Source organism: Pleurodeles waltl, chromosome 4_2 (genome assembly GCF_031143425.1).
Source record: "Pleurodeles waltl isolate 20211129_DDA chromosome 4_2, aPleWal1.hap1.20221129, whole genome shotgun sequence".
NCBI lineage: Eukaryota > Metazoa > Chordata > Amphibia > Caudata > Salamandridae > Pleurodeles > Pleurodeles waltl.
This window is the reverse complement of record NC_090443.1, coordinates 983,207,212-983,279,300: the sequence shown is the minus strand read 5'-3', so window position 1 is coordinate 983,279,300 and position 72,089 is coordinate 983,207,212. Positions and strand designations below refer to the sequence as shown.

The 72,089-nt window shown below is 44.6% G+C and overlaps 1 protein-coding gene and 1 long non-coding RNA gene across 3 annotated transcripts; one reads left to right on the top strand and one right to left on the bottom strand.

Moving 5' to 3' along the window:
• Positions 1 to 27,761: 27,761 nt before the first annotated feature.
• On the bottom strand, positions 27,762 to 33,744 carry HPDL (4-hydroxyphenylpyruvate dioxygenase like). 2 transcript variants are annotated; one of them, XM_069232827.1, is made up of 2 exons: positions 33,564 to 33,744; positions 27,762 to 29,589 (listed from the first exon to the last, which is right to left on the bottom strand). In XM_069232827.1, the coding sequence occupies exon 2, from the start codon at positions 29,563 to 29,565 to the stop codon at positions 28,270 to 28,272; it is 1,296 nt and encodes a 431-aa protein (XP_069088928.1). In that variant the 5' UTR covers positions 29,566 to 29,589; positions 33,564 to 33,744; the 3' UTR covers positions 27,762 to 28,269. The 2 variants fall into 2 exon arrangements, with proteins under 2 accessions (XP_069088928.1, XP_069088929.1); XM_069232828.1 differs by lacking the exon at positions 33,564 to 33,744 and adding an exon at positions 33,328 to 33,377.
• Positions 33,713 to 67,986, top strand: LOC138293564 (uncharacterized). Its single transcript, XR_011203044.1, has 3 exons — positions 33,713 to 33,869; positions 58,162 to 58,376; positions 65,763 to 67,986. It is a non-coding gene; the product is annotated as an uncharacterized lncRNA (long non-coding RNA).
• Positions 67,987 to 72,089: the final 4,103 nt, after the last annotated feature.

Below are 72,089 nucleotides of genomic sequence, written 5' to 3'. Positions count from 1 at the left end.
TAGTAAAATGAACACTCTTTCTAGTCTAGGTTCAGAGGAGTAAAAGACCACACTTTGCATGGCGTGCAATGGCACCCTGGGCTGAACTAATAAAGTTACATGACATAAACAAATTAACCTTGTAAAAAGTATGTTACATAAAATAGTCTATCTTAAGAACCACCTCAATATTAGTATTTGTTTAGTCCCTTTAACCTATATACAAGGGAACATTATATTACCCCACTAAATAATTAAGAATTAAAATGAAGAGGAAGTTGTCACCACAGGCAGCAACCAGCCTTGATCATCTCAACTTTACGAGAACATCTACGTCATGGTTTTCCCAAAGCACAAGATAAATACAGTACGAAAGACTTCAACACAGATTGAATCCCATTTTGACCATTTTTTTTAACAGAAAGGCATTGTAGAAAGAAAAACATGTACGTAGGAAACTTTCCATGCACCTTTTTAACACCAATGTTGTCTTCAGCTGTCAATGCTTAGCAAGAAAAGCTCCAGGTATGCCAAAGAGAATGAACCACCTTAAAATATTAAACTGATCAAGAGGATGTTCTCCGCACATATAAGGACAGGAACTTGTACACACTGTGGATAGGAAGTGAAGTCCCAAGTATACTCCTGTGCTGTCAAATAAAGGGCAGTAACTTTGTAATTTATCACAAACTTGAGGTTTAGAAATGTCTAAGTTCTCATCACTTGTGTCATTAGGTGCTACTTCTTTGATGGAAGCTCTCTGGCACTACCACCCTGTGACACACTTTCAGTACTTGTGCGAATTTATTTTGCGACCTACCGATGTTAACTTAAATATACTTAAATGATCGTTAGACTTTCAGGCCCATATTTATACTTTTTGACGCAAACCAGCGACGGCACTGGTTTGCGTCAAAAATGTTACCGCCGGCTAACGCCATTCCTACGTGCCATGACGTTAGCCGGCGCTGCGGACTGGTGAGAATAAAAAAAAATGACTCAAACCAGGCAGCGCCGGAGTAGGGGAAAATGGGGGTTGTGTGTCAAAAAAAGGTGCAAGTCAGATTTGAGGCAAAAATCATGCCTCAAAGCGGACTTACCCCATTTTTTGACGCACAACCCCCAATGAAATGCTTAGCAAAGACAGGAGTCATGCCCCCTTGCCCAATGGCCATGCCCAGGGGACTCCTGTCCCCTGGGCATGGTCACTGGGCACATTGGCATGTAGGGGGCCCACATTAGGCCCCCCTATGCCACTTAAAAAAAATAAAAAAAAATAGTTACCTCTACTTACTTGGGATGGGTCCTCCATCCATGGGTGTCCTCCAGGGGTGGGCAAGGGTGGCAGGGGGTGTCCCATGGGGGCAGGGAAAAGCACCTCTGGACTCCTTCCATGGTCAGAGACCATGAAAGTGAGCCCACAGGTCCCTTAACGCCTGCCCTGACCCAGCCTTTAAAAAACGGCGCACATCAGGCTGTCCCCTCCTGTGCGTCAAAATGACGCTGGAGTATAAATAAGGCGCACAGGCCTTAAAGTCATTTTTTGGGCGGGAACGCCTACCTTGCATGTCATTAACGCAAGGCAGTTTCCCGCATTCCAAAAATGACGCACAAGGAGGAATTTTGACGTCCGCGGGCTCGGATGTCAAAGTTTAAATATGGTGCATGGTTTGCGCCGAATGTGCATCAAAATGTTTGACGCACATTCGGCGAAAACAGAGTATAAATATGCCCCTCAATTATTAAATCTGCTCTAACATCCAGCAAGATGGGAGGGCACTTGCATGCTATGTGGCAATTTGAATTGTGTAATGAAAGTGAACAGTGATACATCTAATGTGTTTGCTAGATGTAGGGTTAGTAACATTTGATCTGATTGCTGAAGAGGTTGCAGGTGATGATAGGAACCCCGTCTTCACATTTCTTCAGGTGCGCACAGACAATATTTCATGCTTTACTGAAATGGATATTTGACCGAACTTTACCTGCATACCAAAAATACATAGATGTGTCCATAATAATTAACAATTTTAAATCTGACAACCTCGTTAGAGATGGGATCCTCCCCTATTAATTCAGCAAGACCTTTGGAAAAATACTTGTGATATAAGCAAACGCATCAGGACTAAATTTGTTTTCCTCTGTAAGTAAGGAATCAGGTCTGTCGATGTCCAAGGTTGAGAATATACAGATACTTTCGGTCAATTCTACTAGAAATTAAATTCTGAGGATAGTAAGTGAATGGTGGAAGCCAGGAGTACATTTGTGAACCCCTCACAGATCAATAGGATATCAGAAGAGAATGCTTCATGACATTCAGCAACATCAAGGTGACAATGAAACAACTTCCTCATGAAAAAGCAATGGGCGAAGATGTAACTCCTTTGGAATTTTAGAAGGTGTTTAGCCAAATCCCAGCACTCATTTTCCTGAATGTAGTATTAGACACAGCAAAATAATTCCATTTCTCTGAAGTAAGATCTGCATCACAATTTTACAAAAACAAAAAAATAAATAATGCAAACCGGCTATGGAGTGTGAGTTTTAATGGTCAATTTTCTTAAATAACTTGTTCACCAAAATGTAGAATCTTTGAAGAACTATTTTCATGGTTGTTTCCTGCTGGTAGCACAGGTCTCTCCCTTGAAGGACCACGCATATCAACATGACAATAACCTTTTTTAACATGCTGTTGGTTTTGGAGTAGAGACCCACCAACAACTACAAGACACAAAGAAAAAGGCTGTAACTCTTGGACTCGAAGCCAGCCCAGGCCTTGAAAAATCATACAAATTGTTACTAGACCTGCAGGTCGAGTAGCTTGAATAATCTACTCGACCCGGAAAAGGGTCTCAAATTGTGTGATCTTAGGCAAATATTGTATTTAACAGTCGCCTTTTTTCATTCTCACATGAGTGCACCTACAAATATGTGAGTTCAGAGTTTCTCCTGTAAATAAATCATCTTTTGTTTGATTAAATACACTAAACGTTTGCTCCATGTATAATAAATTTAGCCCGTATATAAGGTACACATGATTCCTGCATGACATGCCTCTTAGTTCACTAACAGCTTTGCCATCAGGGCAGGAGTGTTTCTCAGTTTATGTTTAAACAATCACTTTTAATAAATATATGTTCGATGGCATCTGTCGCTGTAGATACGCATGTTTTGCAATAGCTCGCCATCTGGTGTTGGGCCGGAGTGTTACAAGTTGTTTTTCTTCGAAGAAGTCTTTCGAGTCACGGGACCGAGTGACTCCTCCTTTTGTCTCCATTGCGCATGGGCGTCGACTCCATCTTCGATTGTTTTTTTTCCGCCATCGGGTTCGGACGTGTTCCTGTCGCTCCGAGTTTCGGAACGGAAAGATAGCTAATTTCGGAAGATTTTCGTCGGTATTGTTGCGTTCGGGATCGGCGTAGTTAGATTCAACACCGCATCGAAGATCGAAGAACTCCGGTGCCCTTCGGGGTAGTTTTTCGATCCCCCGTCGGGGCCTGGTCGGCCCGACCGCGTGCTGAAGAACGCCAATGGAACGGACCCCGTTCCGTTTCTGCCCCAAATGCCACAATAAATACCCCTATACAGACCAACACTTGGTCTGTAACCTGTGCCTGTCACCTGAGCACAGTGAAGACACCTGCGAGGCCTGTCGTGCGTTCCGGTCCCGAAAAACACTCCGAGACCGTCGAGCCAGAAGACTTCAGATGGCGTCCGCGCCGACAGCCCACCGAGAGTTCGAGGAACAAGAAGAGGAAGGTACCTTCTCGATCCAAGAATCAGACTCCGAAAGATTCGACGAGACACAAACCGTGAGTAAGACGTCGAAAACCACACAGAGGAAGATTTACAAGGCCCAGGGGACGCCACTGCCATCAGGCCATGGCTCCACCCATAAATTCGGTGACCGACCGTCGGCACCGAAAAAGGCCCAAACAGTGCCGAGATCGTCCGACTCCGGTCAAGACACCGGCACGCAGCCTTCTCGGGACCGAGAAAGTGCTGGAGACAAGCCTCGATACCGAGATGCCGGTGTGGACACGGCTCGACGCCGAGACAGCGGCACCGAAGAAGATCGACGCCGAGAGGTTTCGGCCCCGAAAAAGAAAAAAGTCACCTCGGAGCCGAAAAAACACGCAGACAGGGTTTCGGTGCCGAAACAAACTGCAAGCGACCCAGCTTCAGGCTCTTATACAGAAGAGCACTCGCTAATCTCCCAAATGCAAAAGCATAGGTTTGAGGAAGAGCTACAATCAACTGATGTAGACCATACGCAAAAGCGTATTTTCATACAGCAGGGGACAGGAAAAATAAGCACCCTTCCCCCCATTAGAAGAAAGAGAAGGTTGGAGTTCCAAACTGAACAGACACCACAACCAAAAGTGGTGAAAAGAGTTACCCCACCACCCTCCCCTCCGCCCGTGATTAACGTCTCGCCAGCACAAACTCCATCACACTCCCCAGCTCACACCACCATAAGCCAGGGTGACCAAGATCAAGACGCATGGGACCTATACAACGCCCCAGTGTCAGATAACAGTCCGGAGGCATACCCTACGAAGCCATCTCCACCAGAGGACAGCACCGCGTATTCTCAAGTGGTGGCTAGAGCAGCACAATTTCACAACGTAAGCCTCCACTCAGAACAGGTCGAGGATGATTTTTTATTCAACACACTCTCCTCCACCCACAGCTCATACCAAAGCCTGCCTATGCTCCCTGGTATGCTCCGGCACGCAAAAGACATCTTTAAGGAGCCGGTCAAAAGTAGGGCTATCACACCAAGGGTGGAAAAAAAGTATAAGGCGCCTCCTACAGACCCGGTTTTCATCACTACACAGCTGCCACCAGACTCTGTCGTTGTAGGAGCAGCTAGGAAAAGGGCCAACTCCCACACATCTGGAGATGCACCACCCCCAGATAAAGAAAGCCGCAAGTTCGATGCAGCTGGTAAGAGAGTCGCAGCACAAGCTGCAAACCAGTGGCGCATCGCCAACTCCCAGGCACTACTTGCGCGCTATGACAGAGCCCACTGGGACGAGATGCAACATCTCATTGAACATCTGCCCAAGGACTTACAAAATAGGGCAAAACAAGTGGTTGAGGAGGGACAGACCATTTCCAACAACCAGATCCGCTCCTCCATGGACGCTGCAGATACAGCTGCACGGACAATTAATACATCTGTAACTATCAGAAGGCATGCATGGCTCCGAACGTCTGGATTTAAACCAGAGATTCAACAAGCAGTTCTCAATATGCCTTTTAACGAAAAAGAACTGTTCGGTCCAGAAGTGGACACAGCGATTGAGAAACTCAAAAAAGATACGGACACTGCCAAAGCCATGGGCGCACTCTACTCCCCGCAGAGCAGAGGCAATTACAGCACATTCCGTAAAACACCCTTTCGAGGGGGGTTTCGGGGTCAGAGCACACAAGCCAGCACCTCACAAGCAACACCGTCCAGTTACCAGGGACAGTATAGAGGAGGTTTTCGGGGACAATATAGAGGAGGGCAATTCCCTAGGAATAGAGGAAGATTTCAGAGCCCCAAAACCCCTACTACTAAACAGTGACTCACATGTCACTCACCCCCTCCACACAACACCAGTGGGGGGAAGAATAAGTAATTATTACAAAGCATGGGAGGAAATCACTACAGACACTTGGGTTCTAGCAATTATCCAACATGGTTATTGCATAGAATTTCTACAATTCCCTCCAAACATACCACCAAAAGCACAAAATTTGACAACACACCATTCCAATCTCCTGGAGATAGAAGTGCAGGCACTATTGCAAAAGAATGCAATCGAATTAGTGCCAAACACACAAATAAACACAGGAGTTTACTCACTGTACTTTCTGATACCAAAGAAGGACAAAACGCTGAGACCAATCCTAGACCTCAGAGTAGTGAACACTTTCATCAAATCAGACCACTTTCACATGGTCACACTACAAGAAGTATTGCCATTGCTAAAACTACACGACTACATGGCAACTTTAGACCTCAAGGATGCTTATTTCCATATACCAATACACCCATCGCACAGGAAATACCTAAAGTTTGTATTCAAGGGAATACATTACCAATTCAAGGTACTGCCTTTCGGATTAACAACCGCACCAAGAGTCTTTACCAAATGTCTAGCGGTGGTCGCTGCACACATAAGAAGGCAGCAAATACATGTGTTCCCATATCTAGACGACTGGCTAATCAAGGCCCATTCGTTAATAGAGTGCTCAAATCACACAAATCATATCATACAAACCCTCTTCAAACTAGGGTTCACCGTCAATTTCACAAAATCCCAAATTCTGCCGCGCAAGGTACAACAATACCTGGGAGCCATAATAGACGCATCAAAAGGAGTAGCCACTCCAAGTCCACAAAGAATTCAAAATTTCAGCACCATCATACAACGCATGTATCCAACACAAAGGATACAAGCAAAGATGGTACTACAACTCCTAGGCATGATGTCTTCATGCATAGCCATTGTCCCAAACGCAAGACTGCACATGAGGCCCTTACAACAGTGCCTAGCATCACAATGGTCACAAGCACAGGGTCACCTTCTAGATCTGGTGTTAATAGACCGCCAAACTTACCTCTCGCTTCTGTGGTGGAACAACATACATTTAAACAAAGGGCGGCCTTTCCAAGACCCAGTGCCACAATACGTAATAACAACAGATGCTTCCATGACAGGGTGGGGAGCACACCTCGATCAACACAGCATACAAGGACAATGGAACGTACATCAAACAAAACTGCATATAAATCACCTAGAACTTCTAGCAGTTTTTCAAGCACTAAAAGCTTTCCAACCAATAATAGTTCACAAATACATTCTCGTCAAAACAGACAACATCACAACAATGTATTATCTAAACAAGCAAGGGGGGACGCACTCCGCGCAGTTAAGCCTGCTAGCACAAAAGATTTGGCGTTGGGCAATTCACAACCAAATTCGCCTAATAGCACAATTTATACCAGGGATCCAAAATCAACTCGCAGACAATCTCTCTCGAGATCACCAACAAGTCCACGAATGGGAAATTCACCCCCAAATTCTGAACACTTATTTCGAACTCTAGGGAACACCTCAGATAGACTTGTTTGCGACAAAGGAGAACGCAAAATGCCAAAACTTCGCATCCAGATACCCACACAAACAGTCCCAAGGCAATGCCCTATGGATGAACTGGTCAGGGATATTTGCTTACGCTTTTCCTCCTCTCCCTCTCCTTCCTTACCTGGTAAACAAACTCAGTCAAAACAAACTCAAACTCATATTAATAGCACCAACTTGGGCAAGGCAACCCTGGTACACAACGCTGCTAGACCTATCAGTAGTACCCTGCATCAAATTGCCCAACAGGCCAGATCTGTTGACACAGCACAACCAAAAGATCAGACACCCAGATCCAGCATCGCTGAATCTAGCAATCTGGCTCCTGAAATCCTAGAATTCGGGCACTTACAACTTACCCAAGAATGTATGGAGGTCATAAAACAAGCCAGAAGGCCATCCACCAGGCACTGCTATGCAAGTAAATGGAAGAGGTTTGCTTGCTACTGCCATATTAATCAAATACAACCATTACACACAACTCCAGAACATGTAGTGGGTTACTTGCTTCACTTACAAAAATCTAACCTGGCTTTCTCTTCCATTAAAATACACCTTGCAGCAATATCTGCATACCTGCAGACTACCTATTCAACTTCCTTATATAAGATACCAGTCATTAAAGCATTCATGGAGGGCCTTAGGAGAATTATACCACCAAGAACACCACCTGTTCCTTCATGGAACCTAAATGTTGTCCTAAGTAGACTTATGGGTCCACCTTTTGAACCCATGCACTCCTGCGAAATACAGTTCCTAACCTGGAAGGTGGCATTTCTCATCGCCATTACTTCCCTAAGAAGAGTAAGCGAGATTCAGGCGTTTACAATACAGGAACCTTTTATACAACTACACAAGAATAAGGTCGTCCTAAGGACCAATCCTAAATTTTTGCCAAAGGTTATTTCACCGTTCCATCTAAATCAAACAGTGGAACTTCCAGTGTTCTTTCCACAGCCAGATACCGTAGCTGAAAGGGCACTACATACATTAGATGTCAAAAAGCACTGATGTATTACATTGACAGAACAAAGAACATCAGAAAGACTAAACAACTATTTATTGCATTTCAAAAACCTCATGCAGGAAACCCAATATCAAAACAAGGTATAGCCAGATGGATAGTTAAATGCATCCAAATCTGCTACCTTAAAGCTAAACGACAGCTGCCCATTACACCAAGGGCACACTCAACCAGAAAGAAAGGTGCTACCATGGCCTTTCTAGGAAACATCCCAATGCAAGAAATATGTAAGGCAGCCACATGGTCTACGCCTCACACATTCACCAAGCACTACTGTGTAGACGTGTTATCCGCACAACAAGCCACAGTAGGTCAAGCCGTATTAAGAACATTATTTCACACTACTTCCACTCCTACAGGCTGATCCACCGCTTTTGGGGAGATAACTGCTTACTAGTCTATGCAAAACATGCGTATCTACAGCGACAGATGCCATCGAACTGAAAATGTCACTTACCCAGTGTACATCTGTTCGTGGCATCAGTCGCAGTAGATTCGCATGTGCCCACCCGCCTCCCCGGGAGCCTGTAGCAGTTTGGAAGTTACCTTCAACTATTTATATATGTATCATCTCAACCTTAAATAGGTGCATACTTAGTCACTCCATTGCATGGGCACTATTACTACAATTCAACTCCTACCTCACCCTCTGCGGGGAAAAACAATCGAAGATGGAGTTGACGCCCATGCGCAATGGAGACAAAAGGAGGAGTCACTCGGTCCCGTGACTCGAAAGACTTCTTCGAAGAAAAACAACTTGTAACACTCCGGCCCAACACCAGATGGCGAGCTATTGCAAAACATGCGAATCTACTGCGACTGATGCCACGAACAGATGTACACTGGGTAAGTGACATTTTCATACTAAAGCATGATGTGGTAGTGCAATGTCATTACAGACAGTACATTTCCAAGAAATGTCCCAAAATCTTCCCACAAACTTGCAGCTTTACTGATAAAACTATATCGTGAAAATTGGGTTTCAGAAAACATTTATCATTGCACATCACCAAGTAAAGTGGTCTGACGTTTTTTTTCATCCTTTTAAAATATTTTTTTCATCACACAGAAATACAAAAAATGGTCTTTAATAGCTACTGAAATATATTTCGAAATGTTTGTACAGTTGATTTAGTTATATGAAAGGTGTGTGTTAGGAAAAACCTGATACCAAAAGCCTTTCATTTCACATAGTCAGACAGTTCACCTTACAAAATCCTGGAACTCTGTAGTCACAAGGGAAAGTATTTGTGTTTCAAGAAGACAAATGGACTTTTGATCTCTATCTCTGAACACAGAGCAAATGTGAGGAGAATAAGATTTAAAAGCATCTTAATTGCTAATTCAGTTTCTTACTGAACAGAACACTTATTCTTTGTCCACTCACCAGAAGGGTCAAGTGGAATCTAAAAATAGCTCGACCTTATAAAATAAAACTCGCCATAGTGAGTGGTCGAGTAGATTTTTCGAGCCCTGCAGCCCCAAACCGTCAAAGACCTCTTTACCATTGTCAAGGAGTTCTCCATCCCACAGCTGCCAACAATGACATTATCCTATGCAAAGCACTCTACAACAACCTCTCAAACTTCTTTGAACAGAAGATTGCCAAGGTCTGCAACACATTCAGGCCACAGCATACTGATAACTCCCTCATCGCCAAACAGCAGCTTAGCAACTGGAAGCCCCGCTTGAATGAAGACACAACCATCCTGATCAATCCCATCCACTCAGGAGCCACTTTAGACCCAGGCCCCCAATTCATATACAACCTTGGAAGAACCATTATCTCCTCTGCGTCACCTCTATAATCAACACCTCCATAACCACCACTACTTTCTTGTCTTGCTGTAAAAATGCAGAAGTCGATGCCCTATCGAAGAAACCAACAGCGGACCCCAATCCCCTCAGTTGGTGCAGACCCATATCGCTCCTCGCTCATGGACAGAGCCATCAATAGCCAACTCACAGACCACCTAGAACCCTATCAACTTCTAAACAGCTCTCAATCTGGCTTTTGCACCAATCACAGCACAGAGACAGTCCTCATTGCTGCCATCAGAAGCATCCTCGACTGAGGAGAAGCGGCTGCACTCATCCTCGTCGACCTCTCCACAGCCTTTGATATGGTCTCCCACAACTCACTCATCAGAAAGTTTCAGCACTTGGGTATCTGCGGACCAGCCCTCAAGTGGATATCCTCCTCCCTTATGGACAGAATGCAAAGAGTTAGACTCCCCACTACATCTCAGAAACCAAGAAACTCATCTGCGAAGTCCCTCAAGGATTGTCCCTCAGCCCAGCACTCTTAAATGTCTACATGACGCCCCTCACAGACATCATCCAAGCCTGTGGTATGAACATAGTATCCTACGCCGATGACACACAGGTCATCCAGTCACTTACTGACTCAGCCACCACCACCAAAGCAAACTTCACCAACTGACTAAACAATGTTGCTGCTTGAATGAAAAATCATTGTTTCCAGCTCAACACAGACAAAACCGAAGGCCAGACTCATCCTGAACACCCCACGAAATAACCACATCTCTCCACACCTCAACAATTTCCACTGGCTCCCAGTCCAGGAAAGATGTAAGTTCAAGGTACTAACCCACACCTACAAAGCTCTCCCCAACATTGGCCCAGTGTACCTCAACTTCTACCAACCCACCAGACACCTTTGATCTGCGTCCCAGGCAAGAGCACACCTCCCTCACACCAAGTCAATATTGGGGATAGGGCTGCGAAAAAGTATATCGGTCTCCTTCAAAAAAAATTAAATAAAGATAGGACTCAAAAATAATCCTACATAAACCATTACTCTAAAAGTAATTAATGCACCAGAAAAAAAGACACATGGAACCTTTTTCACAAAAAGATGGAGTACACCACTTGATGTTGACATAGTTCATGTATTGTGTGTCTTCCTAGCCAAATTTATTTCTGATGTGAAAAAGCCAGCAAGATGGAGGCACAGTTGACACAAAGATCTGACTGACTCCTAGACTATTTGTAATCCTTAGATTAAATCAGGAGCCCTGTCAATCAATTTTCTTTACAAGGACCTTAATAAAGAACAGTTTCAAAGAAATCCAGTTAGCCCTCTGGTACTTCTTGCCACAAACTGCTTGCCAATTTCTTTAATATTTAAATCACTGGAGGGCAAAATGCCTAGATTGACACTAGTACTACAAACCCTAGGAGTGAGGTTTTATTGACAGAGAAATAGAAACCCAGCAGAAAAATACTGAATTGAGTTTCTAATGTTGTGTAAGGTTTCACAAAAGGAATGTGGATTCATGCTTTTTATAAAAGATTGTCTAAGATATTTTGATTATAAAATTGTTATTTAATTATCAAGATTCCAATAGGTTTGTACTACATAGGTCTAAGCCAACAAGACTTGGTATTGAAAATCCTGTGACTATCAGGTCAATCAAAACAGGGCCTGTTTCTGTAACTTTGCACATCTCAGATAAAGGAGAATTCATTGTTATCTGTTTGAAACTGTGATTTGGGGTCAACTGATGTTTCAGATTTTAACAATACTGAATAGACAGCAAAGAGCCACAGTGGGTTGATGTAATGCTTTACTTTTCTTTCCATACAGTAGAGGTTTTAGATTCAGGTAAAGGGCGTGAGATATTTAATACACCAAGTATATGTATTTATTAGCAAATAAAAGTAATGGGACCTACAAAAAAGTAACCAAAACCAGTATCAGTAAATTCAGCAAAATATATTAGGATGTAATGTATCAAAAAAGAAACTAATCAATTTTAACTGTTGATTCCAGTAACGTCTAAATTTGCTGCAAATGAAAACCATATTTTTGCATTTGATTTGAGAAAGTCACTTAGGGCTGAAACATATATTCTATGATTTCAAGAGCACTCTTAGCATGTGTGTGGGTAGTGCAAAGGTTTAAGATCTTCCTCCGGATTAGAGCATTTCAAATACACAGAGATCATACACCTCTTTGCAACATAGTTTTGGATAAGGATTCTGGGAAAATGTCATCACGTGTGGCAAAATCAGCAAGCAAATTGAATAGATCTACTTTTAAAGATAACTACATGCTGAGGTTTTTGGGGGGTGGCGTGCGGGAAGGGAGTGTAAAATGTTTTTTTTTTTTAAATAATGTATTTAATCACGAGCGGTATTATAAAAAAAGGATGAACAATAAAGACCACAGCACACAATGTAAACAGCAGTAATATATAAGTAGTAGCATCCAAAGTGTGCAGAATTTGTTGGAGAAAAAGGCACGTTAGTAGCCCACGTTCTTAATAGAAAGTGTTTTTATTTTAAAACGCAGTTTGCTTCATTGAGAGGGAACGTCCATCAAACACAGCCAAAACGTGTTTCATCACGCAGGTGACTTTTTCAAGGTTAAAAGTGGGTATAGTTGTAAAAAAAATGTATCCAAGTTACGATGTTGACTTTACATCTGGAACTGTATTTGGGCTGGTAATTTAAATGTGCCCGATAAGAAATGTCGACACAGTTATAAAGTAATTCGATTGAAGGGCCTTGATAAGTCCAAGATGCAATCCATATGCGGCGGACTGCCATGTGGCATAAGGTTTCCGTGGAAATGGTATACAAAAAGGATGTAAAACATGACATAGTGCCACTAATATCCATACAGTGTGATAAGAACCAATATGACATTGATAAGGTGCATAGATATAGACTATACATAACCCAGGCCCTTAGGGGCCTATCTCTTAACCATCCTTTTAGCTTAACAAAAATTTCACAAGAAGAGAGCGTACTTTGTGGCCAAGCAACCAGGATAAGAGGAGAAAGTACAGATATACATGATATACATATAATTTCTAACAATTCAGCTGTCAGCCTTTGACTACGAGTCAACCGCAAGCTATACAATGCTATCATCTGCTCAGGTCCTTACTCTTCAGGTAGTCACCAAATTCATCCCAGGTATCTGTAAAGTGCTGGAGTGCATTCTCCTCGTGAATCCCTCCGGGAAAGTAGAGGTTCTCCTAAGCTTATTTAGCCAGGCTTGCAATATGGGTGTTTGGAATTCGGACAATATTGTAAAACCAATAAAGCGGCACATATAAAATATTGTCGAGGTAGGCTAAGCTTTTGAGTGACAGAGGATACCCCACACTCTCTTCAAAAGGTGTTTATCAAACACAAACCCAGACCTTTTCTTAGCGCCCTATACCAGTTACCAACCCCCCAGTAGCCTCGCAGAGACGAGCAATTTTATAAGGGTCGAGCTGTTTTCGCTCATCTCTTGACATTTAATTAACAGGAAGCCTGAAATCTGCTGGAAGTTGTACCAAAAGTGTGGACTGTCGGGGCCCAGGCGTTGTTTCACTTCCTGCCAGGTTAGCAGTCGGTGACTTATAAAGAAGTCCAAGTGTCACATATCCACCTACATTCCATGCCAACACTACCTGTTTAAGGGTGTCTAGCCCTAAGAATGCACAGATGCATAGCCGCATTAACTTATGGCAGGCCGGTATTAGCTGTGTGCTAAGAAAATGTTTTAGAACTGCGGTTAGTACCTTATACCTTGTCTTTTTCGATAATCTCAGGATCAATTCCAGCTTATTCTGCCATCCTACAAAATAATTTTTTTTAAAAATTCATATCCACAAGTCCCCACCCTACTATGAACTACCATATCCAACCATGCTGCCTGAAAGTAAGAGAATAAGTCCGGAAGGCCCAACCCACGTTTGTCCTTATCTAATTGTAGTGCTGAGAACCTGATTCGAGGGATCCTGCCGTTCCAGATAAAGTTGTTTATAATAGAATCTAACTCACGAAAAAAGTTGTTATTAATTTTCATGGAAGATTTGCAAAAAGGAAGAGAAATAAAGGCGATGTGTATATTTTAACCAATGCTACACGCCCAATTAATGTCAATGGAAGAATTGCCCACCTTGATAACAGCAGTTTGGTTTTAACCAGCATTGCTTTATAATTCGGAAAGAAAAGATCTGAATACTGATTTGTGACATAAATACCTAAGTAGCTGACTAAGCTCTGAGGACTTTCACTGAAGCATTAAATAATAGAGGGTGTTCTCCGGGGTTGATTTTATAGCCACCTATTTCTGTATATTTTCCAGAATTATTTCAATTGCGTTCTGAATGTTATCCTCCTGCGTTTGTAGGTAAAGGACATTATCGTCCGTGAAACGCGTAACTTTCAGCATTCCTTTTACTGGAGGTTTTATTGTAGCGACACTATGAATTCTTTTTGCCAGGCGCTCAATAAAAAAGGCAAAAATAGGCAACATGGTGCTACCCTGACGGATACCCCTTACCACCTGAACTACGCCAACATCTTCAGCGTTAATAGCGCAAGCTTCCCCCCCCCAGATAGAGATTGGGAATCATAGTAACCACTGCCACAGGAAACCCGAGCCTAATCAATGTAAAAAGCAAAGGTTCCCAATACACTAAATCAAACACTTTCTCTGCGTCAAACGCTATATTCACAGCGGGGTCTTGATTGGAAAAAAATAAATTGCTTGAACCAGGAAGTGGTTATTTGATGCCAATCAATCTGCCGGGCACAAATCACTCTGATATTTATGGATAAAAGTTTGCCCTAGATCATTAACGCATGATGCCCAAAACTTTGGTAAATAGCTTGTAGTCCGTGTTTATTTGGCTTATCAGCTGATAAGAGTTCACATTGAGGGGAGATTTCCCTTTTTTCTCAAAACTATGATGATAGATTGCTTAAAAGTGGCTGGAATTACAGCATCTTTACTTATTGAATTAAAAAGATCAGTCAGAAAAGGAAGAAGCTCTTTTAAAAATAGTTTGTAAAACTCACGAGGGAAGCCAACACAGCCACACACTTTAGCATTAGGCATATTCTGTAGAGCAATCATGACCTCCTTCTCCGAAATGCAGGCAACTAAACTGGACTTTTGAGAGGGGTCTGTTTGCAGCAATCTGATTTGTTGAAAAAACTTCTCTAGTTTGTCATTAGAAATGTCATGCGCATCCTGATACAAATGTTTATAATTTTGAAGCAATACTCACGCAATATTGCTACCTGAAGACAAGACTTGATTTGAAATAGGATCTAGAATCTTTGTAATAATCTGTGAATTTGGTTGGACTCGCATGGACTAGGTGAGGAATCTGCCAATCAGTTGGCTGTCCTCATACTCCTACTGTTGGAAGGACCTTGCTGTTGATCTCTTTACATATAAAAACAATTCTTTATATTCTTTTTGCCATGTGTAACCTGGTCTTTGGCCTTCTCTCTTCCCTCTGGCCTTGCTCGCCCCAGGGCGGCTTGCATTGCGTCAACCGCTGTGTGCAGTGCCAGAATTTGTGCCTTTCGTTTTTTAGTAAGCTTAGCCTTAGAGGAGATTATGTACCCTCGAAGTGTAGCCTTGAACGCCTCCCAGACCATAAACCCTGATGCTTAATAGCAATTTTTTTTTTTTAATTCATTAATAAACAACCAAGTCTTAGAAATCCAGATCAAGTTGGCTAGGAGAGTCCTATCAAGCTGCCATCTTTCATTACCTGAATTTGAGCCCTCGAATTCTAAAATGATAGAAATCACGGAATGGTCAGAAAAGGCATTAGCCATTATCTTGTTATTCCTCCAATTAAAAAATTGAGATACAATGAAAAAAAATCGAGCCGGGAAGAAGAATTACATTGTTGTGAAAAAGATTTGAACTGCTTCTCGTGCTGTTCAAATCGTCAGGGATCAACCAGATCAAAATCTTGCTTTATTGCCATTATGGTCAAAGCGGTTTTAGGCTTCAGTTGTTTTTTTGTTGTATTAGAGGTATCCAGCCTCAAATCCTGTAGGAAATTGAAATCTCCACTGAGGATCAGAGGCCCTTCAGACCCCATGCCGATATTTTGCAGCTCACCCAGGTAACTAGCGCCATCAAGGATTGGGCAATAATTGTGCATTTATGCACTGTTTTAGCCAGATCCATCTCCCATGCCTATCTGAAATTACTACTCTAATCTCCCAGTCGATGAATTGTGCTAAATATATCGCTTCTGCATGTATCGCAGATCCTGCAGATGTAAAAAATGCATGTGAAAACCTCTTCGGTATCATCATTTTGGGATTATTCTCTTCAAGATGGATCTCCTGCAGGAAAATAATTGCTGGATTAGATGCTGACAGCCATTTCATCAGAGCCTCCTATTTCCGCTTATTAAGGACGCCATTTGCGTTGCAAGAGATGATTCTGATATTGTTAGTCATTGTAAAACATTGGGGAGGAAGCCTGTACTAACCAGGGCCCTTATGACTGAATCAGATGTATATACGGCATTAACACTGCATGATAATAGCATTGTGTTCGACCTTCCTTCATAACTGGAATAACTTCTCTGAGAAAAAAGCTGGAAAGCCCAGGTACTGCTACACGCCAGGATGCGGAGTCCAACGCCTGAATTTTAAACATCGCTTCACACGCTCGAATTGCTCCCTTTACGTCACTACATTTTGCCACATTTTACATGACTTCAGAGCAAGAGAGACTTTGTAACTTCTCAACTTTGTGACTAAGCGCAGATACTGAAGCTGAAATGCGATAAGCGCTATTTTTCAGAGTGAGGGGAAGGCGGTTGGTACACAGGGAGCTGAGCAGACCTGTAAATTTCATTTGCCGTGTCTTGACTTCTGTATAAGACAAAGAACATTCTTCACAACATCCTATGTTTAGAAGGCGTATAAGTGCCTGCCTGTAAAGTACCTTGCAAAATATCTTGAAAGTCTTTTTCTCTAAATAAGTGTAGCAGCTGAACTGAAGCCTGAAGAACTGGGTTTAACTCTGCATTAGCCATACTAAAGCCTGACAAGCTGAGCTTAAAGCGCAGCCCGGGGAGGGCAATAGGTGTTCCTCTGGGTGGGGCAGACCCTGGAGGTTCAGCAGAAGCAGCTTGTGTAGCTATGAGTGTGGCTTGCGAGACCCTAAGTTAACCCAAAGCGCTGACATTTATCTACTGCCTTATTAACTGTAAAGTATGAAGCTGATTAAAAGAGACTCGCTGCCGAAGGTCTGTGCAATGGGCAACCAGTGCGCACAGGTAAACACCACAATCACACCTTGGGGTAAAGTCCAGTAGATCTAGACCCTCAAGATCAGGGTCAGAACCTTCCAACACCTCACTGAATCAATCCTTCAATTAGGTTGGTCAGCAAGGCAAACATTTTCTAGCAAGCGCTGCAGAGAATCTCAAGTCTGCCAGGGGAACCCGGGTCTTGCAGCCTTGAAAATTTGCAACAATAGGATATGGCCAACGATGGAGGGGACATTGGCAAGAATGTAGGAAGACCCCTTGAGTCTTCCTGATAATGTTGCCAAGGCTCCGAGCTTAGGTCCATATTTATAGGAAAATGGCGCGATGCTGCGCCAAAATTGGCAGCGCCGCGCTCCCTCATTTTCATAATGCAGGGATGCGCTGTATTTAATTGAATACGGTGCAACCCGTGTTGTTCCCTGTGCTGGCACTAAATTTAGCTGCCAACGCAGGCATCCTTGCACCATCGTGCATTGATGTCTGCATTGAGGGATTTGATTGTTTATGTGCGGGGAGGTGTCCTTTCCTGCACATAAACAATCACTAATGGCGATTTGGCACTTCTGTGTGTGCTGCAAGATGCAGCACACACAGAAGTGCCGAAGCTTCATTTTCAAATGATTGTTTATGTGTAGGAAGGGACACCTTTTCACACATAAACAATCATTTCTGGCAATTTGCTCTTTCTATGCATGCTGCAGAATGCAGCACACAGAAAAAGCAAAAAATGAGGAGGAATAAAAGTATTCCTCCTTGTTGCGCCTTGCTAACGCCACCCCTGGGGTGGAGTTAGATTTTGGCGCTGCCTCAGGTTTACAAAAACTCATAAATCTGAGGCAGCGTCAAAATGCAATGGGTGTTGCTGTGGCATGCCCACAGCAACACTCATTGCACACCCCTTCCACGCAAAGGGCAGCATGAGAAGGGGTCGTAATTACATGGTGGCGTTAAGTCACAAAATGTGCTTAATGCCACCTTGTAAATACGGCGCAAGGCATAGCGTCACGAAAAGTGACGCTCCAGTGGTGCTGGGGGCTGATAAATATTCCCCTTACTGTCTAATTCCCTGCCAAAGGTTAGATTAGAAACGGAGAAGGGAGGTTTGAAGCAGGCATACTCCTTATTTGTGTCTCTTAGTTCCAGAGCAACGCATAAGAAAGTAGCCATGGGTAAGCAGCTCAGTGAATGCAGCCCGGAAGGTGAGATCCTGCAAGAAAATGCACAAGAAAATGACAATGTTGCTCCAGGTCTTGCGGCTCCTCTGCGAGTAAACTCTTGGAGGCCCCTCACAGGGCAACGGCAGACATGGCAGGAAAGGGCATATTCCACAAGCTTTAACTTTCATGTCTGAAAAGGAGCTCATGGGTGGGGGTGCATTTGCGTCATCAGTGGATCTAGGTATCAACCAAACCAATCATTAGATACCAACACAGTTCTTCAGATTTCAGATGAGCTTGGGCTATTAAAAGATCTCAAGAAGAAGCGCAAGAAATGAACAGAGCAGCAACTCTGCCGGATTCACACTACTGTGAAGCAGCTTTCAACATGCATGGCAGAGGTTGAACAGCGGGTCTCAGATCTGGAAGACATCGGGCCTCAAAAAGCGGCATTATCCTCCAAACTCCAGGCTGAACTTGCAGATCTGCATTCTAAAGTTGATGATGCCGAAAATAGGTCTCAAGTTCAAACTTGAGATTTATAGGGATTCCCGAGGCCCTTGAGGCCAGGCGGTCAGTGGGCAGTCTTATCACAGATCTTATCTGTACATATGTATAGTGTTCCCGCCAACCAACCTACCAGTTGTAAATACCCACAAACTATCATAATTAATTTTTGAGACTTTCACATTAAAGAACAGATTTTAGCCAATGCCATCAGGGATAAAGTTTATTGAACCTCCGAGAACAGGTAATTCAGGATTTTCTCTGATAAGTCGGCTGCTTTTGCCAGGCGGCCCAAGGAGTTTAAAAGCATGATTCTTTTCAAAATATAGGCACCCCCGCAGGCATTGTCCAGCAGTGCAAATTGAAAATTCTCCATAAGGGCCAACCCCACATCCTTCAATCCATTGAGCAAGCAAGAGACTTTTTGCTCCTCCTACAACAGTCAGGATAGCAGGTAGGGAGGGGTAGAATTAAGCTGGCATTCGAATTTGAAGCATATTTCGTAAGATAGTTTATCAAGTAGTTTTCAGTTGCCTTGAATGCCTCCAAGTGCTATGCCATTTTAATGATTATCATTTGGGTAAGTTGGTTGACGAGACACTTAGGAGACCAGTCCATTCATTCTGCTAAAACCGGGGTGTAGTCATTGTGCACTCACACTTTGCACTGTCGGTGGTGCAGTAACTATCATTCTCTGAATGCTGGATATTGTGCACATTGTGTATATTTTATCCACTGGTTCACGTTGCACAAAATCAGAATGTAGCCTTTTTTCTCACATGATCTGAACAAGCTTTCATCTTTCCACCCGAGTATTAATCCTCATTTGGGCATAAATGGGAATTTACTCCTGACGTGGGATAGGAATGAGGGTCTTAAAGAATGGCCCAGTCTACGACCACTTTGGAAATAACATGTGGCATCCGGTAAAAAATTGGCTTGGATTTTAAAACTTGCAAGTGAAATGCAATATGAACTGATTAGCTCAGTAAAGTGACTGATTACTGCATACCAACTATGGGATGAGTGTGAGTAATCTGAGTTTTTAGTTAAGTATTTCCTAATCTAATTGGTATTGATAAAAGCATATAGTTTTTGTCCACAAACAAAAGGAAACATAATAATAGAGCACAAATATGAAGATCAGGTCCAATCTGCAAAGGCCATGTTCAGCAGGCAAGCTGGATTATGAAGGAAAGATAACAGTAAGCAAAGATAGGCTATCTATGCAATAAAGAGGCCACACAAGTGTGCTATGAACATACTGCATCAGTACCTCTAACATCACAGGCAAAACACCATCTGAACTGTTAAGGGGAAAGGTAGTTGCTCCACTTTGTGTCCTCACTGGGTGTGTCTGTAGGAGGTAGGAGTGTTGGAAAAAGACTGAGGATACAAATGACTTATCCATGCAAATGATAAGATGGCAACATAAAAACGACAATTATGACAAACAGAAAACCTTTTTTTGTTTTGTGCTCAAATCTGGTGACATTGCTTGCATTAAGCACCTTTAAATTTAGAAAAGCTTTCATGGGTTAGAAAGTGAATAGCATGGTTGCCAAATTGGTAAACGGACAATAGTGGAATATGCCATATTTAGTAAAGGTCAGAGAAGATGTGTGAAAAGTGTAAACGTGGTATGAGTTTGAAGACATACAGACAAATAGAGCAGCAAATGGAGTTGCTCTAGAGTCAGGTAGAAAAGGCGGTGTTTCAAGAAGTTCTGATAGAGACTTCTACCTGCAGATTCTTCACCTTTTGAGATTTCCCCAGGCACCAGTCTAGGTCCAAAACTTTTTCAGGAGTACCTCAGCTCACCAAAAGGTGGCACTGTGCAGCTCCGCACTGATGCTATTCTCCTCCAGAAATGACATGTGGAGCCTATACAGGCGCCACCCCTGCGCACCGATGCCAGTTCCGTTATGTACATGCCACCAGATGCGGATCCACAACTTCTTGCATCTCTGAGACTTACCTCGATTTTCTCAATAACTTACTCAAGGTGCGGTATGTTACCCCTAAAATGACAAGTTCAAGCCCTGTAGGCATGGTTGCAAATATATATCTGAAGCAGATCCCCATCAGGTGTGCCTTTGGTGCCTGGAGTCAAGCTAGAACACCAAATGCCTGCAGAGACTGTGCGTTAATGAACCCGAAGGCCAACAGAGAATGTGAGGCAAAACTCTACGTTGCCAAAGCACAAGAAAGCTCTTTGCCGGGACCATTCCAAATCCCGCTCCAAGTCCTACGTTTGATCTCAGTAATGTTAGATGGAGCCACTCCAGAAGTCAGCCTTCATCGCACTGCAAGCCCACTGGGATGCGGGGGCACAAGTACTCCCAGGTGTGCTTGAAGGCCTTCATCCTTTTCTATCTCAAGCGATTCAAGATGGCTATGATGTGGCCAAGTTCACAATTAGATGTGGCTTGGACACCAATTATTCCATTGGGCAGGTTATAGGCACCGGTGTTGCCATTCACCGCCATGCGTGGCTCCGATCAACTGGGTTCTCTAGCAATGTCTAGTCCTCCCTGGTGAACATGGCCTTAGCCTGGACTTACCTATTCAGGGACAACGCTGACTGCTCTTGAATGGTTTATGCAGAGTAAGGCTATAGCTAGTTCCCTGGGGCTCTCTGCCCCACCTCGCCAATGGCAGCAATTCCACTGCTCGTTTCCTGGCTTTGCCTAAGGTGCCCCATACCACCTCCTGTCCAACACCAACAGTGGACCCAATAGTTTTGCAGATGAGGTGCCCACTGCCCACGGGGCCAAGGTAAGCAGGTAGTGCAGTCCACTCCCTCCCTGCAGCTCGACCCACCAAGGACTCTTCAGTGTGTCCTTCCAAAAGCACAACCTCCCGGTGAGAGGCAGAATCCACTGATTCTGTCCTGCTTAGTGTACCATCACCTCAGACAGGTGAGTTCTGCTGATTGTCCGCAAGGGATACACACTTCACTTCATTTCTTCCCCATTGCAGCTTTCGCCATTCCCCCAATGACTAAAGGAGGAAACTTGCTCTCTTTTGGCCAAAGAAGCTATTGTGAGGGTTCCCTTGCCAGAAGTAGGTTGTGATTATTGCTGCTACTTTCTGGTGTCCAAGAAGGACAGAGGCCTCCAACTTACTATAGATTGCGCCCTTTCAACGCCTTCCTTTGGAAGGAGAAATTCAAAATGCTTACCTTAGCCCAGGTCTTGTCTGCCCTGGACCTGGGAGACTTAATGGTGGCATTTATCTGTAGGGCACTTATGTTCAATCAATCAATCAATCAATCAAAGGCATTTGTATAGCGCACTGCTCACCCGGAGGGTCTCAAGGCGCTGGGGGGGGGGGAAACGCTACTGCTCGAACAGCCAGGTCTTGAGTTGCTTCCTGAAGGCGAGATGGTCTTGCGTTGTCCGGAGGTGGATGGGGAGGGAGTTCCATGTCTTGGCTGCCAGGTAGGAGAAGGATCTTCCTCCGGCGGTGGCTCTGCGGATGCGGGGGACGGTGGCGAGAGCGAGGCTGGCGGAGCGGAGCTGGCGGGTGGGCTTGTGGAAGGTCAGGCGGCTGTTGAGGAACTTGGGGCCCAGGTCGTGGAGGGCCTTGTGTGCGTGGGTGAGGAGTCGGAACGTGATTCTTTTGTTGACGGGGAGCCAGTGCAGGTCTCTCAGGTGTTCGGAGATGTGGCTGTGTCGGGGGATGTCCAGGATGAGTCGTGCTGAGGCGTTCTGGATCCGTTGGAGTTTCTTCTGGAGTTTGGCGGCGGTGCCGGCGTAGAGGGCGTTCCCGTAGTCCAGCCGACTGGTGACGAGGGCCTGGGTGACCGTCTTCCTGGTCTCGGTGGGGATCCACCGGAAGATCTTTCGAAGCATGCGCAGGGTGTTGAAGCATGAAGATGAGACGGCGTTGACTTGTCTGGTCATCGAGAGGGAGGAGTCCAGGATGAAGCCTAGGTTGCGAGCGTGGTCCGTTGGCTTGGGGGTGGCTCCCAGGGCGGGGGGCCACCAGGAGTCGTCCCAGGCGGATGGTGATGATCCCAGGATGAGGACCTCCGTCTTGTCTGAGTTCAGTTTCAGGCGGCTGTTCTTCATCCATTCGGCGACGTCTTTCATCCCTTCGTGTAGGCTGGCTCTGGCGGCGTCCGGGTCGCTGGTGAGGGAGAGGATCAGCTGGGTGTCGTCGGCGTAGGTGATGATCTTGAGGTTGTGTTGACGTGCGATGGTTGCGAGGGGGCTCATATAGACGTTGAAGAGGGTGGGGCTGAGCGATGACCCTTGTGGAACTCCGCAGATGACTTCGGTGGCCGCTGACCGGAACGGGGGGAGGCGGACTCTCTGGGTTCTTCCGGCGAGGAATGAGGCGATCCACTCCAGGGCCTTCCCCTGGATGCCGGTGTTGTTCAGGCGCTGTACCAGGGTGCGGTGGCAGACAGTGTCGAACGCTGCGGAGAGGTCCAGGAGGATGAGGGCCGCAGTTTCCCCATTGTCCATTAGGGATCTGATGTCGTCTGTGGCTGCGATGAGGGCGGTCTCCGTGCTGTGGTTGGCTCGGAAGCCGGATTGCGAGTGGTCGAGGGATCCGTTGGTCTCGAGGAAGGCAGCTAGCTGTCTGTTGACGGTCTTCTCGATGACTTTGGCAGGAAACGGGAGGAGCGAGATGGGGCGGTAGTTCTTGAGGTCGGAGGGGTCTGCAGTTGGTTTCTTCAGCAGGGCACTGATCTCGGCGTGTTTCCAGCACTCCGGGAAGGTGGCGGTGTTGAAGGAGGCGTTGACGATGTCACGGAGGTGGGGTGCGATGATGTGGTCAGCCGTGTTGAAGATGTGGTGTGGGCAGGGGTCCGTAGGGGATCCGGAGTGGATGGTGTTCATTGTGCGTGTTGTGTCTTCGGTGCTGACTGGGGTCCAGGTGCGGAGGGTGGCGGTGGGGGGCATCGGTTCGGTGGTGGGGTTTGTGGTTGGTGGGCCGAAGCTGTTGTGAATGTTGGCGATCTTGTCGTGGAAGAAGGCTGCGAGGGAGTCGCAGAGGTCTTGCGAGGGAGTGATGTCATTGTTTCCGGCGTCGGGGTTGGAGAGCTCTTTGACGATGCTGAAGAGTTCCTTGCTGTTGTGGGTGTTGTTGTCCAGTCGTTCCTTGAAGGCTGTCTTCTTTGTGGCGCGGATCAGTTGGTGGTGTTTGCGGGTGGCGTGTTTGAGGGCCGTCATGTTGTCTGTGGTCTGGTTGGTGCGCCAGGTGTTCTCCAGGGAGCGGCAGTTCTTCTTGGAGGTGATGAGCTCGTCGGTGAACCAGGAGGCTTTCTTGCTGCTGCGTCTGCTGGGGGGGTTCTTCTTCAGTGGTGCGAGGGCGTCTGCGCAGTTGGTGATCCACTGTGTGAGGTTGTTGGCGGCTTCGTTGGGGTCCGTTGAGCTGGTGGGGGGGTTCTGGCTGAGGAAGGTGGTGAGCTGGTCTCCGGTGATCTTGTTCCAGCTCCTGCGGGGGGTTTGTTGAGGGTGGTGGTGGGTCGTCGTTTTACTGAAGCTGAAGTGGACGCAGCTGTGGTCAGTCCACTGGAGATTGGTGGAGTGGCTGAAGGTGACATATTTGCTGGATGAGAAGACTGGGTCAAGCGTGTGGCCGGCGTGGTGTGTAGGGGTGGTTACCAGTTGCTTGAGTCCGAGGTTGGCCAGGTTGTCCAGTAGAGCAGTGGTGTTGCGGTCCTTGTCGTCCTCCAGGTGGAAGTTGAGGTCCCCCAGGAGGATGTAGTCGGTGGAATTGATGGCGTGGGGGCTGACGAAGTCTGTGATGTCTTCGCTGAACTGTGTGCGTGGTCCCGGTGGTCTGTAGATGAGGGTGCCTCTGAGCGTGGTCTTGGGGTTGGTGTGTATCTGGAAGTGGAGGTGTTCGGCGGAGGTGAAGGTGTCATCAGAGTTGGTCGTGATGCGGATGGTGTTCTTGTGGATGATGGCGATGCCTCCTCCTGTCTGGTTGACGCGGTCCCTCCTGGTGATTTTGTAGCCTTCTGGGACGGCGATGGCGACGTCGGGTGCTGAGGAGGCGTTCATCCAGGTTTCTGTCAGGAAGGCGATGTCTGGTGCTGTCGAATCGAGGAGGTTCCAGAGTTCGACGGCATGCCTGTGAACGGAGCGGGTGTTGAGCAGGATGCACATCAGGTGTTTGTTGCTGGGGCTCGGTTTAGTAGGTGCAGTGTTGGGTCGTAGGCTGGTGAAGCGGCAGGTCAGGCAGGTGAAGGGTCCGTGGGTGCGTCTCGGGGTGGCTCGGTAGCAGGCGGTGTTTCGGCCGGCGTTGAGTGTGTGGAGGGTTCTGGCATCGTAGCTGTGCAGGGTGTGCTGGCGAGGGCGAGGACCAGGGGGTCTGGCGCTGGGCGCGGTCCAGGCGCGGACGGGCGCAGACGGGCTTACCTTTGGCGCACCTTCGGCGCTCAGTCGGAGCTCCCGCTGCGCGCGTCCGCTGCGCGGTCGCTCTGGGGGCGTCATAAGTAAGGAGCCGGGAGGGAGGAGCAGCTGGGTGGCGGGAGCGGTCCGGCGAATGGAATCACAGGGGGGCGGGGCCGCAGGGAGGCAGCGGCGGGAATCCCAGGAGCAGCGAGCGAGCGAAGGAATCTGCAGGCAGGAGGCGGCAAAGGCAGGCAGGAGCGGCAGCAGTGAGTGGGGCGACCAAGCCCTGTGGAGGGCTGAGCGGTCACATGTTCATATACCCATCCTCTGTCGGCCAATCGGCGCAACCTGAGGTTTGTGGTGGGACAGGGGCATTTCCAGCTCACGGTGTTCCCATTTGGTCTCACTAGTGCCCTCAAGTGTTCACGAAAGTGATGGCTGTGGTGGCAGCACACCTTCAGAGGCCAGAGATTACGGTCTTCCACGACCTCGGCAACTGGTTGTTAAAGGCAGGCTTTCCCTAGGCAGTCATTGACCACCTCCAGACTACAGCAAACCTCCTATCATCTTTGCGATTCACTATCAAGGTGCCGAAGAAACACCTCACTTCTTCTCAGACGCTCCCTTTCATCTGGGCCAGCCTGGACAAGGTTTGGTTTCATACCTCTCCCCTGGGAACAACAGTCTAGGACATTCTGGCTATGATCCATACCCTCCTGCATCATGCTTGTCAAACAGCCCTGGTGGCATATGCAGGCTTTGCAGTGTGATCTTTAGTCCCAGGGGGCCCAACATCAGACCACATTCAGATTTCAGAGGATACTGCAAAAGATCTGCAGTGGTGGTTACTGGACCTCGATTGGGTTAGTGGCAGACCCTCTCCCTTCCCCACTGAGAGCTGACAATGGTGACTGATGCATCACTTCTGGAGTGGAGTGGCCATCTGGGAGGGTTGGAGATCAGAGGCCACAGTTCTCCAGTGGAGCCTTGGCTCCACATTAGTCTTCTGGAGCGGAGGGCCATCCACTTGGCATTGAAAGCCTTCCTTCTGTCCTCGAAGAGCAGGCTGGTACAGGTGCTCATGGACATCACCACCATGTGGTACTGTAACAAACAGGGTTGGATTGGATCATGGGCCCTGTACCAAGACACCTTGCGGCTCTGGAAATGGGTGGAACACCAAGGGACTTTCCTAGTGGTGAACTACTTGGCAGGAACGATGTATGTTAGGATGGAGGAGCTCAGCCATCTATGCCTAGAGGACCACAAATGTCAGTTACACTCAGACGCGGTGCAAGGTCTATATTGCAAATGGGGAGAACCTTGGCACAATCATTTCACTACCACTGAGAACGCGCAGTGTCAGCACTTCTGTGCTTTGGAGTTTCTAACGTGTCCCTTACTCAGAGATGTGTTCCAACTCAAGTGGAACTCAGGACTCCTGTATGCCTTTCCGCTGACAACACTCCTTCCCTGAGTGCTCAAGAAGATCAGGACAGACTATGCATTCAGTAAGTTATCCAGAACTCCTGGGCTTCAGTATATATCCTCTGACCAGGCTTCCCCCTCTGGGAGGACCTGCTGTTGCAGCAACATGGCAGGGTTCTGCACCCAGGCCTTCAGAATCTCCATCTTCATGCTTGGAGATTGAGCAGTGACAGCTGAACACCTACAACATACCTCCTTAGATGGTTGATGTCATCTTCATAGGCAGTCATCCCTCAACAAAAACTGTATATGCCTGTCTCTCTCTGGGACAGATTTGTGGCTTGGTGTGGCATACGCCACATAGCACCTCTCCACTCCCCTTCCTGGCCAAGCTATTTGACTTTCTGTTATTTGTTCCATCTCTTGCCCAGCACGGTTTGGCTTTGAGCCCAGTGAAAGGTTATCTTACAAGCCTTTCAGTCTTCTTACGATTGCTGGATCAACCCTTGTTGTTTAAGTCACTGGTTGTGATGCGATTTTTTAAATGGCTACAACACTTTTTTTCCCCTTCACCTTCCCCTTTCTCATGCCCCAAAGGGACCTTAATCTTTTCAAATGTGAACTTCACTCAAGATTCTTCACTGCTGTTCTTTACAGCTCCTCACTTTCAAGACTGTTCCTCCCCCCCATCACCTCAGCACAGTGTGTGAGCGAGCTTCAGCCTCTTAGTGTTAATCCACAACATACTTCTTCTACCCAGACAAACTGGTTATGTGGACTCGGGTGTCTTTTCTGCTGATAGTTGTGGCATGAACGTATACATGCAGTACTTTGAAGGGAAATACCAGGCTTTGTTTTTGCCAGGGGAGTTCTTCCACCTCAGGGCCTCGGGTTCATAGATAACTTGGAAAGTCCTTCCGTCGTGGCACTGCACACAGCTACATCATGTCCTGTGCTCGATGAGATTCATAGCTGAATTGAAGAGTCTTTCCGTCTTGGCATTGCACTCAGCTACATCAGGTCCTGTGATGTGAGAACCAGGGGTTCAGCAACGTCATGGTACACAAAGTCACAGGGAATGACATGAACTGCACTCCAGCCAATTGACTTTATATGTGCTCTTTATTGTGCACATGTAACAAATAAAATAAACAGCCTTTTAAAGTTGCAGGATTAGGAGATGGCAGGAGATGTTGAGGGTCCAAAACAGTCCACCCTGATTCCTTTTTTGATCAATGTCACAGTCTGCCAATTTGAGAATATAGAATGTTTTATATTAAAAATAGAATTCTGTGCACTACAATAATGTAAGAAACAGTAAAATACATAATTAAATATCAATAAATATAAGTAACCTCTTTCCATAGTGAATTTTTCACTACAAGCCTGCAGCTTCATAGTTCTAGAAGTAACAGGATTCGATAATCCCCCAAAAGTATGGTAAACATTTTATCAGCCTCAAAAGAATGCAAGTTCACTGGCATGCCTTGCTTTCGAATTAAACATATATCAGCACCAGAGGCATTACCTCACTTTTAAGTACATATTGAGTAACACACTTCTTAATAGTTTCCAAACTGCAGCATTTAATGAGCTAGGCTCAAAAATGCACAGGATCTAGAGTGTCAATGGCTTCTCCTGCCTGTCCATGTATGCTTGTATGGCCTTCCACAGGGCCCTGATATTTCCTTCTCCAAATCCCGAGGCACCATGGCGCTGGATGAGTTCTAGGAAGAAGGTCTCTTCTGAGAATATAGGCTGAGTGAATATTTGCATCAGGTATCGCTTCCTAGCTTCAACTGTCAAGGGAAGGGTCTCACTTCCCTTCTGCTCTCCATCGAGGAGGATGCCAAGCTGAGAGAGGAGTTCAAGGTCCAGCCCAGCCTCACTTATCTCCATCTTCTTGGAAACCTCACTATAATAATCTGGTGGTGGAGTGACAAATTGCACTCCAGCGTCCTGGAGAACTTGGGCAGCAACAATGATATTGGGGGTGTAGAGGCCGACATGCTGGATTCCTGCCCCACCATGCTGCTCAAGAAAGGTGTCCACCTGGTTTCGCCCTTGCTCGGGCAGGGACTCTGCGATAACAAACTTGCAGTCCTTTTCCTGGGCCTCGGATGAGAACGACAGACCCACCTCACTACACTTCCAGTATTGCATAGCAGTTAGACGCAGGCCCACACCTGCCCCTTGGATTACATAACCTTCCCCTGGCTTCTCGTCATGACTCAGCTGGAACCTCTTGAAGCCAAAGCATTTCTCATACCATTCAAGGATACCTGGTGTACTAAGACGGGGAGAGGCGTAGGCGACATGGTCAAAGTGTGTAATCACATTGTCAAATTGAGTGTTTTGGCTTTCAATTTTCTGAAACCCTGGCAAGAATTCACCTCGGTATTTGGACCGATCGACCAATGTATGACAGACATTTCCTACCACCGACTTCACCACAAGATAAGTCACAAACCCCTCATCATCTTCCAGTCTGGCAGGTGGGACCATTATTCTACACTTATGACTACAGAGATGTCGGAAAATGCAATCCACATCCTCCACTTCGAAGCAGACATTAGAAGCTGTATCAACTGCAGCGGACAAGTCACCATCATAGAGAAGGCCAACACCTGTTGAGCTTGCTGTTTCCTGTTTTCTAGGGGGATTGTGAATCCCTCTGCAGGATTCTGGTCTCTGGATGGACCAGTTACTCTCAAGTACTCCCTGTTCTCCTGGTGATGTTTCATTGACAACAAAAATAGCTGAACCCTGTTTGAAGGCAAACTGGCGGGCTCCCTCTGTGATCCTCACCGCAAACAGCTGAAAGCGGAATCGATTAACCAAGTCACTAACCAGTTGCAGGCCATTCTTGACATTGAATGTGATATGGCTTAGCCGACTCAGCAATTGTGACATGGCTGTCAATTCCAACACCAAAATCTGTTAAAAGAAAAAGATGTGTCAAAAGATTCTGTGCGGCATTACCAACATTGCAAGCTCTGGATAATGGCAGTTATAAGAAAGTGAAACAAAACAACAGCTAGATGCAGACATTGTGTTTGACTCATGGGCTTGGCATTATAGATAGTGTTCAAAGATCAATAGGACCTGAAGGGTAAAATTCTTAAAATGTCCTGTATGCCTTTGTTTTCATTGCGTTCGTGCACATGTTCTATATCAGTTTATATACCGAGCTGTTCATTTTGTACAGTTCCGCAAACTGCCTGTTGAGCCCTTCAAGTTGCAAATGATGAATAGTGCCGGGCAAAGATTGGAATATACTTGGACAACAACCATTCTAACCATAAATTGCACACCAAATGCAATGATCATTACCTCACCCTTAACAGATGCAATTACAAATACAGCAAATCATCTTACAGATGAGGTTGCATATTACATTACCCGTACAACTTTTTTTCAAAGCATAGAAATATAAAGTGATTTGCCTAGCATCACAGGATGATGAGTTGACACGAGGACCAGGACTCAAACCTGGTTTCCCAGTTCCAGTCTGCAGCTCTGGCCGCTAGGCCACCTCTCCTCCACTTTGACAAATGACTGTGAATGCAGTATCATTAAATAGTTCGAATATGTGTGTTTTAATTTAATTTCGTCTTTAGGTGGCGTTATTTGGTGGCATAAATACTGTGAGGTCGTAAGTGTTACATCTAGTGTCCAGATAATGTTTTGCCTGGCTGTTGTGTGAGCTATGGATTGTGCTCCAGACCATTACTTGCAAATTGCAGGGTGTTTTTGTTTTGGTTTTTTTACGTGAATTTATTAAGTTTGTTTTTAAAACCTATTTTGAGGGGTTAACCGATGCTAACCATAACTTCACTTTAACCTTTATTTTCCAACTGCACGTTGGGGGATTTTTGAACATATACAACACCGAAGAACTCCCTGTGCCCACCGTGCTGCGCATGGCAATCCCTAGCTGCAAAATACCTTTAGCTGTGCAGAGCAGGGGAGTTAGCCCCAGGACCTGGCCACCAGGTCAGCTTTTCCACCCAACTCATCGTAGGGGGCAAATACCTGCAGTGCAAAGCCTTTGGCAGTGTGCCATAGGGCTGCTCACAGGGCCTGGCCTCTGGCTAGAACCTGCACCAAACCTTTAGTGGGTCGCCAGCCTCTGCTGTGCTAGTCCTCTGGGCATCTGCATCGGGAATTTTGCTGTAGGGCCTATATGACCTAGCAATAGGCCATCCTCCTGACCTAACTCTCTGCTGGCAGTCAATGCCTGCAATGCATGAGTGCATGGCCTATGGTCCTACACACCGGAGGTTGTTGTGGGTCCTGGTCTCTCTACAGGCCTGCGCCCAACAGTCCATTGGTCGTTAATCCTGCTGGGCATAGCTGTGTGCAGAGGGGTTGCCTGCAGGACCTGATATCCAGGCCTTTAGAAACCGGAATGGGATTGACAACTTTGTGCCCCACCCTTCATAGGCCAACAAGCACTACTGCACACAGCCCTCACCTGTATGCTGAGGGACTGGCCGTAGGGCCTAGCCTCGAGCTGGACCCTGCACCCAACTTTGGGTGGCCAATCCTGCTGCGCATTGTTGTGAGTGTTGGGGTTGCCTGGATTGCTAGATCTCTAAATCTTTGTGCAGTGGGGTTGACTGCAGAGCCTTGCCTCAGGTCAGCCACTGCACCCAATGCTGTGTGGGGGGCCAACACCTGCATTGTGTGGTCTTTACCCATCAACAGAAGGATTGACTGTGGAGCTTTGCCTCCAGCCAGCCGGTGCACCAAATTGTCCATGTGCAGCCAGCTCCCACTGTGCAGGGCTTTTAGCTGCACACAGCGGAGTAGACTGTAGGGCCAGGACTGTGTACAGGCCCTGCACCCAACACTCTGTGAGCAGCCATCCTCTCCTACAAATTATATTCACCGATGGACAGAGGGGTTGGTTGCAGGTCCTGGCCTCTGGCAAGGTGCTGCACCTTACACTCCGTAGGTAACCGACGTCCAGGGCCTGGACTGCTGCCTGGTTTGCAGTCTGGTCCTGCTCCCACACCTTGCATCCGGCCAACCACAGAGCTCTAAATATTTATTTTTGCATTCTTTTTTCAGGGTTCATAAATTCTGTGGCCCAGGAGGATCCTCAGTAACCAGAGAGGGTCCAGATTTGTGAATCCACCAAATGGATCTGCAAATGCTGCAATAAAAATATATTTTTGGGGTTTTTATTTTGATACCAAGGGCAGTTGCTTTGGGGCTTCCCCTCCTAGGAATGAGGGTCAGGGTAGATTCACTGTGCCCCTTGTTGCAAAATAGAGCACTGTTATGTAATGCAGCTTGCAACAGAAATATTTCTGTGAATGCAGCAGATTTGCGAATCTGAAGCTGGATTTGTAAATCAGCGATACACAAACAGGGAAAAAACTCCCTAGTCCAATGGTGTACCTGTTTGATGTTTAATGGATTGGCGAATCTCGAATAAACAGTCTAGATATCTCTAAGATGTAACCTATCCGTGCCTAACCTGAGCACTTTTTTAAAACACAAATTACTGAAAACTACTGAACAGATTTACACTGAACCAACATATGTGCAATCCTTAGGTAAAGTTTCACCTTTTTGCCAGATAGTGTGTAATTCTGTTCAGCTGTTGCTTTCTGTATGGAAGAGTATATAATTATTTGGCAATTCGACAATGGAATAAGTGCAAGGGTGCTTGCTTCCAGTCCAAGAAAGACCTGGCCTGGCAATTCGGGATGGACTGTTCAGCACTCTGTCCATCATCTGTTCTTTTTGTATTTGTAGCCCTAAGTGCGCCAGGTATGCCCAGACGTGGGTCCTGGGCTCATCGTGCCACTGGATTCACGTTAGTCTGGCTGATGAGGGGTGGTACCCCGAAACTGGGCCCATAGTGCTTGTTTCCGCCTGGAAGCTCAGGCTGGACTGTTCTCATGGACAGCAGGGTCAAGAATGATTTGAATGTGGCTGGGTCCAAACTGGGGTGGCATGGTGCAGATAAAAACAATGGATTTGGGCACATATCTGTGACTGGGGTGAATGTTTGACATTGTTCAGAATTCCATCTATCATATGTTCTTTTTACACAATATCAAAGGACAAAATATTGAAAGGTGAATATATATACAGATTTTCTATACCTAACACCACATATCTATAAGTTGAAAATAGATATATCTTCAAAGTGCATAGATGTGGAGTTCAAAATCGTAATGTACACGTTCCTTTTGATATTTTAATATTCCAATAGACCTGATTTAGGCGGGAGACGCCCGATTTTTGAGGTCAAAAATTGATTTATTTTAGTTGTAACCTGCCTAAGATTGCTTATGCTTCAATATAAGTAAACAGGGAAACTATATTCCCCCAATTGTTTTTTTTCCCCAGAACCTCAAACTTTCCTGTTCTCAAATGTTGGCATGTTGTACTTTGTGCCGGGTCATTCTGTCTATAATAATAAAGTATCACAACATTTTTATCCCGGATATTCCACAGTACAATCAACTCGAGGACTGAGTTATCGACCACATTAGTACCAAAGCTAGAGTTCGCCCTACCGGGATACAAGTCTATGATTTTACTTCACACAAAAAAATAAAAAGAAAGAACATACACCCTATGTAAAGGCAACTCAAGGACAAGTAAGAACGCCCTTGAGCATCCTTCGCAAAGACCTTTCAGTACACTCCATACCACGCATCTTGCGAATTCCAAGAAAATCTCCCTTTCTTGATTAAACAATACAGCTCTGTGGTACCAATGACACGGAACACGTCCAGGTCATTCACGTGTAGAAAGCATTAACTGCCAGCAGCCACCGTGACCTTCAGCCGAGGCTCGCGCATGTCAGGCATGGAGTTTAGGAGGGTGCGCGTATACCCCGGGTTATTACTTGAGAGCGTAAAGAGAGTCCCCTCCTTCCTGCTCACCTTCCAGGAAGAGTTCAAATGTCTGCCCTCGACTCAGCGACCCCTGTGGCCCCCGCGCCGCCTCCCGTCAGACCGCCTCACGTGGCCGTCCCAGTAATGCTTTGCAGCCGGCGTCTCGAGACCATCCACCAGGAAGTGTTGGTGAGTGCTACGAGCCTCGAGGTGAGCCCAGTGCGAGCGCGCGCTCCTGCCCGCGCCTCTTCTGTTGCCAAGGAAACGGCGCGTGAGGAGTTGATTTCTGCAGCAGCACGAGTCAGGTGTCAAGAGGCAGATGCAGGACACTGCCAGTGACGGAACGCACTCAAGGTGAGGTCGCACGTTACGTCCCAGCGAACTAACACGCATCTGGAGTGAGGCTAACGCAATTTAGTGCTGGTGTCCGCATCACTGCACTAAAATGCATTAGCCACGCATATTAGAGGATCAGGTGCCGACGTGTAAAGCTCATGAGCAGGGCAGGGTGAGTGCTACTGGGCTACTAATTTTCAGACATTTGTTTGCATCGAATAAGTAACCAAATTGGTCCCGCCTCCCTGGGCCAGATGGATCTAATGTCCAATTGCATCCTCGTTCAATGTTAAAGAAGGCTTTTTTCTTGTTTTTCGCCATGTTCTGTCACCTAATGATTGTTTTTTTGTTTTTTCCTAATTTACTTTTCTGCACAAAACTTGTTTTGCACTGGAAAGTAACCTAAAAGTAACACAAAGCAGCACGAAGCACTGATTTGCGTTACTTAGCACTGATTGGGGGGGGGTTATATGAGTGGTACATGGGTGGTACATTAGTGTTCCCATTGAACCACCCATGCCTTTTGACGCGAAACCCTATTCACAAACAATAGTAGACTGGGTTTTGTGCTAAAAGTTAATGCCATTTGAAAGCAGGTGTTAAAAGGAGAAATGTTTTCATTTCTCATTTCTTTTCTGACTTTGCATGTGTGCTGCACTGTGCAGGACGCTTACAAAGTAGGAACATTTTCTAAGTGCGTCTAAGCATAGTATTTTGTACAGGAAGATTATCCTTCCAGTACAAAACCTATACTAGACTCACACTCACACCCTTGCACTATGGTGCAAAGGTGGATGCGTGGCACACAGCAGCTGAAAGCGCTAGGCAGAGGGGAGGCGAGTGCCACATCTTTGACAATATGGCACTCTTCTGCTCCCTCCCTGTTGTGCATCACAGCACAGCATTTTTCGCTGCTGTGCTGCGCTGAGTGACAATTCTGTAAATCTGCCCCTGTTTGTTTTTTTCTGCTTCATTGTGCGTGCTGCACCGAGGCAAGGTCACTGTTCAACCATGTGTTTTGTGTGGCACTGGCCTGCAGGTGGTGGTGTTTACAGGCTTGGCAACAATCTTAGGATGTTTTTTGTTTGTTATTGATAATAGCCAGGTATGACGACCATCCAAGTCTACCAAGAGCAGTCTCCTGGAAGGCACCTCAGCTTGCAGTCAGTCCGACACAAGTCAGTCTACCTCGGAGGCCCCTAGCACAGATGCAAATGATCTCTTGTTAAATAGGGGAGTAGAGCATAAAAGGCAGTGTGGGCAGTATCACCGAGGTGTGGGAAGGGTCCATTTAAAGGAGTGACTAAAAAGGTAACTGCTGCAAATCATTACGTCGTACACACTTTAAAGAGAAGGACAAATGCAAGTTAAGTAATCAGTGGAACTGCAATCCTTACAAATCCTTAGCTTTATAAGCACACACTATTGTTTCAATCGCATTCGCTGTGCTACATAAAAATGAAAGTTAATGTTATCATCTTTCCGCTATTTTGCTTGTCACATGGATTATTAAATCATTAGGAATGCTTAGGAGCGTTCTGTGATTCAGGCGATGTCTGTCAGCAGAGCTGTCCTATTCTTGAGGCCGTTTCTCTGAGCTTTCACATAACATTTTTAGTAAGACTAATGTGGAGCCTTATGTTGTTTGGAGGAGGAGACTTACTACATAGCAACAAGTGGCCTGGATCGGGGCAGGCCCACATTGCACATCATTTACCCCCCTGTTTGAGTTAACATTTATTGCACACAGCTTCATTATACCTGCAATGGTGGAAAACTATGGGGATCATCTTGGTGAACATTCACATTTTCAGACACTAGAATTTAACAGCACTCTTTTACGTTATGAAACCTCAGATAATACTGCAGGGTGAATGTGTGTGTCAGACAGAAACAGAATTGAACCCTGATTGGTGCAGTGGGGAATTCGTCTTGTGTATTTATAGTGCTAAGAGGTCTCCGCCAGCAACTGAAAGTACTATGAATATGCATGTTACTATTGCAAAATAGGGGCAGTAGGTTCAGTTAGGATTTTCCAGCAGTTTCAAAATATTTTTTACTTTTTAGACCTTATTGCTCAAAAAGGTGTAATTTCTTGTACTTATCTCTTTTCCATGTATCTCATTGCTTGGTTTTAACTGTGAGAAAGTGTCAAAGTATCACACATTGGGTGTTAAATGTCACTCATAAAACAATGAAACCATGGAAATGTCAAACATAAGCAATCTGAAAACTTGGCAGCTATGATGTTATCAGTGGTTGAAGTGCATTAAAAAAAGTATGGGAACTGTGATGCTGCATGCAATGGGGTGGGGTCAGTGAGTCTTTTGGGGGGGAGAGGGACGGGTGTCAACGGTGTGGCTATTAAAAATAAAATCCTGTAAGTTCTTTGGTCTTTCACTGTCAGGTACCTACATATAACATAACATGGATCTTAAATGAAAAATAAATTTAAAAGTTATTACCCATTGGGAAATATACTATAGTACATTATGAAACCTCGATTAGCTAATGCATTGCAGTGGTCTGTGTGTAACCAGAGAGCCACAGAGTTTATTCTTGGTTGGTGCAGTGGAGAAAAGTGACTTTTTTTAGTGTTACGAGGTCACAGCCTGTGACAGAAAGCATTGTGAATATGTAATTACTGTGTTCACCTGTGTACATATACACTTCACACTGATCCTTGTATACACAGCTTTATTGTCTGGAGCCATGGCAGGCATGTCTTCCTGATACCACGAACTGCTGTTACCTGACCCCAATATTGTATACAGATTACTCATCTCCCTTCAATTTTATACATAACAACAATAGAATTAGAACCATGGAACATAGCACATCTCCCCCTTTAATAACAAAATAAAATAATATAAAATGGGTCATAACAATATATACAACAAATAAGATCCAAATAAACAGGTTATTATAACAAGAAATACTTAAAGAAAAAAAAATCTTATCTGTACTTTATAATTATTTTGAGTAATGGACAGCTGCCAATTCAAGAAAAGTATTTTCTCCACACACAATGGGCCTGACCCTTGTTCCATACTTTGTTTGAACTGCATGCAACTCTTTTTAATTTCCACACCTTTTCACTACTCGCTCTGACTGCATTATTCAACACTTCTATCATTTCTTCCGGTACATAAAGTTGACTCTGACCTTTCTTAACTTTAATAGATGTTTTTACCCATATCCAGTCGCTCACTGCAACATCAACTAGTTTGACTCCATGTTTCTCATCAGAATTATTCTTCATTTTCAAATGCTTTTCTTGCTTTCTGCTTTGCACTGACTCAAGAAACCATTATTAAACACAAGGATGGTGTAACCAACTTGGATTGAATTTAGAACTGGGATTACGCCCCCTCATGATCACAAACGGTGATAGCCCCGTAGCCTCATTTCTTGTGACTCTATACGCCCGACTGCCTTGTGCAGCTGCACTCTGTTCTGCTAGCTATTGAATCTCTCAACCATACCGTTCCCACCTGGGTTGTAGAGAGAGGTTGTTTTGTGTTGAACACCAACCCTTTTGAAATACTGTTTGAAAGCGTAGGAAAGAAATTGTACACCATTGTCGCTTAATGCAGTCTTTAGTAACACTTCAGACACAAAAACCCTGTCCAAAGATTCCAATACAGCGACTGTTTCAGTTTTTTCTACAAATTCAACAACAGGCCACGTGAAAACAAATCAAGGAGCACAATGCTAAATTTTTGTTCCTCACAAGCCGGACCCACAAATCAATAGCTATTATCTCCCAGAAAAAAAACTCACTCATGGGAGGCCTCAATGTTTGCAAGGTTTTGCCAGCACTGACACAATTGGGACATTTCCTCACAAATTTCTCTACTTCTGCATCAACACCTGGCCACCCCAATGGATTTCTTACCAGGACTTTTGTCCTTACGATTCCAAAATGGCCATTGTGGCATAACTCCATGATTAATTTCTGTTGACTCTTAGGTGGTACAATCCTCTCTCCCCTCAAAATGGTGCCATTATCCACTGCCAGCTGTGATCTCACTACCACAAATGGTTTAATTTCCATTTGCAAATTACTCTTATTAGGTCAGTTCTATTTAACAAATATCTTACCCTTTGTCAACTCTACATGCTTTTCATACTCAGTCATCCATTCTTCCTTACATACTGCATGAGCACCATTCCCATGTAAGAAAGCTGCTTGAAAACTATTCCAGACCTCATCCTCACATTCTTCCAGTTTTGTAGGTATCCTAGATAAGCCGTCTGCTACTACATTCTCTTTTCCAGGTAGATATACAGGGCCAGATGTATGTAGATGCAATTTTGCATTTCCTAAATAGCTACTTCATAGAAATCGCTTTTTTGGAAATACAAAATGCTATGCACCAAGATACCAATTTCCTAATATTGATTCCTACAAAGTAGGAATTGCTATTAGGAAATCACAAATAAGAAATCCCATGCCATTTGTGACAGTGGTCCGGTTTTGCATTCCCCAAACAGCTATTTCCTATTTGGGAAATGCAAAACCAAGGTTGTCTATGGGCAAAAGGCCCTCCGAAATGCACCCCAAAAATAGTGGGGCACATGTAGAGCACATATATGCCCTACCAGCCTGTCTGCAGCCTTCAAAGAAACCTGCAATCCGGAGACGACCGTCCTGCAGCCCAGCGACCTCTAAAGCCTTGGGAAGACTGCCTGTCTTCAAAAAAGACCAAGAACTCCAGTGGACAGCGGATCTGTCCATAAGAAACCATCTCTAAAGAAAAGGAAGAGGAACCATGAAATCTGATGCTAGAAGTGGCGACTGCACCCAACGCCCCTGGCCGAAGTCCAGGTGGCCCACTTGCCCAGTGAAGATCCCCAGCGCTTCTGAACAAGAGTCCACCATGGGCCGTACTCCTCAGCGATGCCTTCAGCCTTAATCTGAGGTATCTCTCGACTGTGACCTGCCTGGTGAGCTGATTCCTTTGTCTAAAGACACCCCTATACCTGGAGCCCCTGGGCCTTGAGGAGCTGAACCAGCAGTGTCCCTACGATCCCTGGCACATCAATTTACATGGGCACCTGTGGGTTGACCCCTCCCAGCTTCCTGGCTAGAGCCTGCAGCCCGTTTCTGGAAGCCATCTCCTCCATTGAAATAAACTGGGTGCCAGATGCTGCTGTGTTGGCACTCTGCACCCGGCTGCCACTGAGGGTGGAGATTGACTTCTGATTGAGGGTGGAGATTGACTTCTGACCCCACTTTACTCAACTGTGAGCAGCGCTCCTTCGGATACCCTTATCTCCACTGGAAAGGATTGGCCACCCAACACTGTGTTAGCACTTTACATCAGGCCGCCCCAATGCTGCTGAGGGTGTAAGTTTGGTGGTGACTTGTGCTCCCCTCCCCCGGGTGCTCGCCTCAACCCACCGAGACCAGCCCCTGCCATCGCTGGTACTTACCTGTGAGCAGCGCGTCAACTTCTCCCCAAGCCTCCCTTGACTAACTTTGGGCACTGACCTCAACTTTAACCTCTGCACCCAGCCGCCCTGTGCTTCAGTGGGTGCTCCTTGGATACCAACTTGAACCTTGCCCAGTGCTAGCCTAAACCCCTGGAGACTGGGACCATAAGTTGTGTACTTACCTGCAAAACTGCATCGTTGTTTCCATCCATAGGTTAACATTGAAGACTCTGAAAATTGCACTGTGTAAATTTTTGAAACAACAAAGTATTTTTGATTTAAATACTGCTTACCTTATAACAAAGTTCTTTGGTCCAGAGCATATATATAAAAGCAACTGTTATTTTTTCTAAATTGGTCTCAGACTTATTCTTTGCATGTGTGTCTCATTTATTGCCTCTGTGAGTGCAACAAATGCTTAACACAACTCCTTGATAAGCCTAGCTGCTCACCACACTACCACAAATAGAGCTCTCGTCCTATCTATTTCTGCCTCTACACATCTTTGGGGATCCACTAGACTTTCTGCACAGTGTACTTCATTTTAGTGCACTATACAGAGGGCCAGCGTCCTACACACACCAATTTCACCCCCCTAAGTATGTTACTTTTTCATCTGCAAATTTGCACTTTGTGAATTCCCCAGTTAGGCCATTCTTTTCCAAGGTATTCAACACTTTCCGTAATTTTAAATCATGAATATTTTTATCTTCCCCAAAGATTAAAATGTCATCTTGGGAAAACTTGATGTCTTGTTCATTCCCAAATAGGTTGTTAATGAGCCTGTGAAATACCGCAGCTGCGGATACCATCCTTTTAAAATGGAAGTACCCAAAAGGTGTAATGAATGCTGTGTACTTCCTCGCGTCTGGTGTCAATAATATCTGGTGGTAAGCAGCTGACAAGTCTATTGTGGAAAATATTCTCCACCATTGAGGTACTTGATCATTTCATTAATCCTAGACAATGGAAATCGCTCAACCACAATGTTGTTATTTAAATGGCACAAGTCCACACATAAATGGATTTTTCCATTGCTGCGTCTGGCCACACCTAAGAGGAAATCCATTCAGAGGATTCAATAGGTTCTATTACAGGTGGTTCTACAAGTTTGTCCAACTCTTTCGATACCTCCTCTCCTACTGTAATAGGAATATTCTTAACTTTGTGTATTTTAGTACTAGCATTGTCTTTTAAGATAATGCGATGTTCAAACACCTTCAGGTTTCCTAAGATCCTGTTAAAACACTAGGAAAGTTGACTAACATATTTTTAACAATGATAGACCCCTCATCCACTATTTTCACCTGATCATCGCTATTTGGGTCTAGTATTAAATGGGATTTCCCTTGATCAAACCACCCAAGCACCAGGGGCCACTACTTTGGACATACAACTTTACCCTTTTGCGTCTACCTCTAAACCTGAAGATTAACCATCGGTAACCCAACATTTCAATCTTTTCACCTCTGTACCCTTGGGATTGTATGTCCGGATCAAATAATAATGATTGCCAATTTTTCCTATAAATTTCTCTCTCCACACGTCCTCATTTATAATGGTGCATGGTGACCCGGAATCAGCAAAAAAATGATTTTGACACCACCAATGCTCATCCGACACTCAGGCTTATTCTTCATAGGCTCCTCACAAATATTTAGGATCATTTTGTTAGATAGATTCATAACATTGTCATACTTAGTATCACTGTTCTCACTGTCGTCATTCTCTCTATTATCTTCTAATCTGCGTTTAACATTGTTCTTTTTCTTCCTGCACACCTTTGCAAAATGTCCAAGCATTCCACAACTACTGCATTTTTGTTTTAATGCTGGGCAGTTCTGACTGTTTGCTAGATGGTCTTTGCTATTGCACTTGTAACATCTATTTTTATACCTATAATTCTTGGATTGGACATTGACGGTCTTGTTCATTGGCTTTACTTTGCAAATTACTTCCGTTCCCTTCTCTTTAGACAGTAAGGCCCATATTTATGCTTTTTGACGCAAAACTGCGCAAACGCAGTTTTGCGTCAAAAAGTATAGCGCCGGCTTGCATCATTCCAAAGCGACAGCCAGGTGCCAAATTTATGGAATCCCGCAAGCCGGCGCAAAGGGTGGGCTAATGTCTGGGAAAATTACGTTAGCTGGGTGTGGTTGGCAGTATGTGGGAAGGGGGATTTGCACCAAAAAATGGTGCTAGGCTGGTTAGAGGCAAAAAAATGCATTTAACCAGCCAAGCGTCATTTCCTGATGCAAAACCATCCATACCACATGACTCCTGTCTTATGAAAGACAGGAGTCATGCCCACCACCCCAATGGCCCGCACAGGCCTGGGCATGGCCATTGCACCCAGTGCCATGTAGAGGAGCCCATTTCAGGGGCCCCAATGGCACTTTAAAAAAGTTTTTAAAATACTTACCTCTACTTACCCTACTTACCTGGGATGGGGTCCCCCCATCCTCTGGTGTCCCTCTGGTGTGGGTGGGAGTGTTCCTGGGGCTTGGGGTGGGCACCTGTGGGCTCTTTTCATGGTGTTTGACCATGGAAATGGATCCACAGGTCCCCTAACGCCTGCCCTGACCCAGGCATTAAATAATGGCGCTAAGCAGGCTTAGCGCCATTATTTAGGCCTGCCTCCCTCTCGTGCACTGGAGGATAAATTAGGCGCTAGGGGCTTTGAGTAATTTTTTGGACGGGAATGTCTACCTTGCATTTCATTGATGCAAGGCAGTTGCACGCATCCAAAAAATAACTTTAACTCCAATATTTTGTCGCTAGAAAGGTCTAGCGTCAAAATATAAATATGGAGTTAAGTTTGCACTGAATTAGCAATAAAAAAAAGACGCTAATTCAGCGCAAAGAAAGTATAAATATGCCCCTTACTCTTTTGTGCACCTGCTTGAAATCTCTGCTTTACTACAATGCTAATAACATCCTCTAATGGTGAATATCCACCCATAGGCGTTCTTGGATAGCCTGGTTGTTTACATGCATGACCAATTAATCCTGAATCAAGTCATTGTGTAATGCACCAAAGTTACAATCAATAGCCATTTTTTTTTCTATTCTGCTGCATAATTATCTACTGACTCTCCAAATTCTTGTTTACGTTGGAAACACATATCTAATAATTCTGATTCATACTTTAGGTGCAAAGTAAATGTCAAGATCCTTTAATGCTGCCTCAAAAACATTAGAATCCCCTACAATAGGCGATTTTAGCATTTGGTTATATACTTTAAAACCATAAGGTCCTAGAGAATGTAATATAATTATTTTATTTTGCTCTGCAGACATTTTTCCTGATTCATCCACAGTAGCTATGCAATTTAAGAAGTATTCCTTTTATTCTGTCCACTTGAGATTGGGCTGTGAACCTGATGGCCAGAAAGCATGCAGTGGACAAATACTAAACTTTGTGTGGCCAAGCTGAACTCCTTGCAAGTTGCAGTTCTTTATGAGGAAAAAAAGAGTGGTTATTAAAATTCCTGTTACTCCTGCTATTTCTATTACTAGTGGTCAAAATATATAGCACTGTCTACAGTTCCTTCTTTTTTGCAGGTAGCACTGTCCATGCGCTATTAAGACATAGGGGGTCATTCTGACCCTGGCGGTCTTTTCGCAAGACCGCCGAGTTACCGCCGCGGTGAAGACCGCCGGCCGCGGCGGTATGCCGCTGCGCGTATTCCGACCGCTGGCAGCGTTCCGCCGGAAAACCGCCAGCAGCCACACTGGCGGTCGGCAGGAAAGTGGAGACTGGTCAACCTCCACCGCCACACCAGCAGAACACCGCCCACAGAATTACGACCCACATTTCTGTGTGGCGGTCTTCTGTTGGCGGTCTTCTGTTGGCGGTCACGTCCCTATGGCTCCCATCGCCTCCCGGAGGACCAACGCACAAGGTAAGTTGATCGTCCGTGAAGGGAAGGGGGTGGGGGGGTGTTGTGTGATGTGTGCGTGCATGGGGGTGTGCGTGTGAGTGTGTAGAGGGGGTGTGTGAGTGCGTGTATGCGGGCGGGGGGGTGCTGCTGTGTCAATGGGTAATGTGTGCAGTTCGGCGGGTGCACATGTCTGCATGTATGTGTGCGGGTATGTGTCCCCGTTGTGTATGTGTGTGTGTAGGGGGTGTGTATATGTGCATGTTGGGGGTGTGTGCATGTCGGGGTGCGTGTATGTGCATGTCGGGGTGGGGGTATGTAACATCTCTGAGGGTGGCAGGGGGGTGGAGGGTGTGGGGGGAGGACTAGTGGGGGGTGGGGGAGACCCCTATCAGTGCCAGGGAAGGAATTCCCTGGTCCCGATAGTGCCTACCGCCATGGTTCGCATGGCGGTTCCCGACCGCCAGAAACCGCGGCGGTAAGCAGGGTCATGATACCCTTGGCGGTCTTGGGTCGACCGCCGGGCTGGAGAGCGCAACCTCCAGCCCGGCGGTCATGACCGCCGTGGCGGTCGGAGTGGTGAAGTTGCGGTCGATCGCGGCGGTGACCGCCGCGGTCAGAATGCCATTTTTGTTACCGCCGGTCTGGTCGCGGTCCGACCGCCGCCTCTCCGCCGACCGCCAGGGTCAGAATGAGGGCCATAATGCTTCAATATTATGAATGACAAAACTCCACTTGTTTTCCACTTGTTGCTGCCGAATGGCCCAATTCATTAATTAACCGGCTGAAGATTGTTTATGCTGCATCCAATGCTGTATCCCTCATGCAACTAACGAACAAGATTGTGCCTGTGTGAGGTCACATTGTGTGACCTTGACGTGATACTCTGGAGTTTACAATTGGTGTCCCAGAGTCTCATGCGCAGTGTGTGCGTGCTGCCCTGCAATCCTAACGGCGCGTATACGTGCTGCTCTCCACAATCCGCTCTCATCCGTATGCCGCATGCTAGAGGCAGAATGCACTGGAGGTAGTGGATCGTCTGGGTCTCGCGCATCAGCGGTAGGTCACGTGTGCCTTACCGTATATTAGCGCTTTGACCAAGTTCATCTGGTAAAATAAATCCTTCAGTACGATGAGAATCTGTGCTAAACTTGACTAAAGTGACGTACCGCACCACCAACAAGGCTCCTCCTTCAGTGAATAGTTGCAGTGTGTATTACGAAGTCACCACAAAATGCTTGTACGCTTTCTTCCACGCATGAGTGCGGGTCCAGATGCTCATCACCAAATTGTCTTGCTCACCTGTGTACATATACACTTCACACTGATCCCTGTGTACACAACTTTATTGTCTGGAGCCATGGCAGGCACATCCTCCTGAAGCCAGCAACTGCTGTTATCTGAACCCAATATTCTGTATTCTACACAGAATACTCAACTCCCTTCAACCTTATACATAGCAACAATAGAATTAGAACTATGGAACATAACAGCAATTCATTATTTTAAAGTTGCATTACACACAGTATAAGATAGACTGTTACAAAACACGCAAAATGTTTAAAATAAAATGTTGCTTCCAAAATATAGATTTTAGTAATACCCAGAGTGTACTGATACAGTTGTTTTACATTACTGTCCCTTCAACACCTGCAGGTGTAGTCATTGCAATATAAATACAATTACAATTAAAACTATGCACTTCACAGCCCAGTTGTTAACTCTTTGCCCTACTGCTCAAAAATAATACACCATTGTCATCACAAAGCTTTGTGTGATTAGGTCAATTCTTTACATTTGCTGATTAACTAGTAGCGCACATTTGCGTTTCTTTCAGGCAAGCGCCCTGGCACGAAGGCTTATGTGCCCGAGCTGTCTGTCTGGCTTCAGTTTCACAGCACAGGAGACTCACTGAATGACGCTTCAGCTGAGGCATTTAAACTGTCGGAATTAACCCCCTCTGTACGGTTGTGTTTTTGCAAAAAGTAGGGGTAAGGGTGATTCATAATGAAAGTATGGGCACGTCGTGCCCGTCCGATCCAACCCACTTTGACCACTGTACATTATACATGTACCCACCCAACGAGCTAAGCTCAGAATATACGTTTGTGCAAGTTTCAAGGTTTCTTTTTTAATTATTATTTTACAGCAATATAAAACTAAGCATAGCAGTTAAGGGCGTGGGCAGGACATTTTTTAGCAGTGAAAAGATAAAATAAATATATAATTTAAACTAAACTATAAAACAGTGCCATAAAGTCCTAGCTTTCTGTATTCAGACATGTCTAAGCACGGCACAAAGCAGTGAATTCTGAGAGTTCAAGGGGCTTATTTAGGAGAGGCTTGTGTTGCCGTTGCTCCAAAAGGTTTGATGCATCAGTGGTGCAAACACTACTTCAAATCTATGACACAGCTCATTTGCTCAAATGCATCTTTTTTTTTAGACAAAAGCTGCGCCTAAACCAGGTGCACTATGCAGAAATGATAGGTAAAATATCTTGCAAACCTAACACAGTGATATTTATGGGTTTAGCAATGTGTGATGCATCATATGGATGTGGCACGCAAAGCCTGAAATATGCCAAAATGTTTGCACATCACTTGCCCAGGCATAGGAAATGACACGCTGGCTGTGGTATAAAAACCTGAACATCCCAAAACACTTCGGCAAGCTAAGCTACACCATGGAGGTAGTAATCCTGGAGCTTGGTGTCACAAGGATCCCAACACCACCACATAGGTAGTGAAGATGGAGGGAGTGTGTGTTCCGGGAGTGCATCTCCCTCATCAACCTTAGGGAGGATGAGGCGATAAAATTCTATAGGCACAGGAGGGAGTCCATTATAGAAGAGCTCCAGAAGATAGGGCCAAGTCTGCTGCCACCAACTGCCAAGTCCACCATCATTCTTCCCCAGGTAAAACTGATGGCTGTGCTACACATGATGACCTCTGGGTCCTTCCAGGTCACAACAGCAAGAGTGGCAGGAATAACACAGGCATCTTTTTCTGCCATCTTGCCCACTGTCCTAGATGCCATCATTCGCCTCACACTACAGTACCTCCTCTTCCCCAAGACACAGCAACACCAGATGAAGACCAAGCAAGGCTTCTTTGCCATTGCAGCATTTCCACGTCTTGGGTGCTATGGATTGCACAAATGTGCAATTTTTCCCCCAGCTGAAACAGCTCACCTGTTATGTAATAGAAAACATATGTACTCCATCGACGTCCAGGCCACTGAGGATCGTCTGGGAAGGTTCACCAATGTTCTTGCAAAATACGCACGAAGCACTTAAGATGCCTACTTCTTCAGGCACAGCATAATAAATGAGTGCTTAAGTAAAGGAAATTTGAGATTGGTCTACTTGTTGGTAGGTAAATCTGAAGTATAAAATATACCAACTAAAATCTAGAAATGTATGACAGAATAGTCATCTCTGTGTCTGGTGAATGAGCTAGGGGCATCTGTATGAAGGGTGTACCTCAGACGTGCACCATGCATCATGGTACATGTTAATATAAATCCCTAAGTCTGGTATGTCAGGACACCCAAAGAAACTTTGCATGGTTTTGAATGGCAAAACATTTTGGACTAATGCAACCCTATGCGAAATGCTGTATTGCAACACTGTGTGCAAGGGAGCTGTTCCATGTATGTTATGTGAGTATTTCTATTAAACATGCATAGATGATGATGTGCATCATATATACCAAATAAGGGACACCTGGAAATGCTTTTGAAAAATAGGGCCCCCCAACTGATGTGTATGAAAAAGAAATAACTGTAGTCCCTGAAGTCACTACTGCTTCTAAGCGTGCTGCATTCTGTGGAACACATATATAGTCAACTATGTCTCTAAGGGTAGGGTTGTTTATATGCAGGAGTGTGTGCCCTTCCTGCACAAAGACAATTCTGCATGCCACACAGGCACCCTTGAACCAAGGTGCAAGGGTGCCTATGTTCATGCTAGGCACCCTATTGGTGCAGGGTTAAATGACAGGAATATGCTGTATGGCCAAAATATGTGTACTTCCCTTTCCCAGTGACACAGTGCAGCGTAGATAGGTGTCATGCAGTGCTCTACTGTGACACTTTCCTAAATATCTAGTCACTAGTGCTGTGCACATAGTAGGAACATTGTACTGCAAAATGTAGATAATAATTTCACATACTAACATTGCCTCACTAATCTGTCAATGCCAGTAGCTATAGAACATCTGTGAGTTGTAATGTTTCATTCCACTTAATGTGAATGGACTGAACCACATCATTTGCACTGGTCAACAAATCACGTCAAAAACCATGTGTATGCCAGACAAGTCCACATGAGTACAAAGGCTACACAATAGATGAGTGTCTCTTCAATGGTGTATCTGCTGTTGGTATCAGTCAAAGTTCCACAAATTCAGTGGTGTGATAGCAAATACTGTGAAAATGAATAAATGAGGGTGCGAGGCTTGATGCCCTTGGAATAGGTGGCTCTCTTCTGAGGCTCGGAGGAGGAATAAGAGGCCTGAACCTTTTTTTTTGGATCCCAAGTGCGCTTGGTCGTCCTGTGACATCGGTCGACCTTTCCGGATGTATTGCTAACCCTTTGGTAAGCCTTTTCTTGTATGGGAGTAAGCCTGGGGTGCTGATATCCGGTTTCCCATGTACGGCATGTCCTGAGCAACCAGAGAATGCGGACCTTAGTGGCATAACGTGAGCATGATCATGAGCGATGAGGCTTTGGGAGTCACCACTGTGCAGCCAGAGAGCCCCAGGAGTACTGATTCCTCCCTGGAATCACCCAACATGGAGAAGCTAGCACGCTGAAGGAAGAGTGCATCTTCCTCTCTCCTTGGTGTCAAAGGCTCTAAGTATTACATTTGCCTTCCTCTTTCAAGTTGCTTTTTCTTTTTTTTTTGGATAACTCATTGGGAATTTTCTTCTTTTTCTTTCCCATCAATGTTCTGATTAAAATACAAAGGTTTTTTTCCCCTTTTTGATTACAATCCATCTCCCTAACTGTAACATTCCCTTGAGGCCTGATCAAATTCTGCTCAATCAAAAATATTGGCCTTATCAAGATATGCGATACTTATGAATACCTATTCTTAACTCTCCCCCCAATATACTGATCTAATATAAGTTGAAAAAGGAAAGACAAAGCAGGAGGGAAAGGAGAGAGGGTATGGAGGGATGAACCGAGAGAGGAAAGGTGCATGAAAGAAGAGCTATAACCCATCAGAGAATGTAGAGAGAGAGAGACAATTAGACTAGACGGAAATTAATGAGAGAATAAGGACAGCGTAAAAAGTATCTAGGGGACTACAATCTTTAAGTGACTATCTCCTTGGGGTCGAAACTGCCCCTGGTACTATCATCCGCAGCCTTGTTGAAATGCGACTTATCACTGCAATAATCTTGCCTCTTTCTCCAATATTATTAGCCTGGATTTAACATAGGAGAAAGAATCATTTCCATTTTCCATCCACTTTCACCCACCAGGTTGAAATGTAAACATATTAGACATCTGTCATGTAGTGAAGCTTTAATGACAGACCCAACTAACAAAGACCCTCCATCCACCATAGTAGCCTCTCAGAACAGCAATGGACACTTTACTTAAAGAACTGTTGGACATTAACCCCTCGGGTGCCTCGGATGTAACACTTACGTCCTAGGCAGCACCTCTCGGGTGCCCAAGACGTAACCATTACGTCCAACTAGGGGCCCCCGTGGGAAGCGGTAGCGCTCCCCCCGGGTGCCTCGCAACACCCTCTCATGGGAAGAGATTGAAGGGGAATCGCTTCCCCTTCCACCCCCAAACTCCTGTGGCGTCTGATGACGTCAGCGCGCGATCGCATTTCTCCTCCGATCATATGGAGAGGGAGAGAGGCAAGAAAGGAGAGGAAAGGCCTTTCCTCTCCTTTCATGTCTCAGCATTTCTGCTGCCCAATCGCAATGCGATCGGGCAGTAGAAATGCCACTAGACACCAGGAAATGTTTGTTTTTTAATATTTAAACATAAGGGAAGCAGCCCCTTGGGGAAGGGCTGCTCCCCAGGGGGGCAACATATTTGTAGGCCATTTCTGCCCCCCCCTTCTCCCCCCCGGGGACAGATCGGCCTATTATAATTAGGCCAATCTGCCACCAGGGGGGCAGAAAACCCTAGACACCAGGGATCTTTTTTTGTTTTCTTTATTTTATTTTTGTATATGTGGGGAGCGATCCCTTAGGCAAGGGTCGCTCCGCTGGGGGCAAAATTAATTTTAGTCCATTTCTGACCCCCTTGGAGGCAGATCGGCCTAGTGTAATTAGGCCCATATGCCCCCAAGGGGGGCAAAAACTACTAGACACCAGGTATTTTTTGGTATTTTTTTGCGTCAATATCACACAAGGGGAGCGACCCCTTAGGCAAGGGGGGCAAATATATTTTAGGCCTTTTCCCTCCCCCTTGGGGTCAGATTGGCCTATTTTTATTAGGCCGATTTGCCCCCAAGGGGGGCAGAAACCACTTAGGCACCAGGGATTGGTGTGTGTGTATGTGTGTGTTTTGTTAGGGGGGGCAGCCCGTTGGGCAAGGATCGCTCACCATGCGGGCACATTAGTGTTAGCCATATCTGCCCCCCTTGGGGGCAGATCGGCCTATTTTTGGAAGGCCCATCTGCCCCCAAGGGGGGCAGAACGCCATCAGAGACCGGTAAAGATTTTTTTTTCAAAATAAGAGGGTGGCGGTATGGCCATACCCCCACCCTAAATAGATGGGGCCAAAGTTGCTCTGCCCACTAGTGGGCATATGGGGCAGTTGCCCGAAGCCACACCCAGGGGTGGCAGAAAGTCTACTAAATGCCAGGGAATTTAAAAAAACAGTGTGGTGATGGCTACCAAGCAGTATGGGCCTGTTTATGCCCCCACCCCAACTGAAGGGGGTAACAGCCCTTCAGCTCTCGCCAGCACACAAAAAACATCTTATTCCACGGCAAGCAAGAGGACATTTGATTATTCTGAGTTTTGGTTTTACATTTGGGCCATGAGAACTTGGCTAACTCTCAAAATCGACCCTACTTGGAATGGTGAGGGCTGCACTTTTTGGACTTTGGGACGCTGCCATGTACAAAAATCCACAAGACCTAGACACATCTGAAAATTAAACATCTGGGTGAGTCCAGGGTGGTGTGCTTCACATGCACTCCTCACCATTTTCCTACCAACAATGCCCTGCAAAACTCCAACTTTGCTGGAAATCACACATTTTTCCCCCCATTTTTGTGATGGAACCTTCCGGAATCTGCAGGAATCCACAAACTTCCTACCACCCAGCATTGTCACATCTATACCGATACAATTTCTGCCCCACTTGTCAGCCTAAAATTGTTTTTTTTCAAACTGCCCTTTTGGACCCAATTTGGTTCCCCCTCAATTTTGACATGTTTTTGGCGCTTCCCTGTCACAGGTACTTGGCCCACCTACACAAGTCAGGTATCATTTTTACCAGGAGACAGAGGGGAACATTGGGTGGTAGGAAATTTGCGCCGTTGCTGTGATTCTTCAGCTAAATTTGAGGTTTTGCTGAGGATTCTGGGTAAGAAAACATTGGGGGATCCACACAAGTCACACCTCCCTGAATTTCCGCGAGTGTCTAGTTTTCAGAAATGTTTGGGTTTGGAAGTTTTCCCTATATGGCTGCAGGTAGTTTAGTGTTTGATAATATTGATGTGTCCATATAGGGCATTTCCTCTCACGAGCAGTAGGCCTACAAACATAGGTGAGGTACCATTTTTATTGGGAGACTTGGGGGAATGTTGGGTGGAAGGAAATTTGTGGCTCCTCTCAGATTCCAGAACCTTCTGTCACCGAAATGTGAGGAAAAAGTGTTTTTTTGGCCAAATTTTGAGGTTAGCAAAGGATTCTGGATAACAGAACCTGGTGAGAGCCCCACAAGTCACCCCATCTTGGATTCCCCTGGGTGTCTAGTTTTCAAAAATGCGCAGGTTTGGTAGGTTTCCCTAGGTGCCGCCTGAGCTAGAGGCCAAAATCCACAGCTAGGCACTTTGTAAAAAACAGGTCTGTTTTCTTTGGGAAAATGTGATGTGTCCACGTTGTGTTTTGGGGTATCTCCTGTCGCGGGCGCTAGCCCTACCCACACAAGTGAGGTACCATTTTTATTGGGAGACTGGGGGAACGCTGGGTGGAAGGAAATTTGTGGCTCCTCTCAGATTCCAGAACTTTCTGTCACGAAATGTGAGGAAAAAGTGTTTTTTTGGCCAAATTTTGAGGTTTGCAAAGGATTCTGGGTAACAAAACCTGGGGAGAGCCCTACAAGTCACCCCATCTTGTATTCCCCTAGATGTCTAGTTTTCAAAAATGCACAGGTTTAGTAGGTTTTCCTAGGTGCCTGCTGAGCTGGAGGCCAAAATCCACAGCTAGGCACTTTCCAAAAAACACATCAGTTTTCTTTGGGAAAATGTGATGTGTCCATGTTGCTTTTCCTGTCGCGGGCATTAGGCCTACCCACACAAGTGAGGTACCACTTTTATCGGGAGACTGGGGGGAACACAGAATAGCAGAATAAGTGTTATTGCCCCTTATGTTTCTCTACATTTTTTGCTTCAAATGTAAGACAGTGTGTAAAAAAGACATCTATTTGAGAAATGCCCTTCAATTTGCATGCTAGTATGGGGACCCCAAAGGTTTAGCACCGCAAACCCTTTGTTGATGCCATTTTCAGGGAAAAAGACACAAGCATTCTTCTGCAGCCCTTTTTTCCCATTTGTTTGAAAAAAACAAAATTTTTGCTGTACTTTGGCTAATTTCTTGGTCTCCTTCAGGGGAACCCACAAACTCTGGGTACCTCTAGAATCCCTAGAATGTTGGAAAAAAAGGACTCAAATTTGGTGTGGGTAGCTTATGTGGACAAAAAGTTATGAAGGCCTAAGTGCGCACTGCTCCAAATAACCAAAAAAAGGCCTGGCATCTGAGGGGGAAAAGGCCTGGCAGCGAAGGGGTTAAGAACTTGATTACTTCAGCAAATAATGCAGTAACTGCGACTGCCCTGAAGTACAGTGTTTAAGGGGGTAAGTTAACCAATTTCAGTCACACATGCAAATAATGGATGATCGCCTCACTGAGGTTGAAACACAAATTGACAAACTCCCTGAACACAGTCAAGACATTTGATACCTCCCAAAAAAGCCAATTGATTTGGAAGATCGCAGTAGAAAGGTCAATATTAAAATTATTGGTCTTCTAGAACTGGAAAAGGACAATATCTTACAATTCTTTGCTAACCTAATCCCAACTCTGATGAAACTTACATTTTTCTCCACAACTCGAATTTCATTGCATCATCGAGTACGTTAAAAAAACTCTACTCATACCTCACAACCTTGTCATATCCTGGCTTGTTGCCTATGTCATCAACAGGCTCGACAAATCATAACGAAGGCAAGAAAACATGGCCCATACACCTACAACAAAGCACTGATTACCATCACTGCAGGCTTTTCTGCTCCTACTAACTTTAAGAGACAGCAGTTCTTGGCTCTCCGTCCTCCGTCCTAGGTTGGAGAGGAGGGAAATTAAATATGGTCTTGTGGAACTGGCAACTATGATCATAACATATCAACGAAAAAACAAAGAATACCCTGACCTTGACATGATGTATAACTTTTCATAAATGAATTTGTTGAAAAAGAACAAGAGATGGAACATAAGTTTACCTCTCTATCAGCTGCACATGATCTGAACAGTAACACTTCTTCACACTAAGACAAACGTGGTTGATAGGAAACTGTGACAACACAAAAGGATGATGGACGGAGTGCTGAAACTTTTCAAACACTCACAGATCTGGGTTTAATCCATTGTTGTTTTGCTCACCATGCCACCCCAGTTTGGACCCAACCATATGCAAATCATTCTTGACCCTGTTCCCCATGGGAATAGTATAGTTGGACGAGCCAGGCCAGGCCAGGCCCCCCTTGGACCAGAAACAAGCATCCTGGGACTGGTTTCAGGCCTCCTCAGCCAGGTTAGCTTGAATCCAGTGGCACAGTGTATAAGGAACCCACATCTGGGCATACCCTAGCCTCTTAGGGCAACTTTAGCAACACAAAAGGATGATGGACAGTGCTGTAACTTTTCAAACACTCACCCACAGTCACAGATCTGGGTTTAATCCATCGTTCTTTTGCTCAACATGCCACCCCAATTTGGACCCAGCCAAATAAAATCACTTTTGACCCTGTTCCCCATAGGAACAGTCTAGCCCAAACTACCAGGCCAGGTCCTCCCTGGACCAGAAACAAGCATCCTGGAACCGGTTTCAGTGTATCATCCCTTCTCAGCCAGGCTAGCTTAAATCCAGTGGCACAGTGAGCAAGGGACCCACGTCTGGGTAGATCGTGGCCACGTAGGGTTACTTTAGTAACACAAAAGGATGATAGCCGGAGTGCTAAAACGTTTCTCACTGTGACTCACAACTGGCAGTAAATTTAAAACTTGGGAGGGATCAACATTGAGAGATAAATCAAGATCACCATTAAAACATGAACATGGTCATCTTCAATATCCATATTACCATACTTCACCAAAAATGTGTAAATTATCCTTCGTATTCTCTCTCATTTCTTCTCTTCTTTCTTTTTCTTCCTCATCTCCATCCTCATGTCCCCTTGCACCACAAGTTTGAATGTTATCAGGCCGTACTTTGTAGCTACTGTATTTTTTGACCCTCCCTTTTTCTTCTTCTTTATAGTGAAATGGTTTATCCATATACTGCTGGCCACTTGTTTGACTCAACAAACACATTCTAAAACTCAGTTTATATATGTGATATTGTTACTTGACCTTCATAAGGCCGATGACCTTGCTTACCTCTACACTACATCATCTTATACGCACCTCACCTATCTGTGAAATTTGCTCTTAATAATATTTACACATCTCATGCAGAGAAATGTTTATTTTGTATTCACCAGAGACACTACGAATGTGGGGAAAAGCCTGGGAGACTGTTAGCTTACCAATTACATCAGCAGGAATAATCTAGAGTGATTCCTGCTATTAGAAAACTCTAAAGGTGAACTACTTACGCATCCCTCAGAGATCCTGTCCCAATTTCAGAATTATTATGAAACATCCATAAACTGCTTAGATCCAAAAGAAGATGATGCCTGTTTCTCCAAACTCAATCTCCCTAAATTTACACAGGCACAGAAAGAAGAATTAGAAGGAGAAATAACAAGTGATAAAATAATTAAGGCTATTGACTGTTTGGCCACTGGTAAAGCACCTAGGGAAGACAGGTTTCCCAGTGAATTTTGTAAAATTACCAAAAATTACACACAGCCCAATCTTGAGATCTGTTTTTAATGAGGATTTCAATACCTACCATCTGACTTCTTAAGGGCCCATATTATGGTTATTCTTTATCAAGGTAAAGACCCTTTAGAATGTTTTAGTAATGGACTAATTTCACACAAAAAATGAAATGTTAACATTTTAGCCAAAGTTTTAGCCAATTGTCATAATTTGGTCATTACCTCTTTAATAGAGCCATCCCAAGTTGGGTTTGTCCTGGGCTGATTCTCTACTAATCATCTCAGCACTATTACAAATGTATTATGGCAATTGCAAAACAACAATTAAGAGAAAGCTCTTCTTGAGATGCGAAAAAAGCTTTTGATAGAATAGAATGGGATTTGGCAAAGATTTTGACACTTTAACTAGTGGCATGTATCATTCACTCACGGCAGCCGTCACCTATAATAGATTTACAGACCCATCTTTCAACATCCATCATGGTACTAGACAAGGTCAAATGCTTTCACCACTGTTGTTTCTCTTGGTCTTAGAACCACTAGCTATAGCCATATGATATAATGCTGATATCAAGGACATTGACACAACTTCTGGGGAAATCAAAGCATTTTAAATTTGCAGGTAACATTCTTTTGACTGTCTTGTGCCCAAAAATATCTTCAACCTCTTTAGTCTCTCAATTAAACACATTCTCAACTCTTTCTGACTATAAAATGTATTCAACTAAATGTGAAGCCCTACCAATGACTCCCATTACCACTAAAGCTTGTATTAACAGCCTCCCCTTTACATGACTACACTCACAACTAAAATATTTAGGGATATTCCTTAATAGTGGTCTGAAGGATATGATTATAGACAACTTAAGTCTTATAGTTGAGCAGACCTAAAGAGATTTTCAACGAAGGGCACTTTTGAATTTATCACTCTGGGGCAGAGTACAGATTATAAAAATAAATACAACTGTCAAATGCAACTATATTTTTGGGATGTTTCCATTTTCCATCCCAAGACCTTTTTTGAAAGCAATTACTTCCACAATATCCTGGTTCATATGGGGGGCGATAGACCTAGTTCAGATGGCCCAAAGTTACATTCCTGGTCAGGAAAATGGGGCTTATGTCTTCCTCATTTAGAAAATTATTGGTTTGAATAGTGACTAGCCCACTCAATTTATATGTTACCCACTCATAGGAATACTCAACATTGGGTTAAATTTGAACAGTCCCTACTCCAATCCAATACTGAACTGGTAATATAATATACTAAAGGTCCGCAATGTACAAGCTTTACTAACCCCATCATTTATTCCTCACAATTAGCCTTGCAGAAGGCACACACGCTCATGAATATTCATATTTGTCTACATTCTCAAGCCCCACTATGTACCAAAGCAGACATCACATATAAGGAGGTTTAACTCAATTGGATTATCCGGGCCAAACATAAAATACACCGCATTACTAAAGTGTTCACACAACAACATTTTTTAAAATCATTCAGAAGTTTACAACTAGAATTCAAGCCCCCTTCATCACAATTTAATAGATATACTCAACTTTCATCTTCCCTTGCTTTAAGTATGGCAAAAACTCATGATATACCATCCCAGTCACCAATTGCACAGTATATTCACATTTGGAAAAACTTTAAGGCTATTGGCTTTTGTCTTTATGCCTTTCTAATGGATCTTTTCTTTTCTATAGAAATATGGGATACTTTATTGGTAAACTATAACAAAGGACTTAGAGACTCCTGTCTTAAATTCAATTATTTTAAAATACTGCAGCGTTCGCACTGATCTCTGGCCAAATTATACTCAGCCAAACTTAGTCCCGATTCCCTCTGTTGGAGATGTTGAGCACATGACTGTGACATAGTTCTTATATTGTGGGAATGTCCAAACAGATTAAGGATTACTTGAAGGAACATTCTCCTATTCATCTCTCTTTAACACAGCGTCTATCACTTTTACACAACACTTCAGAATTACCCTCATATCCATCCATCAACAGGCTTTCCGCTTTTCTCAGAAAGTCAACATGCTACATTTCTGGCTGACCAGTGTTACTCTGACGATTCACTCATCGCTTGGATACAATTTGAAGAGGCTAAATCTGAAAAAATGGTTTCTTAATTAAATAACAGTTAACATCATGTTGATCATATACGGGGCCGATTTTTAGGTTACGACAATCCTAACTTTAAATGTACACTTTTTATTGATGGGCCTTTATATATTCAAGGTATATTGTTTACATAAACTCCTTTGTTTTGTTGCATACATTTATATATTGATGAGACAACTGATCTCAAATGCATGTTCAAGTGTTACTTGAAAAAAGTTTTGTTCCTTTCCTATTGCTATTTTGCTTATCCTTGTAAGTAGCATCAGTACATTATGTTTATATGATAGTATGTGATTGATGATCATTACTTGTTTCATTTTGAAAAGTTAAAAAATAATTGAGATACAAGAAAAGGTAATGAATAAGTGTGTCACGCATGGCAGTATATATGCGTATGTTGTCCAAAGTTTCAGTAGCAACACTAGAAGAAGTATTTGCAAAGTCCATGTGTGGCATGCAATGTAAGTGTAGGCCCAACAAATGTATGAATGTCAATATTGGGTAGCTTTATGCCACCAACTGTCCAAAAGACATATATGTCTCAGCCATACGGGCAGTCTAGGTACACACATGCACATAGGTATTGAGCCACATTGATATATGTAAGCACCAGTTTTGTGGTGTAAGTTACCCAAATGAAAAGCATATGAAACCAGCAATGTGCAACTCACAAAATCAAACACATTGCTGTCAAACATGTCATACATCAGTCATGAACATAGATTAAGATGCAACCTGTAAACGGCATCAAAGTATACAGAGGATACCAATTTCAACATTCACAGTTCACTGCAATGATGACATATGCAAGGCATAGAAGCATAGAATGCTCTTCAAGTTAGAGTCATGCACATACATGTGAAAAACCAAAGTATTGTATCCAGGTCTGTAGTAGACAGCTGCTTGTAACAACATCAGTGTGTCCCACATAAAGGAGGCCCACATTGCAAGACCTATGTAGCAATCCAAGTGCACCAGGACAACTTTTCTGTCAAAAATCAGGAGCTGAAGGAAGACAAATTGTAGAACAATCCATGTCACATGTTTGAAACTCACCACATATTCACACCAAATTCACATGCTAAAGTAAGTGAACAATTAAAAGTCTGTATCAATATAATGTATGCCAGCAATAAAATGAGTGGCTTCACAGTTACATATGTATGTGTGAGTGTTAAACATGTTGGCAATGTCACAACCTACCTAGGGAGGATCAACTGGCCGAAAACCTGATCAATAATCTGTTACTTTACACATGTAGTGAGTGCACATAACATAGAGTGATCAAGAACCTCTCAAAATACTGATCACAGTAAGCTACTGGATAAACATGACAGTCACGATGTAGAAGTGTCCAAAGTATTAGGGAATGCTCATCATATGCTATTACAAAGAGAAATGGAAGAGATGCGTGTAAACCAATGGGCAACACACATTGTTAAATATTGTAAGAAATGTGTATGAGTTATTCAGTAAACATAACATACAGACAGGAATGTTGCTGTAACAATGAGCAAATTCACTGACAGTTGTAATTTCTTTTTTTCTTTCAGCTGACCAAGGATATGGACTCCAGCCACGGGTCATAACCCCAATTGCACATCGCCAACTGAGCCGGCCTGCAAGATTTTCCTAGTATGTGCCATCATCCACAACATTTGTGTACCTACAAATGTTCCATAGGACATGGATCATGATGAGCAGGAACCAATAGAGGAGGAGGAAGAGGCAGCAGAGCATGGAGGAGAGATTCAACACACAATGGCTGGTAGACGCGACACAACCACATTGTGCAAAATATAATTACTTAAATTACTTTTACCTTGATAGACAACATTTCAGAAAAGAATCGAAATGTTCAACATAAAAATAAGTGTTTGAGCTCATTCTTTGTGTTGGCTTTTATGTCACAGTGAATATAAACATCCAAGTCACCTACATCTGCTCAACTAGGGCCCTCAACATGTAACAATCATATCAACAAACCTGTTGAGCAACATGGAGCCATGCCTCTTATTAATCAATCTACCTATATGGAAATGCAGTGTGATGCAGTGTACTGCATTAGGACAGGCATGCCACATTTCCAATTCCAAAATGTCCTCATGCACTTGAGCAGTGCAGAGCTGCACAGCTGCAGTCTTGCTGTGTTCTGCCACAGGAAAGTGTGTGACAGATGGTAGCTTGCAGAATGGCAGCGCTTTGTAGGAACTAATGTTGTTGCAGATACCATCACAGGTAATGAGTGATAGTTGTCATGGACAAAGGCCCAGTGTCATGTGAACATGTAAAACTGTCACTTGTAAAGAAAACATACATGCATGTGTGGACAACTTCAAAACAGAGCACATGTGACCCAGTTCCTGGCTACATTGTGACATATACCACATCATGCTACAGTTCATAAATCACACATTTGCTATGTACTGTACAGCACTGCAATAGGATCAAAGGCGTGTGACACAACAATATGAACAGATGACATAGTACAATGAGTAAATAGCCAGGGAAGTATGACATTGGAGGTGTTTTTTCAAATATCTGAACACCTGAAGTATACAGAGATGTCAAGAGTGTGATTTCTGTATATCAAAAGATAGACAAAAGTGTATGTGTATACACACTACTTCATTGCACACGGTGTGATGGAAACATTTGGATATAAACTTACCTTAGGATGGCAAGAGTAGTGTACCCCTGCCATGAGTATACAAGTGCATAGTTGAGGAGATCACTAATCTTGTATGATCTAAAAGGAAAAATGTTAGCTGAGTGTGTGCTATCACATATGCCTGTGTGAGGGGATGCTGTCCTCTTGCCAGCAGTACCATACAAGGGCCTGCCATCAGAGTATATGTATTGCTACTAACTTTGACAGGAGTAAGACAGAGATAATGTGTGTTTGGCATCATTGTGCTCATTGAACATCCGTAGTAAAAATGACTATGTGACCTTGGTTCACTGCAGTGAGGCCCAAAGGCTCACTCATCTATTCCAAAGATCTGTTGCTGTGTGTCATATTCACCCCTTCCCAGCAGCATGTTGTTAGAAAAAAGGCCCATATTTTTGAAAAATAACATAACTGTTATAGCGCAGTTGTGCGTCATAAAATATAGCATGAGCTAACGCCATGCCTTAGAATCACCTGTGCTCCATATTAAAAAAATGATGCACGATGGCTACAAGGAATAGCTAATGTCATGAAAAATGACGTTAGCCTGGGCTGGGCGGCGGCAGAAAGAATGGCACTGGGCGGATTAATGGCAAAATATCTGCCGCTAGTCAGCCTAGCGTAATTTTTTCACACACAAGCAGCTAAAAAATGACTCCTGTCTAAGTATAAACAGGAGTCATTACCACAACCCCAATGCCCAACTCTGGGGACCAGTGTCCCCAGGACAACCCCAACATACCCAGTGCCAGCCAGAGGGCCACATGTAAGTAACCCCCGAGGCACATAATAGTAAAAAATATATACTTACCTAAACTCACCTGGGATGGGCTCCCTCCACCTGTAGTGTCCCTGTAGTGTGGGTGGGGGTTATGCTGGGGGTCGGGGTAGGCATCTGTTTGCCCAAAATAGGTACACCATGGTGGAATTCATGCTGTTTCCCTAAGGAAATGGGCCTGCCTGCACATTAGCACCTGGTCTGACAAGGTGTTAAATAATGCCGCAAAGCGGGCTTAGCACCATTATTTAGGTCCGCTTCCTACTTGCGCGTCATTTCAGCTTTGGGAGTTAAATATGGCGCTGGGGGAGGATAGGGCCTTTAGGAAGGGAACGCCTACCTTGCATCTCATTGACACAAGGTGGGTTGGCGCTTCCTAGAAATGGCGCTACTCCAATATTTTGATGCTAGATGGGTCTAGCATCAAAATATAAATATGGAGTTAAGTTAGTGCCAATTTAGCGTCAAAATTAATGACGCTACGGCGACGCTAATCTTCCATAAATGTGGGCCTAAGTGTGTATGATATCACAATGTGTTGAACACACGTACCTGTGCTACACATACACAACAGGAAAACTGCAATGTGGAACAGTGTGCACATGCTGAGAATGTGTGTGCAGCAAGAGTGTGTCTAGCACAGTCCAAAGAGAGAATAGTTCCAAACAGTGTGCGATGAACGAGCGTAGGTGCTGCACGTCATGATGTTTGTTTCAATGCTACATATGTGGCTCATAGTATAGTATCCATAATGCCATGTGACTGTAAGCAGAGGGGCATATAATGACCATAGGCACACAGTGCAGCACCGATAGTCTCCATAACGCACGGCTATGTGTGAAATAAAATTGCAAGTAATGTTCTGTATCTAACTTTATTTTTTAAAGTCATGCCTTTTTGTAGGTGCTGGTGCTGTTTTGGCTGCCTATGCCCAACGCAGGCCCACGTGCACCACAGGGCAAGGATGCCACTATTGCATGCAGGAATGTATGTGAGCATGAAAGTGCTGCTTACTGCTAAGCAATATATATCCTGCGAGCCATATTCCACTATGTGTGCTGCTAAACCCAGGAAATAAAATTAAATAACAAGGAGATTTTCAGGTTTAACTCCATGTGATGTCTCTCCTGGGAAGGTTGAACTTATTGGCGCATTTCCAGGTTCTACTGGTGTTGTATATTTGTTAATGCATATATAACCATCAGATGCGAATGGCTACCCACATGCAATGGTGAAGGAACCTGTCTCTGGTGCAGAGTGAGGCAATGCAGTGATGTGCAATATGTTGTGTCTCTGGTGATTAATGACACTTGTCTGGCCTACTCAAGCTGGCCTCGTTAGCCTCAAACAATAGACAGACAGATTTACAAAGCACATTTACCATGGTACATAGTCCAAGCCCCACACATATTGGTTCAGGCATATAGCCCTGAATACAGACATGTCTGTACCACCACATTACATGGTGGCACTTGGCTGGCTTTTCGGTCAAATATGTGTCTGCTTGACAGTCACACGTGCCATATTGGAATTACAACAAATCTTTTTCACTAATCTAGTAAATCTGTAAACTGTCTGGCACATACACTGTAGAATGGCTGATCCAGCCTGTCTCTGTGCTCCCCTAAGTGTATGTTGCATCCGTAACACATCTTATGGCAGGAATCCTGACAGTTTTACTGCATAAAGTTTTTTGGCAGTATCAGGGATATAATAGCATTGCACATAGGTGTAGTAACACATATACATGACCTAATTTCTGCATCACAGCAGCTACCTACGTCCACCAATGCCTACGGCAATCCACAAAGGGTAGATAAACTTGAAAAGATCACAAAACATTACAATGTTTACGTGGTTTCCCTCACAATAAATTGTTGCACAATATGTCACACCTAAGAAGGTAAAATGTCACATATAAGCACACCATGGCCAATGAAAATCAAACATCAGCAGATTGATTATTTGTGTGGTAAAAATCCTTGACCAATGAAAGTGTGCCCAACGTGTGTTTTCCTGCACTGCACAATCCTCTACAGTGGATCCCACACATGGCACTAGTTGCAACAGTCGTAACTTGTGCATCCATGCCAATGCGTGGAAGTGATTTCAGATGTGCTCTAATGCACTGTGCGTTCATTGCACATTGGATATTTCAGTAGCGATGTCTCAAAATTACGCAGATGTAGCAGATTGGCGGGATACATCCGATAAATTGCACAATGGGTGTGGTAGTTACTTTCAGCTTCTCTTAGTCTGTGCTAGTGCAGGAGGGTTTTTTGAGAATAGGTGTTGGTTTTGTTAAAATATTATCATTGTTGGCATGTGGTCTGACCCTGTATTGTGCAAATTGTTTGTATTTTGTGCCTTTTTGTTGTTAATTGTATCTGTTTTGTCATTGTATCTGTGTGTCTGTAATTTTAGGGGTTTAATATTTTAGGGGTAGTGAGTAGGTTAAGGTGTGTTATTTTGGGTGTGAGGTAATTTTGTTTCATTGGCCATGTCAGGAGAGGGTAGGGCCAACAATTTGTCTTAAGCTGAGTTGGGAGCCTTTAATGCTCCTGAGCCATTACCTGCTAAACATGCTGGCATCACGGGGCAGGGTCAGCCACGGCTACTCTGCCAAGGAGCAGGAGTGCTTGGAGAGGGTTGTTGGCACATGTCAACAGTGTTTAGAACAGAGCACACCGCCCACCAACTAAAACACCACTGGGCTGATGTGGTGTCCCGAGAGGATGATCTGGTCGACCACTTTGGATCGGAGATTGGTGGACCCGTAGCTATGTATGTATGTATGTATGTATGTATGTATGTATGTACCATCATCATACAGATTTGTTTGTAACACTTTTAAACCAGTGTAAGCATGTAAAGGGCAGATCATTTATTGTACTGGTTAAAATGTTCCATTGTAGTGCTACGCAATCGTCAACTCTTGCCCCAGGGGCCTGTTCAGTGGGTTGTGTATGTGTTTTTGGATTTAAGATACATGTGTTTGGAAATCTTACCTGAATTCACATATCAAACCAAACATTTTGTAACCCAAAACAGGTGGTGTGAAACGAGAAAAGTCATGTTCCTTCTCTAATGTGAACCCTTTCCTGTGTGCTGCATTGTTCAGTTCACATAGACAGATGAAATGTATCTGGCAATTGTATTTGTTCACGTAGGATGGAGCTTTCATGTGAAAACATTTACACATTCAGTTGGAAGGGAGCATGATTTGCTGCTAGTCATCACTCTGTGCAACAGGGCCATTAATAATAGTACCTTTGAACATACAGTGTAAACCTGCCCTTTTCCACTGCTGCATTACCTTGGTCTTCCCAGAGCCAATATTTTCCTCCTGTGTCATGATGCAAGGGGACCCGAGGTGATGCTGCCCACCAGTACACATAACATCACATGTCTGAGACATACTACAGGCATGTGATGTCAGCTATATCTGAGTCTCAACATCCAGCCACCTCTGTCATGCAAGGTGAATTGCACCATCCCCTATTCAGTCATATACAAATGTGTGTCTAATGTGTTGAATCTCATAATTCACTGGGATGTCATACTACTGTCAGTTGAATGTAAACTGTGTATATTTGCATTATTTACAATGCAATATTCAAATGTTTGTCTTTGAGGTGGTCATGCTCCACACATGAGTGATGAGGTAGAAACATTTTGGGATCTCACCACTTTCGTTAAGTGGGATAAGTACATGGTTATAGCTCTGTAAGATTTATATTTGATTCATGATAGTGGTGATGTGTATGTGGATGTATCAATCACCTGCCAAAAAACTACACTAAGTGTACCAAAAGAATTAAACTTATACCCGGATTATTGGTAAAAGGCCAAGGACAGATGTCAACGTGCATGTAGGGACAATGTATGCAGGCACACAGGTAGCATGCATCTGTAACAGCTGTGTTGATATTTGCTTAACTGCAGTTTTGATGCTTATGGCACAAGTCCCATCATCTGGCCCTTAATTAGTAGATGCTCAACACAATGTAAATTTAACTGAAAACATATGGCATAGACCTTACATACAATGTTTCAGCAGGTGTTTCATAAAAGTGGAAAGGGCTAGGCTAAGCTTGCCTGGGCACGGTTTGGCAGCCTATGTTCATATTTGAGTATGCCACTGGTGCTGATGAGCTGTAACACATTACCCAGACAGTGTTACAAAGTGTTTTAAAATCTCATCTCAAAATATACGATTTACAATAGGCTTGTGTCCTAATGCCTCTTCATCATACTATGCAATACATGCTGCATATGCTACATCTGTCCTGCATTGTGGACATAAGACATCTCACCATGTGTGTCTGTAAGAGTGTGACTACATTATGAGTAGTATATTGGTCAGATCATTTACTTAACTTATCTGAGGTGTGGCAACTGTAATCCAGCCTCAGGAGAACTTGATCAGCCCTCAGAGACGTACATGTCCTTGTTATATGAATAAGAGTGACAGAGGATCATTAACCCAGATGTCCTGGTGGCTGTGAGGGTATAGGGCTGCGACTGTTATTAACGATGGTGTTAGACAAAACATTGCCACACTGCTTGACTGATTCGCATTGTGAAGGTAGATATCCTGATGGCTGGGTTATGGACATATGGCTTGGCAGGTCATATGAGGATGTCAGATTTCCTAGCTCGGTTCAACTAGAATAATATGGGAAACAGTGGCCACAGGTGACTTGTCTGCACATAGATGTAAATTGCAATGCCAAAATCATTGCTTTATATACCCTATGTCTGATTTCTCAGGGACATTCATGCTATGCAAGGTACATAGCGATGTTGATGCACTGTGTAAAAATTCACATGCAGGGATGCCCAGTTCCAGGTGCATACAGCCCATTACACTGCTCACATACTGGTTGGGTCACTTGGACTGGCTAGCAACAACGCAGTCAGCCTTGCCTCATGGTACACAGTTCCCTTCATCATACCCCACATTGTTCTTGTACAGATGGGTACCCCAGCATACACACACACATTTCTGAGATGCTTTGGCAAGAAAAGATTGTGTAGGATGGAAACCAACCTTGGGAGAATGTGTGTACAGACATTTGTAAAGATTTAGCTCACCATCGTATTGCTACCTGAAGTTATTTGTCTGATTCCCTGGAATAAGTCTGAGGTGCAGTTGTTGTGATGTACTGCAGTTATGTCTTGCAGGAGGTAGCCAATCTCCCTCCATCTATGCATAGTCTATATGGCACTGAGTAAATCAAGACAGCCATGTCTGTTGCCTTAGGTTACTCCAGGTGAGTAATAAAATGCAGAAGCACACTACCTGTACTTGCTTAACATCACGCATTTCACATATGGCCAAATGACTTACCCGCTTGCATGATGTAGTACCAACAGCCAGATGTGCAGACCTCGACCGTGTGTCCTAGTCCGTATTTACACATCATCATGATTGCTAATCACTGTCATGAAGGATATGCAATTGGAAAACTGAGAGACTACATTTCAATATCACATACCTACACACTGCTAGCACTTGAGTCAGTTTGCTTTGTTTGATTTGGGGTGTATTTGTTTAGATGGTACATTGTCCAGATCCCTTTTGCCATATTTGTGGTTGGTGTGGGCTGCCAAATAACATTGTATGATAGTGTAAGCGTATTCTTGGAGACATCATGTACATTTTCATCTGGAACTGATATGTTATTTCTTTACCTCCCTAGATTACATGACAGCAGAGGAGGACAATCAGCACTGACTGCGACTGGAGTGCTACCGCCACATCAGGCATGTAGGCAAGGCTTTTCGCAAGATGGGTGTGCGATATGAGAAGGCAGAGTCGGCGGGTACCTTGAATGCAGAAAGGCCGGCACCCACAGGCTGATCCAGTGGCACAACAGGAGGGAGCACAAGAGCAGGTGGACACTAGCCAACCTATTCCAGTCACATCTAGTGGCTCTCATGTGGCAGGCCGTCAGCTCATGCAGACAGCACTTGCAAGTGACTCAATGTTCCAGAACCAGGTTCTGAAGGACTTATCTGAACTTAAAACGCGCATGCAGGCAATTGAAAATGAACAGGCAAGCCTTTGTGGCATGCTGGTGCCAAAATACTGTGGATCGCATCAGTGCACACATTTAAAATCCACCCTTGTCCAATCCTATTTCCCTGTTGTTAAACTGTTTTGTATTAGTTGTATTAGTATAGGCATAGTGTTAGTTAGGATTAAGCATAGGTTTAGTGGTTACATATGTTATGATGTACGGTAGTTATATTTAAATGTGTTTTTATAGTATTACTTTTTTTAAGAAGGTGAGGGCTTAACGTGTAGCTTAACGTGTACTGTGTTATAAAAAAAATTAAATATACAAAAATATATTTATATTTGCTTAGGAATACCTATTTAGGTAGTGTATGTTTAGGCTGTGGCAGTATTGTGCTGATCTACATGTATTAAGTGTTGAGGGCCTGATTTTTAAATTGGCATTTGTGTTTAGTAGGTAAGATTAATTTTAGATAAGATAGCATAGACTAGAGGTAAGGTCAGTTAGGATAGGCTAGGTAGGTGTAGGTAGTGTAAGATTAAGTAAGTTAGTGTAAGGTTCTTTTAAGGTTAGGTAGCCTAGACTAGTTAGATGTAGTTAGGTCACATAGGTGCAAATTTATACATTTTGACGCAAAACTGTGCTAATGCAGTTTTGCGTCAAATTCCTCAGCGCTTGCTAGCATCATTCCATAGCGGGAGCAGTGCACCATATCTATGGATTGATGCATGCTGGCGCTAAAGAATGACTAGCGTCAAAAACAAAGACGCTAGCCGGGGAGGGTGGTGGTAGGGACAAAGGCGCTAGTGGGTTAGAAATGACTCTAGGCTGGTTAGTGGCAATAAATATGCTGCTAACTAGCCTGGCGTCATTTTCTGACACACTATTACCCAAATATGACTCCTGTCTCAGTAAAGACAGGAGTCATGCCCACCACCCCAATGGCAAGCACCGTCCCCTCGGCAAGGCCATAAAACCCAGTGCCATGCAGGGGGCCCCATGTCAGGGACCCCCAATGGCCCACCAAAATAAATACTTCTATACTTACCCAGGATGAGGTCCCCCATCCTGTTATGTCCTTCTGGTGTCGGTGGGGATGTTGATGGGACTTGGGATGGGCATCTGTGAACCCATTCCATGGTGTTTGGCCACGGAAATGGGTCCACAGGTACCCTAACGCCTGGTCTGACACAGGTATTAAATAATGGCACTAAGCAGGCTTAGCACCATTAGGTGGGTCTGCCTCCTCCGTGCGCGTTGTTTCTGCACTGAAGGATCGATATGGCACTAGGGGGTTAGCGTCATGTTGTGGACGGGAATGCCTACCTTGCGTCTAATTACAGGAAGGTAGTTTGCTGCATCCACAACATGAGGCTTACTCCAATATTTTGACGCTAGATGGGTCTAGCATCAAAATATAAATGTGGAGTTAGGTCAGCGCCATTTTAGCGTAAAAATAAAAGATGCTAAAACGGTGCAAACCAAGTATACATATGCACCATAGTTTGTATAGAATACATTTCTTTCAGATGTACGATGCTTTTTGCATGGTGCAAACAGGGAAATTTGCTGTTTGCACCATGCAAAAAGCACATTGCGATGCTCATTCCCATTTTGCGAGTCGGTAACCTGGTTACCGACTCGCAAAATAGGAATCCGACTCGCAAATAGGAAGGGGTGTTCCCCTTCCTATTTGCGATTCGCATCGCTATGTAGAATTGCTTTGTGACCGCGAACGCGGTCGCAAAGCAATTCTCAGTTAGCACCCATTTCAAATGGATGCTGACCTATTCGCAAAAGGGAAGGGGTCCTCATGGGACCCCTTCCGCTTTGTGAATGGCCCTGAAAACATTTTTTCAGAGCAGGCAGTGGTCCTATGGTGTCTCCAGCAGGCCACCATCCCTGTGAGTGCTGCGAATCGGAAGGGGGTCGCAAATTGCGACCCACCTCATTAATATTAATGAGGTGGGTCTTTGCGACCCCCTTCCGATTCGCAGATGGTGTCAGGGACACCATCCAGCATCCGAATTTGCGACTCTCGAATTGCGAGTCGCTCAGACTCGCAATTTGAGATTCGCAAATTCGGATTTTGCTACATCTGGGCCCAAGTCATCATTTCAATAATTATGAGTTGGTAAGGTGGAGTGAGTTGAGTTGAGAACATGATGTAGCAATTTGCCTGCAGTCTTTGTAGTTATATGTTGCTTGGTCCATCTATCTTATATCTGAGTGAAATGTGGTGCATGTTCCCTCTTTAGGCACAGTAAATAGGCCCCATTTTGTATTGTTACTAACAGCACAACACAGGTAGCATACAACTATTGCATGCAGTGTGAAAGTCATACGACAGGTATTTTTGGGATCTGTTTGTCAGTACAGATTACAGATTTGTGATTGTGCAGGGACACACGCAGGTTCCTGCCACTAGCCCACACACCCTTGCACCATTGTGCAAGGGAGACATTGTATGGCTGGTTAAAAATCAAGACTATGTTCACACTTGCTTGAAGAACCTCCATCATCTTTGACAATGACTACTTGTAAAGTGTGGCGCTTCTTGCATGTAATTTTGTTATAGTTCTTGCACAGTTTGAAACACATATTTTTCAAATTTACTTTTCCAATGGGGGGGTGATGTTTGTTCTTGGTTCTGTGCTCTGGTTCCTAATCAGTAATATGTGTGTATATTGCACAGTTGATGTCATGTTTGGTTACACTCACACTCAATACATGTGAGGCGTCTCAGGGGCTGAGGAACACATTTAACACTGCCAGTTTAATCTGCTCAGCCACATCATCATGGCACTACACAGCCAGGGACTCACCAATCTCACACACCATCTACCTTTCCGACAAACACTCATGGACCTCTGGTATACATAACTTGCATTCACCACAGCTCTAATACTCACTTGTACAAAACAGGAGTTAGTGTGGTCTCTAGCATGGCAGACAACACCTGTGGGTCCTGACCCTGCACATCAGGACAACTGAATGCAATGTGGTTTCATGCTGGTGACTTTACACATGGCTCTTCACATGATCCTACATGGAGACACTCCACATAATGAAGCCCGGGATCACCTCTCAGGTGAAAAGTTGATCCTCTGGAAACCCCATGCCATTCCATTAGTTCACACTCCACTTTTGGCTGTGTAGCCCCAAGACAAACACATTTGTCTCATGGTGCACCTGTATTGTCACAGTAAGGTTAGGTATATTGGTCATTGATGAACCTCGTCCGCAACTGCCACACTCTCCTGTCCGGGAAATCCTGCCACCAACTCAGTTGGGATGAGTGACACCACCTGCTCCTCCAATGGGTCCAACTCCTCCTGGTCATTGATGACACTTACCTGTAGATCAACCTGGTCCTTGAACGCAGCAGGAACTCCTGCCAACAACATTCAGTTTGAATGAGTGATGTCACCTGCTCCTCCAGTGGGTCCAACTCCTCCTGTTCTCTGGTCCTCCTCTGGTTCGCATGACTGCCCTCGGATTCTTGGCCAGTTTCTCCTTGGTCCTGCGCTTATAGACATGCCACCTTTTTTTAAGCTCTGACACTTTCCTTTTTGCTTGGCCAACACTGTTGATCTTATCCAGTATGACTGCTAAATGGCTTTCTTCTTCCCTAAAGGTAATTATGAGGTGACAAAGAGAAGGTGTTCATTTTTTGTCACCTCATCTCTTAATACTTGGTTCTCCTCCTCACTGAAATTGCTCTTCCCCTAGACTTCTGTCTGGACATGTTGACTGGTGTTGGGGTTGTTGCCCTGACTGCTTGTGCTTGCTGCTCCCTCCATTTCTTGCTTTTGCTGAATTGCAATTTTTTTTAATGCACCATTTTTTGGGCTTTCCAATGCATGACACACTCCTATTTGACACAAATCTGATTTGTGGCACGTAAAAAAAATGCTTTATGTGCTGCAAATGAGCTTTGAATCACATTTGGAGCAGATGCGTTACAACACTGTGCGCCATCCTTCCCGCTGATGTGTTAACATTTTTGACCTTATGGACATGGGGCGTCCTACTGCAAATATGGCACATCCATGTCACTTCATCTGACGTAATGCAGCTCAGCTTTTTCTGATGCAGTTCTGCGTTGCTGCACTAATGCATCAGTTCTCATAAATCTGGTCCCACATTTTTAGATCTACCTTGACAGAGCAGACTGATGGGTCTTCCTCAGCTAGAGTGGTGGGGGGAGCTAACACCTGCACCTCAATAGGGCTGTGCCTGTCCTCACACTAAGCAGTCTCAAACCCCCTGGAGTGTGCCTGGGGCTAGGGGAGGGAAAGGCACTACAAAGACTTTTCTTTGAAGTTTGCCTAATTCAAAGACAAACATTGGTATAAATACTGGACCTCTGATCCCACAAAGTTAGAACACTTCTGGGCCAAGGACATTGTGCCATAGGAGTGACTGTCACTCCTCCTGTTGCTTTGATGTGCTGACCTGTTTGCTGCTTCTGTACTGGGAGTGAAAGGACTAGACTTTGCTTTCTACATCCTGCTTTCCAAGGTTCTCCAAAGACTTCAACTGAGCTTGCCTCCTGTTAAGAAGTCTCAGGGACATCAAAGTCTTAATATGCCAGTGCCTGGACTCTTTTTTTGATAGTCCTGACTTGCCAAGTGGTGCCAATTCCAGTCCCTGGGCCCTTGGAAGAGTAAGCTAGTGATCTGAAGGAGAAAATCCACGCACTGACGCACAACAGCAGAAAAATCAATGCAGCGCCTGTCTCACGGCTGCAGAATCGATGCATCACCTGTTTCCTTGCGGCTCCATCAACAAAGAGCATCTGGATTTTCCACTCATCGACCCACACTGCAGCAAGGAACCGAGGCTGCATGTCTGGAATTTAACACACCGCCTCGCCGGCCAGGAAAGAATCGACACATCACCGCCCCTGCCAGTAAGGAACCCACACATTGCCTATCCTGAGAGGAAAGAATCGGTGCATCACCTCCCCTACACAGTAAGGAACCGATGCATCGCTTTACTTTTTGGAGCCTCACCTCCCCTGCGGCCTGCATCGTATTTATTTTTGATGCATCACAGGTTCTTTGTGCTAAAAAGTTACAACCATTGATTCTAATGGATTAAGACTCATTGAAACCTTTAAAAAGTGATATCTTTACTTGAGTATTTTGGATTTTTGTTGTTTTGCTCTTGTTTTATTCAGATAAATATTGGCTATTTTTCTAAACTGGTTTGGAGTACTTTTGTAGTGTTTTTACTGTGTGTGTGTGTGTGTGTGTGTATATAAATACTCTTCACACTGCCTCTGAGATAAGCGTGACTGCTTGTGCCAAGCTACCAAGGTGGTGAGCAGGGGTTATCTGAGCTGTGTGACTCCCTTACCCTGACTAGAGTGAGGGCCCCCTACGTGGACAGGGTGCAAACCACTGCCAACTAGAGACCTGGGGCCGTATTTATAACACCACCTTGTAAATACGGCCCCTTCCCACGCAGCACTGTGCGGGGAATGGGCGTGCAATGGATGCTGCTGTGGCCATGCCACAGCAACACCCATTGCATTTTGACGCGTGTCAGATTCATGAAATTTCATAAACCTGAGGGGTGCCGTTAGCAGGGCGCAACAAGGAGGAATACTTTTATTCCTCCTCGTTCTTTGCTTTTTCGATAAGAGCAAAATGCCAGAAATGATTGTTTATGTGCGGGAAGGTGTCCCTTCCTGCACATAAACAATCATTTGAAAATGGCGCTTTGGCACTTCTGTGTGTGCTGCATTGTGCAGCACACACAGAAGTGCCAAAGAGCCATTAGTGATTGTTTATGTGCAGGAAGGGACACCTTCCCGCACATAAACAATCACACCCCTCAACACAGACATCCTTACATGATGGTGCAACGATGCCTGCGTTGGTGCAGGCAGCTAAATTTAGCACCAATGCAGGGGGAAATGCAGGGGTGCGCTGTATTCACTTGAATACGGCGCATCCCTGTGTTTCTAAAGTGACGCAACGCTGCCAATTTTGGCGC

Bases quoted from the DNA above. Each gene is read 5' to 3' on its own strand.
- HPDL (XM_069232827.1), bottom strand. From the start codon at position 29,565: ATGTCACAATTGCTGAGTCGGCTAAGCCATATCACATTCAATGTCAAG.